The 72089-nt window shown below is 40.3% G+C and overlaps 4 protein-coding genes across 4 annotated transcripts in view; 3 read left to right on the top strand and 1 right to left on the bottom strand.

Annotated features, from left to right (window-relative positions):
• LOC133619030 (uncharacterized) overlaps positions 1-6925 on the bottom strand; it is a 7964-nt gene extending 1039 nt beyond the window's left edge. Inside the window, exons 1-3 of the mRNA XM_061979895.2 lie at positions 6758-6925; positions 2057-2239; positions 1746-1985 (exon numbers count right to left, since the gene is read on the bottom strand). Coding sequence (XP_061835879.1) covers positions 1746-1985; positions 2057-2239; positions 6758-6824 — 490 coding nt within the window. The 5' untranslated portion in view covers positions 6825-6925. The remainder of the gene's footprint in view (positions 1-1745; positions 1986-2056; positions 2240-6757) is intronic.
• Positions 6926-12251: 5326 nt separating this feature from the next.
• Positions 12252-24375, top strand: ppp1r7 (protein phosphatase 1, regulatory (inhibitor) subunit 7). Its single transcript, XM_061979437.2, has 10 exons — positions 12252-12393; positions 14704-14799; positions 17440-17495; positions 18976-19041; positions 19225-19355; positions 19821-19983; positions 20050-20166; positions 20230-20334; positions 20401-20487; positions 23632-24375. Exons 1-10 carry the CDS (start codon positions 12354-12356, stop codon positions 23806-23808), a joined length of 1038 nt encoding a protein of 345 aa, XP_061835421.1. The 5' UTR covers positions 12252-12353; the 3' UTR covers positions 23809-24375.
• A 1285-nt stretch (positions 24376-25660) lies between these two features.
• On the top strand, positions 25661-38490 carry ubxn7 (UBX domain protein 7). Its single transcript, XM_061979438.2, has 11 exons — positions 25661-25810; positions 28246-28399; positions 31312-31376; positions 31458-31523; positions 31663-31775; positions 33129-33275; positions 33356-33446; positions 33579-33709; positions 33895-34366; positions 34463-34542; positions 37719-38490. Exons 1-11 carry the CDS (start codon positions 25705-25707, stop codon positions 37878-37880), a joined length of 1587 nt encoding a protein of 528 aa, XP_061835422.1. The 5' UTR covers positions 25661-25704; the 3' UTR covers positions 37881-38490.
• A 16151-nt stretch (positions 38491-54641) lies between these two features.
• tfa (transferrin-a) lies at positions 54642-65798 on the top strand. Its single transcript, XM_061979439.2, has 17 exons — positions 54642-54768; positions 54848-55002; positions 55546-55648; positions 55724-55915; positions 57774-57903; positions 57977-58029; positions 58225-58388; positions 59560-59713; positions 59780-59943; positions 60015-60111; positions 61268-61288; positions 61452-61616; positions 63358-63508; positions 64890-64957; positions 65031-65212; positions 65340-65529; positions 65606-65798. The coding sequence occupies exons 1-17, from the start codon at positions 54726-54728 to the stop codon at positions 65650-65652; spliced, it is 2079 nt and encodes a 692-aa protein (XP_061835423.1). The 5' UTR covers positions 54642-54725; the 3' UTR covers positions 65653-65798.
• Positions 65799-72089: the final 6291 nt, after the last annotated feature.

Genomic DNA, 72089 nt, shown 5'->3' with positions numbered 1-72089 from the left:
GTATAAACTCTAACCTCCTACTCAGAACCTGTGGCTAGACATTATTAAGGAAATATGGACAATAGAGAAAATATATAAAATATCAACATTATTTAAAAAAAACTATGCTATTTGGTGTTGTCTGTTTATCTGTGTTCAGCTCTGTGATGAGGTGGCGACTTGTCCAGGGTGTACCAGCTGGGATAGGCTCCTGCCCCCCGCGATCCCGAGGGACAAGCAGTAGAAAATGGATGGATGGATTTATTATCTAAAAGTTGACTTTTCTTTCCAAAAGACATGTTACATGTTAAAATGGTGATGTGTATTTTTTTTTTTGCAAATAATAATTAACTTAGAATTTCATGGCTGCAACACGTGCCAAAGTAGTTGGGAAAGGGCATGTTCACCACTGTGTTACATCACCTTTTCTTTTAACAACACTCAGTAAACGTTTGGGAACTGAGGAGACACATTTTTCAAGCTTCTCAGGTGGAATTCTTTCCCATTCTTGCTTGATATACAGCTTAAGTTGTTCAACAGTCCGGGTGTCTCCGTTGTGGTATTTTAGGCTTCATAATGCGCCACACATTTTCAATGGGAGACAGGTCTGGACTACAGGCAGGCCAGTCTAGTACCCGCACTCTTTTACTATGAAGCCATGTTGATGTAACACGTGGCTTGGCATTGGCTTGCTGAAATAAGCAGGGGCGTCTATGGTAACGTTGCTTCGATGGCAACATATGTTGCTCCAAAACCTGTATGTACCTTTCAGCATTAATGGCGCCTTCACAGATGTGTAAGTTACCCATGTCTTGGGCACTAATACACCCCCATACCATCACAGATGCTGACTTTTCAACTTTGCGCCCATAACAATCCGGGTGGTTCTTTTCCTCTTTGGTCCGGAGGACACGACGTCCACAGTTTCCAAAAACAATTTCAAATGTGGACTCGTCAGACCACAGAACACTTTTCCACTTTGTATTAGTCCATCTTAGATGAGCTCAGGCCCAGCGAAGCCGACGGCGTTTCTGGGTGTTGTCGATAAACGGTTTTCGCCTTGCATAGGAGAGTTTTAACTTGCACTTACAGATGTAGCGACCAACTGTAGTTACTGACAGTGGGTTTCTGAAGTGTTCCTGAGCCCATGTGGTGATATCCTTTACACACTGATGTCGCTTGTTGATGCAGTACAGCCTGAGGGATCGAAGGTCACGGGCTTAGCTGCTTACGTGGAGTGATTTCTCCAGATTCTCTGAACCCTTTGATGATATTACGGACCGTAGATGGTGAAATCCCTAAATCCCTTGCAATAGCTGGTTGAGAAAGGTTTTTCTTAAACTGTTCAATAATTTGTTCACGTATTTGTTGACAAAGTGGTGACCCTCGCCCCATCCTTGTTTGTGAATGACTGAGCATTTCATGGAATCTACTTTTATACCCAATCATGGCACCCACCTGTTCCCAATTTGCCTGTTCACCTGTGGGATGTTCCAAATAAGTGTTTGATGAGCATTCCTCAACTTTATCAGTATTTATTGCCACCTTTCCCAACTTCTTTGTCACGTGTTGCTGGCATCAAATTCTAAAGTTAATGATTATTTGCAAAAAAAAAAAATTTTTATCAGTTTGAACATCAAATATGTTGTCTTTGTAGCATATTCAACTGAATATGGGTTGAAAATGATTTGCAAATCATTGTATTCCATTTTTATTTACATCTAACACAATTTCCCAACTCATATGGAAACGGGGTTTGTATATACCTGGCTGCTCTTCAGAAAGCTTCAATTCCCTCATCAGGATCATGCATTCGTCCTCCAGTGAGCTCCGCGCCACTCGCTCCCACAACGCTTTGAGGGCCGCTGCTTGCGGAGTGTGAGCTGTCCAAGTGCCATTGTGGTTCAGAGACAGGTAGACCACACCGTCGTAGAAAAAACGATCTGTCCTCTGCAGCTCGGACCCCTCCTGTGTGCAGTCACGAGACCAAAGGTAGCTTTGGTTCCCTGGGGTGTACAATATGACACATGAAGACATATATAAGGCTTCATTCATTGATAGTTCATTATTATCTTACTCAGCAATGCCGACTGGTTTCCACTGAGGAGTCTAAGAGCGAGTAAATCAGCTGACATTCTTTGAAGAATGCTGCTGAGCTCCTGGTTGGTGGCAAGAATGGGGACTCCATTGAGAAGGACTCGCCCGGTGACGGGCCGATGACCCAAAACGACCGGCTGCTGGATCTGAACATTGATCCTATCTAAAAGAGATGGCAAGGTGAATATGCGCGTCAAGGATTTGCAAGTCACAGGAGAAAGAAAGCAGGTTAAAATGTAACAAACTTTAAGTCTAAAGTGCAGAAAACAAAGTGGAAGTATGCATTTATAATGAATAATGTTATTCCCTTGTCTGTCTATCTGTGTTGGCCCTGCGATGAGGTGGCGACTTGTCCAGGGTGTACCCCGCCTTCCGCCCGATTGTAGCTGAGATAGGCTCCAGCGCCCCCCGCGACCCCAAAGGGAATAAGCGGTAGAGAATGGATGGATGGATGGATTCCCTTCAATCAGAGGTGTCCAATGTTCACCTCGGGGTCATTTGAGGCCAGTGGATCAATAGTTATTGGCCCATGTCATGGTCTAAAACAGGGGTCTCAAACTCATTTTAGCTCAGGGGCCACATGGAGGAAAACCTGTGTACACGGCATTAAAACAAAAAATAAATAAAGACAACTTCAGATGGTTTTCTTTGTCGTACTTTGTCCAAAAATAGAACAAACACATTCTGAAAGTATTACAATAAAAATATAGCAAAAAATACCAGCGGCGGTAAAATTTAGATCCATGAAGGAAAGAAGAAAGTGAATGAATGTTTACAACTGAATAAATTTACATATGCATAAAAATGTGTTTTCTTTTGTATTATTTTTTTTAATGAATTAAATAACGTTTACGACAACCTTTTTCCAAAACGCAATATAGAATGTGAGATGTAACAGTATAATGCATACATTTATCATGTGTTTTCAAAATGGTTACAAAAAAGTGGGACCCCAAAAATGTACAGTGGGACCCCATTTATATGACTTAATGGGGTCTCTGGGACCCCATCAAGTCATAAAAATGGGAGTATTGATGGAGTATTGGTGTGTGCAAAACAGCAGCAGGCGGCTTTGGCCTGCGGGTCGGTTCTAATACTAATCAAATATCATCCTGGGGGCCATAGATAATTCATTCGCGGACCGGATCTGGCATGAAAAAGCGCAGATTCCAACCACTGAAATACTTTGTATCAGAGGTGTGGACTCGAGTCACATGACTTGGACTCGAGTCATGAATTTGATGACTTAAGACTCGACTTGACAAAATGTAAAGAGACTTGCAACTCGACTTAAACTTGAACATCAATGACTTGTGACTTCACTTGGACTTGAGCCTTTTGACTTGACAAGACTTGCTACTTTCCCCAAAACCCAAAGATTAAAAAATGTTATTCAGGAGAGCTCCGTATCTTTCATTGTGTATGTGTGTGTCTGTCAGCGTGTTGTTCCTGTCAGTACAACATCCAATCAAATTAGATCCACGTTGTTTTCATCCCACAGCATTCATCCAATCAAATTGCAGGACAACCAACAAAGAAGAGCTGTCAAACAACGCGCCAGTGAGGAAAAATTATGCCAAAGTTAGTCTCGTTCGGGTATTAAAACTACGAGTTGGCCGACAAAAAACGAATCGCAGTATGCAAAACATGCGGTTCGAAGATTACAGACGGAGACGCAACAACTTACAACTTTGTTCGACATTTGAAGTTGCACAAAGAACGGTAAGTTTTGAATGTAAGCTAACGTTTGATGGCTAAGTAACGTAACTTTTATTTGCTGTGTAGTTAAATCAGTGAGTCTGGAAACTCACTGCTAACGTCATAACCATAGACATCTTATAAGTAGACGCAGCATCGACTGCTACTGCCTACTGGCGCTGACGAGACACGGGGCCGCCATCTTGGAGAGGTGATCCACTCCACTCAGTGCAATTCAATTGGCAGGAGCAATGAACTGTCAGCGCATTTAATTAATTTTACCTCACTGAATACCACTGATTTTCACACGTTTTTTGTCATACGTGTAGCTATAATAAAAGAAACATGTTTTGGCGTGTTTTGTTATTCATAGTTTGCTTAACAGTAATAGAATATTCTTATATGCTATAAGTAACCAGACGTCCGAGATCAAAACTGGGAATATAATCCCAGAGAAGGGGGAAAAAAATGGTCAGCTATTTTTAAATTGAAGAAACAATATGATTAGGTTATATATACATGCGTATATTCTACATAAACAATGTATGAATACATTAGATATCTATATATCTTAGGAACCTATAGACTGTCTGTTGCAGTTGACGGGATTAGGTCTCTGCTTTTTGCAGATGATGTGGTCCTGATGGCTTCATCTGGCCAGGATCTTCAGCTCTCACTGGATCGGTTCACAGCCGAGTGTGAAGCGACAGGGATGAGAATCAGCACCTCCAAGTCCGAGTCCATGGTTCTCGCCCGGAAAAGGGTGGAGTGCCATCTCCAGGTTGGGAAGGAGATCCTGCCCCAAGTGGAGGAGTTCAAGTACCTCGGAGTCTTGTTCACGAGTGAGGGAAGAGTGGATCGTGAGATCGACAGGCGGATTGGTGCGGCGTCTTCAGTATTGCGAACGCTGTATCGATCCGTTGTGGTGAAGAAGGAGCTGAGCTGGAAGGCAAAGCTCTCAATTTACCGGTCGTTCTACATTCCCATCCTCACCTATGTTCATGAGCTTTGGGTTATGACCGAAAGAACAAGATCACGGGTACAAGCGGCCGAAATGAGTTTCCTCCGCCGGGTGGCGGGACTCTAGAGATAGGGTGAGAAGCTCTGCCATCCGGAGGGAGCTCAAAGTAAAGCCGCTGCTCCTCCACATCGAGAGGAGCCAGATGAGGTGGTTCAGGCATCTGGTCAGGATGCTACCCGAATTCCTTTCTAGGGAGGTGTTTAGGGCACGTCGGACCGGTAAGAGGCCACGGGGAAGACCCAGGACATGTTGGGAAGACTATGTCTCCCGGCTGGCCTGGGAACGCCTCGGGACCCCGGGAAGAGCTGGACGAAGTGGCTGGGGAGACGGAAATCTGGGCTTCCCTGCTTAGGCTGCTGCCCCCGCGATCTGACCTGGGATAAGCGGAAGAAGATGGATGGATGGATGGATGGATGGGCTCAGTAACACTTCAGAAAACCACTGTCAGTAACTACAGTTTGTCGCTACATCTGTAAGTGCAAGTTAAAACTTTACTATGCAAAGCAAAAGCCATTCATCAACAACACCCAGAAACGTTGTCGGCTCTGCTGGGCCGAAGCTCATCTAAAATGGACTGATGCAAAGTGGAAAAGTGTTCTGTGGTCTGACGAGTCCACATTTCAAATTGTTTTTGGAAACTGTGGACGTTGTGTCCTTCGGACGAAAGAGGAAAATAACCATCCGGATTGTTATAGGCGCAAAGTTCAAAAGCCAGCATCTGTGATGGTATGGGGGTGTATTAGTGCCCAAGGCATGGGTAACTTACACATTTGTGAAGGCACCATTAATGCTGAAAGGTACACACAGGTTTTGGAGCAACATATGTTGCCATCCAAGCAACGTTATCATGGACGCCCCTGCTTATTTCAACAAGACAATGCCAAGCCATGTGTTTCAACAGCGTGGCTTCACAGTAAAGAGTGCGGGTACTAGACTGGTCTGCCTGTAGTCCAAACCTGTCTCCCATTGAAAATGTGTGGCACATTATGAAGCCTAAAATACCACAACAGAGACCCCGGACTGTTGAACAACTTAAGCTGTACATCAAGCAAGAATGGGAAACAACTCCACCTAAAAAGCTTCAAAAATCTGCCTCCTCAGTTCCCAAACGTCTACTGAGTGTTGTTAAAAGGAAAGGCCATGTAACACTGTGGTAAAAATGCCCCTGTGACAACTTTTTTTTGCAATGTGTTGCTACCATTAAATTCAAAGTTAATGATTTTTTGCAAAAAATAAAGTTTCCAGTTCGAACATTAAATATATTGTCTTTGCAGTCTATTCAATTGAATATAAGTTGAAAAGGATTTGCAAATCATTGTATTCTGTTTTTATTTACGAATTACACAACGTGCCAACTTCACTGGTATTGGGTTTTGTACATACATCTATATTCATAAGTTATTCACTGTTACAAGCAGCCCTCTGAGTGTGGGCAGCCATAACTGCCCTGGCATAAAACTTAATTAGTATATAAAAGTTCAAGTTTTCCTTTTCTTTTTGATGCTGTAGTGTTTCCGGTTTCGGTTTCAATATGAGTGCTGGTGCGTACATGCAACAATCACTTTGCTGGAGGTGAAGCTCCCGTAAAAGGAAAAATAGACCAAAGGGCATAAAAGGCAACAATAACTACAAACCTTTGTCTTTAAACATGTACAGGATATTTTCTTATTTTACGACCCCAAATCTTACTGTGTCCAGCACCATTGACGGAGTAAAAGTAGCGTTTCTTCTTGACAAAAATGGTCAAGTCAAAGTAAAAAATATGTTGCATTAAAACTGTTGTGACGTATAGTATTCCAAAACGTTACATAAGTAAATTTAACAAGTCCAACTAATACAGTAGCCATATAGTCAACAGTGTGCATTAACTTTAAAAAAAATTAAATACGTCAAGCATTTATACATTTTCAGTTTTTGCATAAAAAATGACATATTTACGATGCGATAAGGCGTGTTTCTTACCGACAAGAACCGGGAGAACCAGCGATGTTTGAGCCAACATGAGCAGAATAAGGCATTGACAATACATGTCTGTTCAGGTTAAGTCCTCAAACGTCTGCAATATTAAAACTAATCACAACTTCTAAACAGACATTGACTGACCAGAACTCCGACGTGCGCCTCAAAAGTCTCCGCCAACACGTGTCATCTTGATCGCTTGTGATTGGCTCTCACTTGTGGTCACGTGGGCTGTACCACCTTGTTTCCCCTAAAGCAGTGGTCCCAAACCACCGGGCCGCAGCCCGGTACCAGGCAGTGGATCGATGGTACCACAAGAAATTTAAAAAAAAAGAAAAAGTTTTTTTTTTTTTTTTTTTTTTTTTTTTTTTTTTAAGTTAAATCAACATAAAAAACACAAGATACACTTACAATTAGTGCACCAACCCAAAAAACCTCCCTCCCCCATTTACACACATTCACACTCATTCGCACAAAATGGTTCTTTCTGTTATTATTATTCTGGTTCCTACATTATATAACAATATCGATCAATACAGTCTGCAGGGATACAGTCCGTAAGCACACATGATTGTATTTCTTTATGACAAAAAAAATAAAAAAAATTCAAATAAAATACATTAAAAAAAATACCATCTTATTGCAGTTAAGTCCTTAAATAAAATAGTGAAAATACAAGACAACTTGTCTTTTATTAGTAAGTAAACAAACCAAGGCTCCTAATTAGAGATGTCCGATAATATCGGCCTGCCGATATCCATCCATCCATCCATTTTCTACCGCTTATTCCCTATTGGGGTCGCGGGGGGCGCTGGAGCCTATCTCAGCTACAATCGGGCGTAAGGCGGGGTACACCCTGGACAAGTCGCCACCTCATTTATCGGCCGATATCATCGGCCGATAAATGCTTTAAAATGTAATATTGGAAATTACCGGTATCGGTTTTTTATTATCGCTATCGGGTTTTTTTGTTTTTTTTTTGTTTTTAAATCAACATAAAAAACACAAGATACACTTCCAATTAGTGCACCAACCCAAAAAACCTCCCTCCCCCATTTACACTCATTCACACTCATTCGCACAAAATGGTTCTTTCTGTTATTAATATTTCTGGTTCCTACATGATATAACAATATAACAATATCGATCAATACAGTCTGCAGGGATACAGTCCGTAAGCACACATGATTGTATTTCTTTATGACAAAAAAAATAAAAAAATTCAAATAAAATACATTAAAAAAATGCCATCTTATTGCAGTTACGTTCTTAAATAAAATAGTGAACATACAAGACAACTTGTCTTTTATTAGTAAGTAAACAAACAAAGGCTCCTAATTAGAGATGTCCAATAATATCGGCCTGCCGATATCATCGGCCGATAAATGCTTTAAAATGTAATACTGGTAATTATCGGTATCGGTTTTTTATTATCGGTATCGTTTTTTGGTTGTTTTTTTTTAAATCAACATAAAAAACACAAGATACACTTACAATTAGTGCACCAACCCAAAAAACCTCCCTCCCCCATTTACACTCATTCACACAAAAGGGTTGTTTCTTTCTGTTATTAATATTCTGGTTCCTACATTATATATCAATATATATCAATACAGTCTGCAAGGGATACAGTTCGTAAGCACACATGATTGTGCGTGCTGTTGGTCCACCAATAGTACTAACCTTTAACAGTTATCCATCCATCCATCCATTTTCTACCGCTTATTCCCTTTGGGTTCGCGGGGGGCGCTGGAGCCTATCTCAGCTACAATCGGGCGGAAGGCGGGGTACACCCTGGACAAGTCGCCACCTCATCGCAGGGCCCTTTAACAGTTAATTTTACTCATTTTCATTAATTACTAGTTTCTATGTAACTGTTTTTATATTGTTTTACTTCCTTTTTTATTCAAGAAAATGTTTTTAATATATTTATCTTATTTTATTTTATTAATATTTTAAAAAAGGACCTTATCTTCACCATACCTGGTTGTCCAAATTAGGCATAATAATGTGTTAATTCCACGACTGTATATATCAGTATCGGTTGATATCGGTATCGGTTTATATCATACTTGCCAACCCTCCCGGATTTTCCGGGAGACTCCCGAAATTCAGCGCCTCTCCCGAAAACCTCCCGGGACAAATTTTCTCCCGAAAAACTCCCGAAATTCAGGCGGACCTGAGTGACGTGTTGACAACACACAACAACAGTGTCTACCGTAAAGCAGTTTGTCTGCCGTAAACAGCAATGTTGTGACACTTTTAAACAGGACAATACTGCCATCTACTGTACATACAAGCCATTATCGGACATCCCTACTCCTAATTAGTCTGCTGACGTATGCAGTAACATATTGTGTCATTTATCATTCTATTATTTTGTCAACATTATTAAGGACACGTGGTAGCAACATAATTATTAATCTACTTGTTCATTTACTGTTAATATCTGCTTACTTTCCTTCTTCTCTTCTCGTCCAGCTCCTCCCGGGGGATTCCGAGGCATTCCCAGGCCAGCCGGGAGACATAGTCTTTCCAACGTGTCCTGGGTTTTCCCCTTGGCCTCCTGGACGAAGAAGCTGGGGAGAGGGAAGTCTGGGTTTCTCTGCTTAGGCTGCTGTCCCCGCGACCCGACCTCAGATAAGCGGAAGAAAATGGATGGATAGATGGATCTGCTTACTTTCTCTTTAAACATGTTCTGTATACACTTTTGTTAAAATGTAATAATCACGTATTCCTCTGTTTGATCCTTTACATTAGTTTTAGATGATAAATGATAAATGATAAATGGGTTGTACTTGTATAGCGCTTTTCTACCTTCAAGGTACTCAAAGCGCTTTGACACTACTTCCACATTTACCCATTCACACACACATTCACACACTGATGGAGGGAGCTGCCATGCAAGGCGCTAACCAGCACCCATCAGGAGCAAGGGTGAAGTGTCTTGCTCAGGACACAACGGACATGACGAGGTTGGTACTAGGTGGGGATTGAACCAGGGACCCTCGGTGATACCACACATTTAGGTATCAATCCGATACCAAGTAGTTACAGGATAATACAGTGGTCATATTCAAAATCCTCATGTTAGCATCGATTAGCTTGCAGTCATGCAGTGACCAAATATACCTGATTAGCACTCCAACAAGTCAATAACATCAACAAATCTCACCTTTGTGCATTCACGCACAGTATAAAACGTTTAGTGGACAAAATGAGACAAAGGAGTGGCATAAAACATGCCTTTCTGTGGCAGCATCGGAGAAAGATGTACATGTAAACAGTCCCCGATGAGTTCAAGGATCACTGAAATTAGTAGGACAAATCGGTGCTTGCCAAATACTTTCATCAGTGAAGCATGTTTAATATAATCAGTGGGATTTCTAACAAATAGGAAGGTTTGTGTCATGTTTATAGGGACGGCGTGGCGCAGTGGGAGAGTGGCCGTGCGCGACCCGAGGGTCCCTGGTTCAATCCCCACCTAGTACCAACCTCGTCATGTCTGTTGTGTCCTGGGCAAGACACTTCACCCTTGCTCCTGATGGGTGCTGGTTAGCGCCTTGCATGGCAGCTCCCTCCATCAGTGTGTGAATGTGTGTGTGAATGGGTAAGTGTGGAAGTAGTGTCAAAGCGCTTTGAGTACCTTGAAGGTAGAAAAGCGCTATACAAGTACAACCCATTATTATTTGTTCTCCTGCAGAAAATGAATGAATGAAACAAGTTTATTTCGGTCATATAATCAACCATCAACCATTAACCATTTTGTGTGACCATAGTTTAACAGTACAGATAATACATATTTAACAATCATACACATTTACACACAAAAAGAAAAGAAAAGAAAAAGAATGACCGAAAAAGGAATAGGCTGAAGCCAAAGCTTATATTTACCTATATCCTGAAATATATTAAAACAAAAAATATATGGGTTTTTTTCATCTTTTTCCATTTTCACACCTCTCTGAAAGAGGTCCAGGGATATAACAAAGGTCTTAACTCATTCTCCTTCTATGCCACATCATATGGAATGCACTCCCAACAGGTGTAAAAGAAAGGGCATCTCTATCCTCCTTCAAAACCACACTAAAAGAGCACCTCCAGGCAACTTCAACCGTAAACTAACAAACTTCCTTTCACATCCTACCTCCCCGGATTGTAAATAATCAAATGTATATAATCAAATGTAGATACTTATACTTATTCTTATACTTTCTGACCTCTATCTCTATGTCCACTACTTGCTGTACATATCATACGAAGTCAGTCCTACACTGTTTTAATGTCTATTTCTCTGATGATGCAATTGTTGATGACTGAAGTGTTGATATCAACCAAACCTAACCCCCCCTCCACAACCGGATTGTAAATAATGTAAATAATTCTATGTATATACTCTGATGTTAATCTTGTGTGATGACTGTGTTATGATGATAGTATATATCTGTACCATGAATCAATTTAAGTGGACTCCGACTTAAACAAGTTGAAAAACTTATTCGGGTGTTACCATTTAGTGGTCAATTGTACGGAATATGTACTGCACTGTGCAATCTACTAATAAAAGTTTCAATCAATCAATCAATCAATCAATCAATCAATCAAAGCCACAAGGCTTTGGAGCCGCGAGTTGCTGACCCCCGCCCGAAACTGATACTGTGGGCAAATGCTGATACGACATAATGCTGGTACATAACGTGCAGCTCCAAAATAAAATACAATAAAATAAAATAAAATAGAGCAAAGGACATAAATGGAGAAAGCTAAAATTGTATAAATAACCAATACCCCAAAATGTTGTCTTTGAATTTGTATTACCTGTTTTAATACAGTCACACACTGCCAGATTGTTTAGGTTTTGGCAAATATCACATACATTTTTACAAACATTAGAGAGGATTTCAATCCATCATTGTTCCTTGTCGTAGGTCCTATAAAAATACAATTTCATTTTAAAATGAAAGCTGCAAGCAGCGATGGACGGGACCGACTTTGGGGGCTCATAAAATCCAAACAGGAGCAGTAATTAAAACTCGTTCATCAACTTTTAATCAGAAGGGTTCCTGTGCTATTTTGAAGCCGACACGACAAACGCTCAGAGGAGATAATGTTTGAAAAAAGGTGACTGTTTTTACACAACTTGTGTTTTGAAGGGGGAATTGCACATTTCCTGTTGATTTTTGCTGGGGGTTGTCAGTGTATGAAATATAGGTCTAAGTGAGACCTACATAGAGGATTTTGTTTCATGTCTCTACGACATTCCTACTGGGAGTTACAGGCAGTTATGTCTGTGTTTTCTTCCTAGGGGGCGCTAGAGCGCAATTTTGAGTTTTGGGGTTTGGTTTTTTGATTAGATCGCACTTTTTGCCAGTCCTGATGTGTGTGTCCAATTTGGTGAGTTTTGAAGCATATTAAGGGGGTCAAATTACAGTTCAAAGAGGCGGCGGTATAATAATAAAACGCTAGAAATTCAATAGGGTCCTCTGTCCCAAAGGGACTCGGTCCCTAAAAATGTTGATTTTAGTGCCACCTTGTGGTACACCCTTGTAGTGCTGCCTTCTGATTGGCTGAGCCGTTGCCAGGACTGTTTACGGGAAACATGGCTTCCCTGTCTGTTGTAGAGCCTCAAGAAATGGAAGGTGAGTACATCTGCAAAGATGCTTGTTCCCCATCAGCACTGTTATCCAGGGTAAATGTCACTAGTGGTGACGAGCGACTTTTCGGTCGTGTGAGTTTATCCAAATTGTCGTCCTGCTTGTGTCTAAACAGATGCACACATCACGCATGCTAGCTAGCAGGCTAACAACAAGGGTCGTTGGCTGACGTTGTTCGCTTAACGTCCAACATGAAGCCACATTATACCGACAATCGACTTCGGATCCCTGCATGATAATTCGCAATATACGAGATAATGTTCTTAAATGTATGGAAATGTGCCAACACTGGTGACAGCTTGAAAACAGGCTGTTAGCTTAATTGCTACAGGTATGGTGGTGGTAGCACACCCACAACAACGAGTCGGTTCCAAAAGATGTCCATTTGAGTGCATTGTAAACCATGTGACTTTCCCCAATAGCACATATAATAGTACTGTAAAGGTATTTGCAAAGGAACAGTACGACTAAACCACGAGTTCTCAAGCTTTTGGACTATTACATCTAACCTACTTACAGTTTAACAGTGCTAAGATAACCTAATTTCTAACTAAATTGATATGGAATGATAATGTATATGATTCTTGAAGCATCCATCCATCCATTTTCTACCGCTTGTCCCTTTTGGGGTTGCGGGGGGTCGCTGGAGCCTATCTCAGCTGCATTCAGGCGGAAGGCAGTGTACACCCTGGACAAGTCGCCTCCTCATCGCAGGGCCAACACAGATAGACAGACAATATTCACACTCACATTCTCACACTAGGACCAATTTAGTGTTGCCAATCAACCTATCCCCAGGTGCATGTCTTTGGAGGTGGGAGGAAGCCGGGGTACCCGGAGGGAACCCACGCAGTCACGGGGAGAACATGCAAACTCCACACAGAAAGATCCCAAGCCCGGGATTGAACTCAGGACAACTCAGGACCTTTGTATTGTGAGGCAGTTGCACTAACCCAGGGGTAGCGAACCTATGGCTCTAGAGCCAGGTGTGGCTCTTTTGATGACTGTATGTGGCTCTCAGATACTGTAAATCCTAGCTGACATTGCTTAACACGATAAGTAATGAATAATTCCGCTGGTCATCACAGTGTTAAAAATAACCACGTATCAACCAGACTACAAAGCCATCAGCAAAACCATGCAGCATTAATGGTAAGAAGTATTTTATTTATTATTGGTTACCTTCAGAATAACAATGTTATTAAAAAAAAAAGAGACTTATTATACTCTAAAAATGTTGGTCTTACTTAAAAATGCACGCATTTAGTTGTATTCAGAGTTAAAGAATATTATATGGCTCTCACGGAAATACATTTTAAAATATTTGGCTTTCATGGCCCTCTCAGCCAAAAAGGTTCCCGACCCCTGCACTAACCCCTCTGCCTTCTTGAATCAAATCAAATCAAATCAAGCTTTATTTCTAAAGCGCTTTTAAATCATAAAAGAAATGCAACGCAAAGTGCTTTATAAAGTTAAAAACAATACCCCGGTGGCCCATATGCCCCATTGTCACATACGTAAGCACGGACACGGATACCAAACACACACACACACACACACACACACACACACACACACACACACATGTGCAACTATTTGGACCAATGATGGCATGGCTGAGTACAGAGGACACATGTGAGTAAACACTATCACAAGAGCCATCTGCACCAGGAGGTCATCAGACCATGGCCACCAGGACGCTGACACAAAGGCGCCCCCACAAGCACGGCCGATAACACCTGAGGCAGATGGCTTATTTGAGGAACGTTGGAAAATAACAATAATAAAACTTGTAAAATAGTAAGAACCATGTGTAGAGATAAATAATAAAATACAAGTAAGACATATGAAGATTAATAGAAAAATAAAAAATAAAAATATTTATACAGTAAATAAATAAATAAAACTATATAAAATATTGCATAACTAATAGGATAAAAAGTAAAATACGAATGACTTCAATAAAATAATATCAGGTAAAAGCCAAATCAAAAAGGTGGGTCTTAAGCCTGCTCTTAAAAACATGAAAGTTCTCAGAATAAACTGTCAATAAAATTTAAGTGCAAATGAAAATACAGCATCACCACTTAAGTCATATTTTTTGCGCTTCAGAAACTTCTCAATGACTTAGGCCCCAGACCTCTTCTGTTTGTCTGATATTGTCAGTACAAGTGGTGGAAAAGTTGATTTAAAACAGCTAAGAAACAGATATTTTTTCGCTGCCCAACAAGGGGCCAGGGCCCTATGGTTAAGAAACACTAAACTAAACCATCAACTTTGAATGCTGATTTGTAGTGGATCGAAAGGGAGAGTCTGAAGAGTCCGGTGATGATGAGACCAGGAGGAAGAGCATAAATGGCGACATGGATCCAAATCAGCCGGCTGCCTCAGGTAAGTCCTTTACCCATCCATTTTCTATACGACGTGTACTCATTTGGGTCATGGGTAAGCAGGAGCCTATACCAGCGGACTTCTGGGGTTAGCGGTCGGCGACACACTGGACTGCCAGTCAATCATGGTGCTCACATTCACATCCATGGACAATTGAGAGTCTCCCGTTAACATGCATGTTTTTGGGAAGTGGAGGGAAGTCAAAGTCCTACGAGAACCCATGCACACAAGAGAATATTATAATAATAGTAATTTTTAAAAACCCTACTAATGCACATATTTTTGATGTAATAGCAGCGTTTGTGTGTTTCCGATGGTATTAAACAATAAATAAGTAATAAAAATCAATTTATGAACTTAATTGGTTCTTGAATATGGTTCGTAAATCGAAAAAATTGTATTGTGAAGCATAGTTCCCCATAAGAAACAATGTAAATATGAATAATAGGTTTCAGTTTCGACAATTTTTAGTTAAGGTTTGTACACTTTGAAGACAATATAAATTGCTATGCTGGGCGATTACCGTATATGATCGTGATCGATGATGGCGATTAATTTCAGTTCGATCACAATGATCAGCTGTTAGCATATATCCTCGATTAAACATGGCGGAAATGTCTGTTAGAAGATACCGCAGTAGTAAAAAGTAGGGAAGCAATTAAGGCTGAAACGACGCGTCGACGTAGTCGACGTCATCGGTTACGTAAATATGTCAACGCCGTTTTTGTGCGTCGGCGCGTCGCATATTTACGTCACTCTACTTTACTGTCATGGCGGAGCGCAAAGCAGACGATGCGAGCGAGGGGAAAAAAGCACGCCAAAAGTCGTCAAAAGTGTGGGAGTATTTCAATAAACGGCCTAATAATGTTGTTGTATGCACACTGTGTCGAGCGGAAATGGCCTATCATAGCAACACAACGGCTATGAACGAACATTTGAAAAGAAAACCCCCGACAGCGTTCTTGCCATCACCATCAACAAGTCAATCGTCCGCGTGCGTATACGTTGTCATTATTACACAAAAACATGAATGTGTCATTTGTATCTGCGTTGTAAATTCATAAACTAAAGCACCGTTTCGCTCTGAGAGGCGCGTTTGGCGTGCCTGTTCAGTGTTTACAAAGACGCGCTCCTCTTTAACGCTGTGGAGAGGCGGCGGCGGCGAGCGAGCGGCGAGGCGGGGCGCGCCGGGAGCGACGCCGCAATCGTGCCCAGGTGCGCGATCCGCGCAGTTGGAAGAGAAAAGACTTTGTGTAAAATTAAAAGATTGTAAACCTGGCAAAGCCGTCTGGCGTTCAGTCTGTCGGTCCTGAAAGAACCCCACGGCACAAGACGTGTCACAAACGCTAACGTTAATTAGTTGTGCAAATACCTTTTACAACATTAACAGTTACATATACTATGTACAAACGAACAATTAACTTTCACTTTAATCATACTATCATTGTTGTGTTATTAAGCAAAATAAGCAATACTTTTACTTTTGTTGAAATGTTTACACTGTACACTTTTTTGTATTGGATGTTTAGCTTTATTTTTGCACATTTTAGCAAATAAGCAATACTTTTACTTTTGTTGAAATGTTTACACTTGTTACAGAATATTTCCGTTTTGCATTTTTTTGTATTGGATGTTTATCTTTATTTTTGCACATTTTAAAGCAAAATAAGCAATACTTTTACTTTTGAAATGCTTATACTATTCCAGAATATTAAGATTTGCACTGGATGTTTACTTTTATATTTGCACATTAAAAAGCAAATAAGCTACTTTTAATTTTGTTAAATGTTAAAAGTTTTAAATGTTTACATTGTTACAGAATATTTTGTCATGTTGTTGTCAATGTTGACTGAGTGGCCATACTTTTTTTTTTGTAAATAAAAGCCATGCCTTTTGAAAAAACTGGCCTACATTTATTTTTTCCTCTTCATTTTAAATTAAAAAAAAATCGGTAAAAGGAAAAATAATCTATAGATTAATCGAAAAAATAATCTATAGATTAACCGATTAATCGAAAAAATAATCTATAGATTAATCGATAGAAAAATAATCGTTAGCTGCAGCCCTAGAAGCAATGGTGCTTGGTATAATCCTGCATGGAAGCAGGTCAGAAAACCTGCTTTGTCAATCTTCGTCAGTCATACTTGCGAGCACCTTTAATGTACAGTACTCCTCGCAATAGTCTTTTTTTTTTTTTTTTTTTATCCACAAGGATTTTCTCCTTTTTTACACGCTGGTCTGTTGGCTTTTTGGGGCTCATTTTGAGTTAGCAAAATGGACAATACTAGTCAAAAGGGGATAAAAACACAAAAGTCACACACACCGAAGCGCTGAGACGTGAGTGTGTCTTGTGCAGAAAGTGAGTGGAACGCTCCGCCTCCGCTACAATGCGTTTTGGTCTTCTGGCGTAAAAATTAACGAATAGCGTTCGTACACAGAGACAGCACGCACGGAGGCATACTTGTGCCAGTTCAAGAGTTCGTAAATCTAAATGTTCGCAAATAGAAGGGTTCGTACACTGAGGTTCTACTTTAGTCTCTCCAAGATATTCCTGTTCTGTCTCAGCCGAGTCTTGTCCTATAAGAGCAAAGCTTGTTTTATTTACAATGATGATTTATTTCTGTGCATCATTTTTCATAGATAAGGAAGAGTCTCCTGTCGACATGGACACCATCACTTTGGACCCGGAAGAGGAGGTAAGAGGAGGCTGTTGCTGGAATTATAATGTTGGGGGGGAAAAAGATAGGAAACAAGCAACTGCTGGGTTGCATATGACGTTGTGTCCATTTTTCTTGTTCGCTGCTAATTCACATGATGGTCAGCAAGCTTGAGCGTAGCATTGAAACAAGTGAGAGTGAGTGTAGTGTATCCTTTTTCTCAATGGCGTCACCATCACAGCAGCACGGCACTCGTTATGTCAATCAAATACGTTACTTACCGATGCACAAATAAGTCCAAAATTGTCTTTCATGGATTTATGCTTGATTTGTGGACCCCTCCAGATGTAAAGACACATGTTAAAATAAAATAAACAAAAGAAAAAAGCAAACATTGAAAAATAGAGCAAAAAGGCATAATGTAATGAGAAATGCTGAAATCTTGATATTACGGTAATTACAAATACAGCAATTTTCTTTTTTTCTTAGCCTATTTCATTACAAATTACATGATGATGTCACGCTATCACCATATTGAAAGAATATTAAGGACAATATTGCTGGGTTACATATGACTTCACGTCCGCTTTGCTTCGTTGCGGTGTAATGGAAGACAAGATTGAGCCGGGCGAAAATGCTGCTGCTAAGTGTTGTTGTAGGTGTTCAAATCTATAAATCGAAAATATATATATATTTTTTAAAGACGAAGCTTTGAGGTTTTATTATTGTCTGATTTTAGTTTAGTTTTTTTCTCATTGTGCTTCTTGCTGTTTTCAAAATTTTTGCTGGTGTTTTTTGTAATGTACCTAGTGCCAATGACAAATGAGTTGTCAAACTAAGTGCACCTGCTGGATGTGGAGGTTCTGGGCTGGTGTAGTTACATGTGGTCTGCAGTGGTGAGGCCGGTTGGATGTACTGCCATATTCTCTGAAACGCCTGTCGAGACAGTTTATGGTAGAGAAATTAACATTAAATTCACTGGCAACTGCTCTGGTAGACATTCCTGCAGTCAGCATGTCAACAGCACGCTCCCCTTAAAACTTGCGACATCTGTGGCATTGTGATGTGTGATAAAACTGCAAATTTCAGTCCTTTTATTGTGGGCAGCCTATGGCACACCTGTGCAATGACCATGCTGTTTAATCAGCATCTTGATATGCCACACCTGTGAGGTGGGATGGATTATCTTGGCAAAGAAGTGCTCACTAACAGATTTAGACAGATTTGTGAACAATATTTGAGAGGAATAGGTATTTTTTCGGTATATAGTAAAAGTTATCGATCTTTGAGTTCATCTCATGAAAATTAGGAGCAAAAACTAAAGTGTTGTGTTCATATTTTTGTTCATTGTAAATTAACACAAAATCGCGGACTGTAATATTTAGCTTCCTGTTGCAATCGAGCGATGATGACGTTGGACTCGGTGATGGACGGATGGGCGTCAGCCCTATGGCAGCAGACTACTGAAATGTTAGTATGATTACTACCCCAATTACTAGTGTCTTTTGTTTTTTAACAGGATGTTGATCTTGTTCATTGTCGTATTGGAAACATTGAAGGACTGGAAGTACTACAGAAAGTTAAAGTAAGTCCTTGGTACACTAACATATCACTAGATGTAAATGTGATGCTCCTTTGCTTAACATTGTTAAGAATTCCAGAAACCAATAAACAATGACCAAAATGTATTTAAAAAAAAAAGAAAAAAAAAAGCTATTTTTCCAGATCGCTTTCTCTGATCGTGTTAATCCTTTCTTTGTCCACGCAGACCCTCTCCTTACGACAGAATCTTATTAAAAAGATAGAAAACCTCGACAGTTTGACCTCGCTGCGGGAGCTTGATTTGTACGACAATCAAATCCGCAAGTTGGAGAACATCAACAAGCTCACAGAGTTGGAGTAAGTCTGCAGAAATTACCCTTATAGCTCTATCGAGGAACCTACAAAGTTGAGCACAATTAATCTCTTGATGCTGGCGCATGCAGAGCAATACTGTCACCTCGTGGCTTTTTGTAGATATTGCTGAGATTAGTAAAGCGTTGCGATATTTACTGTATGTGCGTATCTCCGAGGGCCTGGATCCTTTATGTTGCTGTGAGTTCCATATCTGGTTCGATGGTTATCATCACAAGTTTCCTTTTAGCTTTCACTGGTGCCCCTCTATTGTGGCATCTCAAAAAAAAAAACACGTTTGGGAATTTAATTCCTATACTCGTTGAGTTTTGAAGATGATGGTTGAACTTTTAAATTGTACAGCTTTTAGTGGTTCTCCTGCACTGTGTTAGTTTGTTCAGTTGTGTTTTATCATGATGCTGCTTGAATTTACTTTGTACAGTGAGTGGATCTTATTTGAATCCACTGCAGGCAGCTTGACCTGTCCTTCAACCTTTTACGAAAGATGGAAGGTTTGGATCAGCTGACTCAGCTGAAGAAACTTTTTTTGCTTCACAACAAAATCAACGGCATCGCCAATTTGGACCACTTCACATGTCTGGAGATGTTGGAGCTGGGCTCCAATCGTATTCGAGTATGTTCTGGTTACACGTACACACACACCTGAGACATTATAATGACATATTTGTGTTGTTCAAAGGTCATAGAGAACCTGGACTCCCTCACATCTTTGCAAAGCTTATTTCTTGGTACCAATAAGATCAACAAGCTGCAGAACATGGACTGTTTACACAGCCTGACGGTGTTAAGCATTCAGGTACTTGCACAGTTCAACTAATTGCACGTGAGAAGTTGCTAACTTCTTTGCATCCTTTTTAAGAGTAATCGGATTACTAAAATGGAGGGGCTGCACAACCTCGTCAGTTTGCGAGAGCTCTACCTGAGCCACAATGGCATTGAGGTCATCGAGGGTTTGGAAAACAATGTGAGTTTAAAACATGCTGGAAGTGTTCGATGTATTAAACGCCACACTCCCCCTCACCCTGTTTAGAAAAAGCTGACAACTCTGGACATCGCAGCCAACCGAGTGAAGAAGATTGAAAACATCAGTCATCTGACAGAGTTGCAGGAGTTCTGGGTATGGCCCTTTCATTGTGCATCATACTCAAATCTCATCCAATTCCTTACGTGTCGCACAGTAGCGCCCCCCTGAGAGTTGCTTTAAAAAATAAAATAAAAAAAAGACATGCCTTTATGCACAAATATGGCTCTTGAACCAAAGACATAAAGAAAAGAGGGAATTGGCTATCTTAGTTTGAAGTACCCAACAAACAAAAGTAGAATAAGATATAACTTTACTTTCACTGTTGCAGGATATCAGATCAGTTAAGCATATCCTAACAATTAGCAACATTGTGACGTTGGAAATAAAAAGTACAATACCAAAAACATATACCCAAATAATTGGGAACATGTCCTTATATGCATATTTGTGTGTGCAGTGTGTTTTTGGGGAGGTACCGGTAATCTTAAAGTGCCACATGGGTGGGTGAGGTAAGGGATGGATTTCACATCTTGGAGGTCTAAGCTGTTTTTTGAGCCTGTTGTTTCAAAACCAGGGGTGTCCGAACTTTTTCCAGCTAGGGCTGCAAAGACAAAAATATAAGCCACACACATTTTGTACATCCGAGATGCTAATATCAATACACCCATCAATCCATCCATTCATTTTCTACCGCGTGCACAATGTAGATCCATATACATTGGATCCGGAAAGTATTCACAGCGCTTCACGTTTTCCACATTTTGTGATGTTACATCATTATACCAGAATGTATTCCATTTATTTTTGTTCTCTACACACAATACTAAATAATAGGGATGTAAGGGTCTCAAATTTCACAGTATGATATTGTCACGATATTAAGGCCACAGTACAATATTATTGTAGTATAAATCTCCCACAAAAAACACCTTAAAAATGCCATAGTGTGTAAAATGAAGTGGCAGGAAAATGCCATAGTGTGTAAAATGAAGTGGCAGGAATGTTAGGATAAAGTAAACACAATGTAATTGAACACAAACATAATGCTTAAATGTTCTAATCTTATTTATTACGATAAACATGATTTTTTAAGTGCAAAGAATTGTGCAGGGACATCCACTGTTTCTACCATCCATCCATCCATTTTCTACCGCTTGTCCCTTTCAGGGTCGCGGGGGGTGCTGGAGCCTATCTCAACTGCATTTGGGCAGAAGGAGGGGTACCCCCTGGACAAGTCGCCACCTCATCGCAGGGCCAACACATATAGACATATTTAAAAAAAACGTAGTCGCGTGTCTTTAAAGTGACAATGTAAACATCCAATAAGGTTCACTTTAGTGTCTTTCAACTTTTATTTTCTTAGAAGCCGTGTCCTCCTCAGTGGACATGTTTATATCAATTTGGAATATGCTGTTTCTCAGAAAAGTTAACAGTCAATTTAACTTTTATTAATGTTAATACCCTAACAAACTGATGTTTGGATTTCGCTGGCTTCAAATATCTTTTCTGGATGACATTTTGCCCGAATGCAGCTGGACAGTATGAAGGTTAATTTGTGTCTTTATTACGAAAGCTTTTTTGATTGGAATCAGACAGTAGTGCTAAAAACATCCGCATTTTCAAATGGAGGGGAAAAAAAGTCCTCCTTTCTGTCCAATATCACATGAAAATGGTTGTTTTTTGGTATCTTATTTGTCCAGCTTCTTCCATACTCCTTTTTATACACTTTACAAGAAATACATTTGCGGCAAACTCCGTAGCTTGCTAGCTTGTGCGCGCCAGTTCTCTAAGACTCTTATTTTGTTAGCGCAGGCAGGATGAAGCAGCGCTTTTATTGTGAAGATAAGAACTGTACAGTTGGTCTTTAGAGTTTTTGATGGCAGGTATGGCGCGAGAGTGTTGAAATAAAGTGTTTCTCGCCTTCCTGTGGGTCATTTTTTCCCAATAATCCTCTCACAAGACCCTCGGGTGCCGTGAATGTCAGTCAAGTGACGAAAGTGACGTCTTGGTGAAGATTGATGATCGCTCATTTTTAGGTCTATTTTTTTAATGCCTGACTTGCGATCGACTGACACACCCTGCGCCACGAGTGATAGCTCGCGATCGACGTAATGGGCACCCCTGGCCTAAAAGCTAAAATATACTCACGCATCACTTAGCTTGGAACGCCGTCTTGCTCCTCCTCCTGCGTACCCTCCCGCTGAACCTGACGTGCACCTCCCAAAAAATCTGACTTCGCTTCAGCTGCTATGCGGGCCGCACAGCTGTGACTGGTCAGTTTTTGCCGAAGAGGATCCCTGAGCACAGGAGAGTAGACGTGCTTGAAATGCACAAATTATTGTATGAGATAAAGCAACAGTGATTGAACACTTGTATGCAAACTGATATTGTGTACTGTATCTCGGTGCGCTCTAAAAATAGTTACTTAATATGTTGTTTTTCAGCTATAGTGTTGATGTTGCGTCCAGAAGAAGTCCCACAAAGTACGACGCTCTTTTTAACTTTTATGCCAATCTTCTTACAACAACAGGTTCCATTCCGAAACATATTCTTCCTCGTGCACACACCATTGTAGCCGTTTTTTCTCCCGCACACAACCCTTCTTCAGTCTCAGTCAATCACCTTCCAAACACGGTATGTTCACGTCCATGGGAACCCTGAACACCAATAACACATTAACTAAAATATTAACACCAGCAGTTGTGTTTATTTTCAATTACAAAGCTCTCTCTTGTCCCATGTCCCGAAAGGCTAAATAGTGTTACAAATTCGCCCATCTTCCAGACTTGTTCAGAAGTTGCACAGTCGATCTTCACAAACATCTTTTTCAAGAAAATTGCAAGTCAGGCGCCAGCCCCCACCGAAGAGATATACACGAATCAAGACGCCGACAGAGGGGACGCAAGCTACATGATGCAAGAGTATATTTCAGTCTTAAACCCTCACCAAAATGGCTGTCATCTTACAGAATTATGTGGTCTTTGATAGTTTTCATGTGTCCTGCCATAACAGTTTTCACCAGCATAGACATGCTTGCAAGATTTGTTAGTTTTCCAGTGTTGTAAAGCAATCAAAAAGGTGATTTATGTGCTGTAATAACAATAATGGGAAAAAATAACAAGAACCAATTTCCCTCCACATCCCATGCACCCTTCCATGTTGCCATATTTTTCGACACCGCTGTCTGAAAGAGTTTAGCACAAAGTCCAAATGTCCTGACTGAACTCTCACTCCCAGATGAACGACAACCAGATTGACAACTGGTCTGACCTGGACGAGCTGAAGAACGCCAAGTCTCTGGAGACGGTGTACCTGGAAAGAAACCCGCTACAGAAGGACCCGCAGTACCGGCGAAAGATCATGCTTGCACTCCCCAGCGTCCGCCAGATCGACGCCACCTTTATCCGCTTTTGAAGTGCAGTATGTACAATCCACGTGACTTATTTACAGTGTTCACCCCCTAGTCACAAAAAATTTATCATTTTGTATGCATTGGCCTCGCTCCTTATACAAAAGGTAAAGTCGCACAGCTCACTCAATATACATGAATGCACTCATTCATGACTTGAGCTATTGTGTGGAAGCTCATATATTTACAATGCTGGATATTAACTGTGAAAAATCACGAGAATCACATTTGTTTCCTGCACTTGTTGTACTCTTCATGAAAATCACAAACGGCATATTTTAAGATGCACTGCAAGAGAGAGAAGACTCAACAGTTCCAAAGTCACGCCGTCAGAATACTGTCCACTGCACACTTAAAAACACCCCCGAACCAGGTATTAAAGACAAAAGATGCAACTTTTATTTTGCTTTTTTCCTGTTTTTGAAGATATTTACAACAAAACCTGATGAATGTCCAGCAGTCTAGTAGTCTATTCCTCCTATTTCACAAGAGTGAAATAAAGCTCTTGAGAATGTAACATCACTGTCTAATATAGTAATAATGCTTTTTTGTAATACAGTACTGATCACTTATTTGGTTCCTTCTTATTTTCGCCTCATTGGACTTTGTTTAGAGTGAAACGAAACTTCGTAAAGGCGAAACACTTTTACTGGTGCAGTTTTTACCTCAAGTTCTTGGACCAGACTTGTAAATTCATACATGCTGCAGTGACACATTCTGTATTATTTATTGACACCCTCATTAAAAGTGAGGATTACTTAGTTCCTTGTAAATAATGCAATTGATTTCATCACTATAAATTAAATTTAGGAGTTGGCGACTAGAAAATACAGAAACTAACATGGATATTTCAAATAACATACATTGGTATGAATGTGATGGCATTTGGTTTTAACGAAAGTATGCCTACAATGGCAAGTGGGATTAAAATTGTCAATGTGTATTTGTAAGCTTTTAGTAATTTTTGACATTTCATCGCTTTTTTTTTTTTTTTTTGTATGGCAGGACAAGTTATATGACAGTGGTTCAGATATACTGCAGTACATAAATCACAGGGTTTTGGACTTTGTTTGAAATGGAATGTATTATGCAAACAATAAATGTATAGCATCAAGAAAGTTTTCCTTGTAATCTATAAGACATGAACTGGTAAAGTAACTACTAACGTTTTGAATTTAAATGACAACAGGAGCATGACAAAGAAAAAAAGGAGTAGGAAGAAGCAGATTTTCTGGACCCCGACTTAAACAAGTTGAAAAACTTATTCGGGTGTCACCATTTAGTGGTCAGTTGTACGGAATATGTACTATACTGTGCAATTTACTAAAAAGTTTCAATCAATCAATCAATCATTTCTACAGGTCACCCTTCTCCTCAGTGTCTTAAGCAATGACTGATAGTTTTTTAACTTCTTATATTTAACATGGTCATACATCATAATAGTTTAAATCAATAAATAATGTTAAAAAACTTACTAAGTAACACAAATTATAAATACTAAAATAAAAAATTGACAGAAAAATAATGCAATAAACTCAAAGCATTGCCCTTTCATTGTAAATATTGAAAATAAATACTGAATATAATCCTGTATTAAATATTGTGAATGCTGAATGAGACTTCAAGATCTATTGGATCAGACTGTCAGGTTTCCATTAAATTATGACGTATTTCAATGTTGAAATTGTTCAAATATATTTAAATTTTTTTGTATGATCTTTAAAAAAAAAGAGCTTTCATGATTGCTTCTTTTTTTTAAACGACAGTGTGACAATTCTTTACGTGGACGTCGCTGAGACTGACTTAAGGAGCAAAATAACTACAACGCCCATAATGCATCACAGGGGTAAAGTGACGTGGTCACTCGCGCCGCGCCAGGGAAAAAAAGGGCAACCCTGCGCATGCGCGACATTAATGTTGTTGTTTGTGGCGGTAAGATGGCGGCGCTCGGAGACACCTCAGCTCCGGGGGTGAACGGGTTAATACAACAATTCACTGCAATAACAGGTAAAATAACGGTTAATTTTTACTCAGAGTCCAAAAATAACATCAGCTGAAGATGCTAGAAACAACCTGTTTGTCGTACGGACCGGGAAATCACTGCGCAGTTGAGTAAACGGACGTTAAATATCGCTTGTGCCCCCTTCGCTGTCAGTGCTTTGCAGTGGGGGGAAAACCACAACCTGTTTTAACGGGTTACTACAACTGAAAAGATTCATACATTGACTAATGTGAAACTTTACGCAACTTAGCTTTCATTTCAGTTTGTGTGTGTCACTACAAGTTTTTTTTATTGTAAGTAGAGTGCTGCTTTTTGCCACTTTGACACCAGTCTGTTGTGTAGAAATGTGCAATGGAGGTCGGCTTGGCCAACATTTGCCTTCTTCCTCATCATGTTGTTCGTCTGTCATCGCCGGCCTGGCTCCGGGGGGTTAAAATTCAAGCGCCTTGATGTGTTTTCTATCGCCGATTACACGTCCACACTGCCGTAGTTGTGTTTGCATATCTGCGCACGGTGGAATAAACGAGTGTAAAGTTATTTCATGTAGAGTAGGAAGACATTCTGGGATCCATTGCTCGACCCTGGAAGAGTCGAACGGACATGCGCAGTAAGAACGGAAGTAACATTTCTGCGCTTAACACTTTTTACGACCAAGCAACACACACACACATATAATTTTTTTTTTTTTTTGAACAAAAAACATACATTTATAATTCACACAAAAGTCAAGGCACTTTCAACATCAAGGAAAAAAAACAAAAGCAAATACAGATAGAGTATTACATATAATAAATAATAATAATACAAAATATGACAAAAAAATTAAAGACAAAAGGGGCTAATAATAATACAAAATATGACCAAACAATTAAAGAAAAAAGGGGCTACCTAAATCACTTTAAATGTTTTTAACAGAGATACTTGCACCTGGGGATAAGTTAAATGATAAATGGGTTATACTTGTATAGCGCTTTTCTACCTTCAAGGTACTCAAAGCGCTTTGACAGTATTTCCACATTCACCCATTCACACACTGATGGCGGGAGCTGCCATGCAAGCCGCTAACCAGCAGCCATCAGGAGCAAGGGGTGAAGTGTCTTGCCCAAGGACACAACGGACGTGACTAGGATGATAGAAGGTGGGGATTGAACCCCAGTAACCAGCAACCCTCCGATTGCTTGCACGGCCACTCTACCAACTTCGCCACAAGTTGATTGGCAACACTAAATAGGCCCTAGTGTGTGAATGTGAGTGTGAATGATGTCTGTCTATCTGTGTTGGCGTTGTGATGAGGTGGCGACTTGTCCAGGGTGTACCCCGCCTTCTGCCCGAATGCAGCTGATATAGGCTCCAGCACCCCCCGCGACCCCGTTAGGGACAAGTGGTAGAAAATGGATGGATGAATTTAAGGGCTTTTGTACTCTTAATCATCCTCCAAGATTTGATTGATAAAGTTAAAGTACCAATGATAGTCACACACACACACTAGGTGTGGTGAAATTAACCTCTGCATTTGACCCATCCCCTTGTTCACCCCCTGGGAGGTGAGCGGTGGCCGTGCCCGGTAATCATTTTTGGTGAGTTAACCCCCAATTCCAACCCCTGATGCTGAGTGCGAAGCAGGGAGGCAAAGGGTCCCATTTTTATAGTCTTTGGTATGACTCGGCCAGGGTTTGAACTCACGACCTACTAATCTAAGGGTGGACACTCTAACCACAAGGCCACTGAGCAGATAATTGTAAACCATTAAGCCAATTAAGAAATGTAGGCCTTACTTTCATAAATCGACATTTATGTAGAAAAAACTTGGCCTGGAGCATAACAATTATGACAAACATTTCTATGTTACAGTCGTTTATAAAAATACCAAATTTGATCTCTTCTATAGTGAATGGGTACGTCTCCACACCCTTGTCTCTCAGCCAATCTCTGATCTCCTCCCAAAACACATGTACACTCTCACATTCCACAAACAGATGATTGACATCCTCTACAGCTCCTCATGTACAACAGCCATCAACCTCCATGGTAAATTTAAGTTTATAAAAATCATTTGAGGGGTATATTCCATTAATAATTTTAAATTGTATTTCTTTAATTTTGGGAATAATTGGGTATTTAATATATCTTGTCCTAATTTTCCTTAGCTCAACTTTTGTAAACTCCTTCAGGATATATATTGTCTATGAACTGTGCCCGGAAAATATTATTTCACTGAATCTGCCCTTATATATTTGTTGGAACATTTTTCATCACAGAAATTAACATCTTCAATATTAAGGTTTCTCAGACAAGGGGTAGTATTTGAATATAAAACACATTGAGTCACCATAGAGACCATGCAACACATATTAAATCAATATGTTAACACACCGGAAGCACTTTTGAGATTATTTTCTATTATACTTTTCAAATGCCTGACAACTTAATACTCCAATAGGGGCGACAGAGAGCGTTGGACAGCATATGTTAGAAGCATGCAACAACAACCTGGAGATGGCAGTGACCATGTTTTTGGATGGAGGAGTGGTGGCAGAGGAGCCCAGCACCAGTTCTGGATCTGCAGCATCAAGCAGCAGAATCCCACCTTCAGAGTGAGTTCTCAGTGTCAAGCATCTTCAGTCTCACCTTAGGACAGGGGTCGGCAACCCAATTCTAGGGATGATCTTTTTGCAGAACGGACTCTGATATTAACAAAAGAAACAATAATGTAATACAAAATGATGTCTGTCTGTAAATAAATAAATCAATTAAAAAAAGTAGTCTATTCCAAAAGTCAGACTGAGACCGAAGCGCACAAAGAACTAAACGTCTTTTCCCATAAAAAATAATGCAAATCCAATAAAATGTAATAAAAATAATATGATATAGAGAACAATTATAGTTGTATATGCAGTAAACAATGTAAATTACCTACAGTACAAAATGACGCATGAAATGGATAAATGATTATTTAACATTACTCTGAACATTATTGAAGACTCTTGCTGGTGAAAATGATGAGCAGAAATGGTACAGTAAGAGGTAGGGCCACCCCGCCCTAAACCAGAACACACGCTGCGCATAAGTCCTCATGTTACATGAAAAAGCGCATGCAGAATGTCTTTTAACGAATGACAGGGCGCTTCATGTGAAATTTTACCACAAACGCATTCCGAGCCGCCTCCTGCCTTGTCATTGATAATAATATAATAGCAAGCTGCTCTGGTGGTGTAGAACTTTAGTGATTGTTTAAAAAAAGTTAAAGTTAAAGTACCAATGATTGTCACACACACACACACTAAGTGTGGCGAAATTATTCTCTACATTTGACCCATCACCCTTGATCACCCCATGGGAGGTGAGGGGAGCAGTGAGCAGCAGCGGTGGCCGCACCCGCTAATCATTTTTGGTGATTTAACCCCCAATTCCAACCCTTGATGCTGAGTGTCAAGCAGGGAGGCAAGAAGGTGCAGGGTTCAAATTCAAGTCGAAGTCACAGTCGTTGGATTTATGCATGTGTTTTAATGACGTAAAAAAATATTATTTCGCAATAAAAAAGTCACTATTGTACAATATATTTCCCATGAATTTGTTTTAGCACAAGCCATGCAGCAAATTAAATTCAAGCTTGATTAAAAAAAGGTATACAAATCGTTTTAAATCTGTAAAACAAGTGTGAAAAAAATAGGTAAAAAATCCTGCTTAGGACCCTACTTTATCTAGGTCAGGGGTCGGCAACCCAAAACGTTGAAAGAGCCATATTGGACCAAAAAACAAATCTGTCTGGAGCTGCAAAAAATGAAAAGCCGTATATACTGTAAGTCTTATAATGAAGGCAACGCATGACGTAAATGTCTATATTAGCTATAATAGCCTACTATCAAAATGACTGTGTCGCAGGCTGAAGCAAATTGTCGTTGAAAGAAATGTTGAAATGTAATATTTATTCTACACATTTTTACAACATTAGAAACCATTAGTAAATCAGAGGCTAGTCAGAAGGTGAGATAACTCCTGAAAATTATTGACTTTTAATGGCCAAAGGTAAATATGTGTGTGTCCAAGTTAAAGGAAACAGCAGGCTGTCTTCTTTTAATAAATTATTACAATCTTTGGCAAGCCAGGTAATGTTTGCTGTGGTCTGGAACAACATGGCACACAAACAACTATCTGAAATGCAGCCAATATTACATACAGATAATGTGTCATGAAACATGCAAAACAAAATTATATACAAAGAGGATACAAGTAAAGGATATTAAATGAGCTCAAATATACCTACAAATGAGGCATAATGATGCAATATGTACATACAGCTAGCCTAAATAGTATGTTAGCGTTGATTAGCTTGCAGTCATGAAGTGACCAAATATGCCTGATTAGCACTCCCACAAGTCAATAACATCAACAAAGCACACATTTGTGCATTCACGCACAACATAACATTTTAAGATGGACAAAATGAGACAAAGAAGGAGTGGAAGTTTTTCCATGTAAACAAACTGTTGCGTCACAGTCCACACTATGGTGAGTTCAAAAACAGCCAAAATTAATATGGACAAAACGATGTTCACCAAATACTCTCATCAGTGAAGCATACACACAAACATATTAAACAGTGGGCTTTATAACAATTGGGAAGGTTTGTGTCATTTTTGTCCTCAAACAAAAAACACAATAAAAAAAAAAGTTTTCCCCTATCCTTTTCCATTTTCAATTAAAAAAAAAAAATGCTCCAGGTAGCCACTGGGGCGGCACTAAAGAGCTGCGGGTTGCTGTCCTCGCCTTAGGAGATCCATGTGTGTGTCGCGAATAGGGATGTTAAAATATGAACCTTTCATACCACGGTTATCGTTTTTGCGGAATTGTTGAATGTGCTTAAAAAGTACGGTACTCTGAAATCTTTTGACCAAGTCATTTAAAAAATAGAAATAGACAACACTTTTAGAAAACCCAAAATTTTGCATGTTTTGTGGTTCTTATGCTTCCTGAAAGCTTTTATTGTTTTAAATATTGGTATGTTCTGTAGCACTTTAAGATTTATTTAAATGAAATGTGCGTAACAAATAAAATCTATCATTATTACTTATGGCGGATGTTGTGTCGTACGCTGATCAGTGGTAAAAACACCTTTGTCTCGTAATCCTCGATCACTCTGGCTGAGAGAACACAGCTTGTTGGTTCAATTTGCACAATTGAATAGCTTACTTGCTCAAACTGTCATGTGTTTGTATAAGTTTAGATTGGGGGTATGTCGTTTTTTAATGAGGAAAGACATTATTGTCTTTTGTTTTGATGTTAGCATTTAAGATAGCGATCTTGCTCTAGTCTGTCTGTCAGTTTATCAAAGTGCATTTATCAATCTCTGTTTTTCAATCATTTTAATTCAAAATGGTAATACTAGACGCCAGGAGTTTTACCACAATTATTATTGTTAAATCCCTAGTTGTGAGCCAGTTCTGAAGTCTTTCTCTACAGTATTTAAGTCTGTGATTAATATTGTCATTGTTGTGTGATATCACAGCGAAGTACGAGCACCCATTCCCCAAAAGCAGGACATACTTGTGGAACCCGAGCCGCTCTTTGGAGGTATTGTATTTTTTTTTAGCACACCACATACACCACATACATGCAGTCCTATGAAAACATTGCCATGTTTGTTACACACAGTGCCAAAGCGAAGGAGACCGGCCCGCTCTATATTTGACGGCTTCAGAGACTTTCAAACAGAAACCAGTGAGTGTGTTTTCTATTGAGAAACGAGGCAGACATTACACTTATGTAGTAACGAAATCCACGTTCTGCCGGTTACGTATATTTCAACCCATGTGTCATTGTCGATGGGGTTTCCCCCTCTTGCTTTTCCCCTTTCCAGTCCGCCAGGAACAGGAGCTGCGTAACGGTGCAACAGTGGACAAGAAACTGAGCACCTTGGCAGACCTTTTTCGACCTCCCATTGAGCTGATGCACAAAGGCAGCTTTGAGACGGTGAGGAGATACCCACAAAACACACCCGAAAAACAAGACTTTATTATTTTTTTGAAGGCGCTGACATTTACTGAGAGGAAACCAAATGTGCTTAAAACGGATAGAGAGAGCGTTTTAAATATTCTCAAATATGTGGGGAAAATATGTAAATGTTGGCGTCTTAATGAATGACCTTAGCAGGGTTTCCCCTACAGTACAGGCCAACATTTTGGACACAACTTCTCCTCATTCAATGCGTTTTCTTTATTTTCATGACTATTTACCGTACATTATAGATTGTCACTGAAGACATCAAAACTATGAATGAACACATGTTATGTACTTAACAAAAAAAGGTGAAATGACTGAAAACATGTTTTATGTTCTAGTTTCTTCAAAGTAGCCACCCTTTGCTGTGATTACGGCTTTGCACACTCTTGGCATTCTCTCGATGAGCTTCAGGCACACCTGTGAAATGTAAATGATTTCAGGTGACTACCTCTTGAAGGTCATTGAGAGAATGCCAAGAGTGCAAAGCAGTAATCAGAGCAAAGGGTGGCTATTTTGAAGAAACTAGAATATTAAATATGTTTTCAGTTGTTTCACCTTTTTTTGTTAAGTACATAACTCCACATGTGTTCATTCATAGTTTTGATGCCTTCAGTGACAATCGACGTTATAAATAGTCATGAAAATAAAGAAAACTCATTAAATGAGTTGGTGTGTCCAAACTTTTGTCCTGTACTGTATGTTATATGTACACAGACAATATTTGTCTAATATAGATCCACCACAAATATTTCCACAAAAAACATTTTATAGAGAATAATTACAGTTTTACAAGCACAAAACAATGTTGAATTCAATAGTGCATCTCACCTTTTTGATCAAAGTGCTGGCAGTCACAATTTTATTTCTATTATCTATTCATTTAACAGCGGTGAGGAAGACAGGGACCACCTGCCTATAACCAGTTGCAGGGATTATATCTTTTTAAACACTCATCTTTTTTGGCGATATACATCCGTCTTCTTCCTGACCTTCTTCTTTATGCCCAACCATTTCTTCCCGCAGCAAACAGCAATTTAAAATTCCTGGCGGTCACTTGAAACACCAGAAAGAAGCACCTGCTACATGCAGCTTTTAAGCACATGGCTATTTTCAATATGGTTTGCATATTTATAAGGGGGCGTAACCTGGGCCTTGTCTCAGCCAATTCTGTAGATCAATTAAAATAGTTACATGAGGCCACAGGGCGGTTGCCTACAGCCACAGCTGTTACCAATATTTCAGTTGTTTTTTAACAAATGTTATTTGTGCAACAAATGAGCTACAGTCGTCTAACCTGTCTCGCTGTTCTCCTGTCTCTAATAGGCAAAAGATTGTGGTCAACTGGAGAACAAGTGGCTGATGATCAACATTCAGAACGTACAAGACTTTGCTTGCCAGTGCCTAAACAGAGATGTTTGGAGCAACGACGCAGTAAAGAACATCATTAGAGATCACTTTATATTCTGGCAGGTAGGACCATAGTTAGTTTTTTTATAATTAATTTCTGATTTCTAATTTCTATTACAATGAATTTCCAATGTTTGTTCCAGGTCTATCATGACAGTGAAGAGGGACAGCGATACATTCAGTTTTATAAACTCAACAAGTTTCCGTATATTTCCATTTTAGATCCACGCACAGGTGAGTGTAATTGTGAGCCACTTTGTTCGATGCACCAATTTACCACAAGAGCTGTATGATTAATATCGGGTCATAAATGCTCGGCTTTGATTGGCCGCCATGATGCAATGCTTTTTTGTCTAACCACTGCAGGTCAAAAAATGGTGGAGTGGAACCAGCTGGACGTGGCATCCTTCTTGGAGCAGGCCACCGGCTTCCTGGCAGAGCACGGGCAGCTCGATGGCCCATCCTGCCAGGCACCGCCCGCCAAACGGGCTCGCTCTGTGGGTCTCTCCTCTAGTTTTGTGTATCAATACTTTCCAAGATAGATACTATCTCAGATATATGTTTATTTCAGATACCTTTTTCATTTGTAAGACTGAATCTGTATTTAGTTTGGTTCGTATCGCACAGTGTTTGCTCTTTTCTAATTTGTTTTTAACAGCTGCACTCTTGTTTTCTGTTCTAGGAGAGCCTGATCGACGCCAGCGAAGACAGCCAGCTGGAGGCCGCCATCCGAGCCTCCCTACAGGAAACCCACTACAAGTCCTCACATGTCCCCGAGGTCCCTGATTCCCCCAGGTCGGATGAAGACTCGGACGCCGAACCCTTCTCCGACAGCGAGGGGCCTATTTCCGTCGACGGCTCGGACAGCGAAATGCCAGAACCGCAGAAAGAGAAAAGTTCCACCAGCAGACAGACGCCCTCTGCCCCTGCGGCTGTCCCGCTCCGTCTTCATCCCGATAGTACGTCTTCTTGCCACCGAAAGTCCCCGTTTAAAGAAAACAACCATAGTCACAAGAAAGAGGATAGCAAAAAGAACCATCTGGAGCCCTTGCTCGCTGGGTCTCGTCACCCCTACACTGATGCAGGTTCTGGGGGAAACTCGTGTGCAGCCGATTCAGCGAAGACTTATGGCGCAGAATGTCCGGATGACAATGGTACGGGAATGTGAAATGGAATAGAAATTAATTTTGGAAAGCATAATTGTTATAAAAAAATGTCTACAACCATGTTTGTGTGTTGGTCAAACGCAGGTCCAAAGGCCAGGTTGATGCTCCGATACCCAGATGGACAAAGAGAGCAAATAGCGTTGTCTTCTCAAGCAAAACTTATGGTAAGATCAACCATGTTCCTTGAATTCAAAAGTAATGGCAACCCTTCACATTTCAGCAACCATTTTAATTGCACCTTAGACAATACTACAAAAATGAAACTTCAACATCATCTACAGGCATGTGAAATCTCTGCGAAAACGCAAAAATCTGCGTTTTCAGAAATGTAAATTTTGCACCAAAATATCCCTTTCGCGTTTTTTTAATGAAATAGTAAGATTACAATCTAACCAAAATTTGTTGAACACTGGCTTAAACCGCGGTTACTCGCTGTTCCGCTTGCTTAAACGCTGCACTGAGTTAGTTGCAGGGTGAGTAGACGATCAGGAGCACCGAAAACAAACTTGCTAGTTAGCTAACCTTCGAGCTAGCTTACTTGTTGTCGCCTACATTCGCTCTTTGAGTCACGTTGACGGCTGTTTACTTTGCCACTAATCATATTTGGATGATTACAATCTAAACACTGTTAGTTCCGAACCAGTTGTAGTTTTTAGAGTATTTATAAGAGCCACTTAGAAGGTATATTTTTGACGTGACGGATTGTAAACAGAGGTCACAACACCAGAAGTATATTAGACGAGGGGCTCTGGCTACGGGGTCGAGTGGCCAAATGGGAAACAGGAGTTCTTTTATCGGCTGAAGAGCTTGACCAGCTCTTCAGCCATTCGATCTTTACTGCAGCTGTGTTTCAGTGTTTTCATGGCTGAAGATTGTACTTGAGTGAAAGATTCCCTCAAAATAGGACCATGCTCAAAATTAACATTTCCAGATATGCGCCACACTGTGAACCCACACCAAACAAGAACGACAAACACATTTCAGGAGAACATCCGCACCGTAACACAACAATAACACAACAGAACAAATACGCAGAACCCCTTAAAGCACTAACTCTTCCGGGATGCTACAATATACACCCCCGCTACCACCAAACACCGCCCCCCAGCCCAACCACGCCCACCTCAACACCCCACCCCCCACCCCCATCTCCCGAATTCGGAGGTCTCAAGGTTGGCAAATATGCAGATTGGTGTCCTATCGCATTGTGTTGTGCATTACAAACTCAAACGCGTTTCGTGCTGACGTAGAAGCTCGCTTATCTCTTGCCGTAGTTACCTTCTACGGCTAATACCGTAGCACGTGGACGTGTTACTACGATAGAAAAATAGTTCCTCAGTGTTCGCTCTTACAATAACAATGTCACTACAGTTTGGTTATTATACAGGTTACAAAACGCAAATGAAATATCCCAAACTTCTCTTGCATGCACGTTGCCCTGCCCATTAATCTTTTTTATTTTTCAGATTATTATATTTTCATAATTGCGAGAAGCCATAATCGAAATTAAAATGACATTTATTGTCCAGCCGTACACACACCAAGCAGGACAACACAAGAAGTTAACCGCTAAGGTTTCAATTTAAAGTAATGGGGATCGATCCAGGTGTCAATACTACCAATGTCTGGTATACTATCAGTATCAGTGATTAGATCGATATATTTTTTTCTTGTTTTATGTCGAAATAACTTTTTGCTCTTTTTTGTTATTGTTTACAAACCCACAAACGAAGTCTCTAAATACAGAAAGGCTTTGAGGGCAAAACCCGAATTGTTGCCAAAAACTGTTTTTAGTTGCAGTTATTGTGCACTGGGCGCTTTATTTTGTTAGAAAATTTGAATGCAGCATCAACACCACACATTTATTACATCATCTGATTTCCAACAATACTAGCAAATTCTAAATGTATTAATATACCATATTTTCCAGACCATAGGGCACACTGGCGCACTGCCGATTAGCGGTTCTAGTCCGGTCTATTTTCATATTAAAGGGGTCATAGTGGTTGTTTTTTTTCTAAATGTAAAACACTTCCTTGTGGTCTACATAACATGTGATGGTGATTCTTTGGTCAAAATGTTGCATAGATTATGTTTTACAGATCATCTTCAAGTCGCTTTCTGACAGTCGCTTCAGAATGCGCAGTTTTGTGGGCGGTCTTTTTTACGTGGCTCACCTTCGGCCTTTCTCCGTCATCTTTGTTGTAGCGGTGTAGCGTGCAAGGTTGAGAGTGGAAGAAGTGTCAAAAGATGGAGCTAACTGTTTTAATGACATTCAGACTTTACTTAAATCAATAACGGAGCAGCATCTTCTCATCCGTGGCTCACTAGTGCAACAACGCCGGAAATGTGTCCTGTGAAAAACCGTCTGACCAGAAATCTCTAATAACTAAAGTTCCTTGGGTGAATTATGTAAACTCACTACACCGGTATGTTTCAGCGCTTTCATGGCGAATTTATATTAGAAATGGCAACAGCGGAGGATGAATGTCCCATAACAAGAAGATAGAGAAAAAGAAGAAGCTTATCGACTACAGCGTCAGCTTCTACTACAAAGGCGCAGTCGCGCAAATTTTCAGGACTTACGCAGATCCCAAATACAGATCAGCAGGTACCAGAAGGTAAGAAAAGTTGCTTTTGCATAATTTTGCGAAACAAAATGCCAGATAATATGTCTTACCTTATACACACACCATAATAATACTCGTATGTTAAAGCACAGTACAATCCATCAAGCGGTGCGGCTTCATTGCTTACCAAAGTCATACTAAAACATTTTGATAGATTTTTGAGTGCCGTGTGTAATGTTCTATATTTTCAATGGAACATATAATATTTTGGTTTTGTTAACTTGAGTCATATTGCAGTCTACACATATCTCTTATGTGTGACTGCCATCTACTGGTCACACTTATCATTTCACCATGTACCAAATAAAATAGCTTTGAGGTTGGTAAGCAAAACCAGAATTATTCCGTACATTCGGCGCACCGGGTTTTAAGGCACACTGTCGAGTTTTGAGAAAATGAAAGGATTTTAAGTGTGCCTTATAGTCCGCAAAATACGTTAAGGTTGATAAAATGTGTCCTTGTGACTTTTGTTACTTTCTATAAAAGGTGTATTTACTTCTAAAATCTATTGTCAAAGTATTAGATCGGGACTCGAATTCCAATCGGATCTGATGCCAAAAATCTGATTGGGATTGGAGGCACAAACGTTGATCGGGACATCCCTAGAAGATGTACTGATAAAATAGGTGAAATGTGTTGGGTGTGCTCCCTGTGAAATATATGTCCATTTGTATACCCAAGTCTCACATGTGGTACTCTGTCCCTTCAAGGCCCTGGTAAGACATGTCCAGTCCAAGGGTTACCCGAACGAGCGCTTCGAACTTGTAACTAACTTCCCCAGGAGGAAACTCACCCACCTGGACTATGACATCACGCTGCAGGAGGCTGGGCTATGTCCACAGGAGACTGTATTTGTGCAGGAGAGGAACTAGCTCCGGTGGACACGCTTTCTTTTACCAATGATCCGGGGCACTTTTGGCTGACATTAGGAGGGACCGGGCTCTGGTTAGTGGAAGCCATGATCGGACTCCCATTCCTTCATCCCACAACTCCTGAGTATTGGCATCTCTACTGACATCCCTTTTGGCCAGTATGCTCTTACGGATGCCATCAATGTTAAATTTCATCATATGTCCTCTTCTGGATTTGAGGGCCACAGAATAGAATGACCATACTCTAGTGCTCTTTTTATTTCATTCATTTTGGACCCAAACGCTCCCTCTCCCGCTCATGTTTGAACCATCTGGAACACAATAATTGTACGTGTCAGATACGCGGGGCAATTCCAGGGAGTGTTTGCATCGATCACCTTTTTACTCGACTTTCTATTGGTCCATTACAAACTAATGGATTGTTTTTGGAAATCCTTTTGATACAGAACGATTGAAGGCTGGTGCATCGCTCATCAGTTGGACCTTTGCTGTACAGAGATGGCTTTGAAAGACACTCATGTTAGGCATCGTTTGCTTTCTTTCATTTTTTTTTTTTATATGCTGCCAAGAAAACGTGCCGATGATAAAATATAACCACAATGGGAGCGTCTGTTTGGTGTCTTGTTCTCTTAAGGGTTATAAAGATAGAACTGGTATCACAAAACAAGGTTTTTAGAAAAAATAAATTACAATGTAGCAAATAGCATAGATTAGCATTAGTTCCTCTCTTGGACACTAGAGGGCAGTTATGACTCCTAGAAGCATCACTATCTTTTTATGACATGTTTACAAAGGTGCACAATATTCTTTAATTCGTTTTTGGTTGTGCCAAGCAATCAAAACTACACTTCTCATCATCATTTATTTGTGCTAATAGTTTCTAATGATTTTGGTCAAAACGGGGTTATTGTCGATTCTTCACTACTAAAAAGCACTTTCAGCTGTACAAATAGAGGGCTCACTCCCTCTTGCTGTGCAGATATAACAGTTCATATGGGTTGAGTGTGTGTAGTGGAACAAAGGGTGCTGGAGGCCAAATGTGCTAACAAAGAGACCACCAACCAGCGCCATTATGAAACACCCAAACCAGGGATATTCAACTAAATAGCTTTGGAGGCCACATTTCCAGAAAGCAAAAGAACCGGGACCGGACTTCTCCCTTCACTATTAGTCTTATTTATTATATTCCTGAGAACCAGCATCCTCTACAGTTGACGTTTGACGTTGGTCTATTTATTTTGTCAGAGTTAAAAGAGCGATCTGCTGTTTTTAGGGACCTTCTGGAAAAAAAAAGCTAGTCAAAGATCATCTTTATGACAGCACTCTATTGTTTTTGAACTGAACTCACAGGGCCACCGGTTGAATTGCCCAAAAGATGAAAAAGAGAGGACCTAAAATGGAACCTTGAGGATCACTACTAGTATAACTAAAGAAGTTGAACAAATTAACAAATCATTATGACCCATTTTATAATTCTAGGGTTTTGAACTGAACCCACAGGGCCACCTGTTGAATTGCCCAAAAGATGACCTATTTTATAATTCTAGGCCCTAGAATCATAAAATGGGTCATCTTTTGGGCAATTCAACCGGTGGCCCTATGAGTTCATTTGAAAACTCTATAATCTAGAGTTTGGGTTGAATTGCCCAAAAGATGACAAAGAGAGGACCTAAAATGACATTTTGAGGATCACTAATAGTAACTAAAGAAGTTGAAGTAAATCATCTTAATTATGACCCATTTTATGATTCTTGGGTTTTGAACTGAACTCACAGGGCCACCGGTTGAATTGCCCAAAAGATGACAGAGGACCTAAAATGGAATCTTGAGGATCAATATTAGTATAACTAAAGAAGTTGAAGTAAATCGTCTTCATTATGACCCATTTTATGATTCTAGGATTTTGAACTGAAGCCACAGAGCCACCGGTTGAATTGCCCAAAAGATGACCCATTTTATAATTCTAGGGTTTTCAAATGAACTCACAGGGCCACCGGTTGAATTGCCCAAAAGATGACAAAGAGAGGACCTAAAATGGAACCTTGAGGATCACTACTAGTATAACTAAAGAAGTTGAAGTAAATCGTCTTCATTATGACCCATTTTATGATTCAAGGGGTTTGAACTGAACCCACAGGGCCACCGGTTGAATTGCCTAAAAGATGACCGATTTTATAATTCTAGGGTTTTCAAATGAACTCACAGGGCCACCGGTTGAATTGTCCAAAAGATGACAAAGAGAGGATCTAAAACGGAATCTTGAGGATCACTACTAGTATAACTAAAGAAGTTGAAGTAAATCGTCTTCATTATGACCTATTTTATGATTCTAGGGTTTTGAACTGAACTCACAGGGCCACCGGTTGAATTGCCCAAAAGATGACAGAGGACCTAAAATGGAACCTTGAGGAGCACTACTAGTATAACTAAAGAAGTTGAAGTAAATCGTCTTCATTATGACCCATTTTATGATTCTAGGATTTTGAACTGAACTCACAGGGCACCGGTTGAATTGCCCAAGAGATGACAGAGGACCTACAATGGAATCTTAAGGATCAATATTAGTATAACTAAAGAAGTTGAAGTAAATCGTCTTCATTATGACCCATTTTATGATTCTAGGATTTTGAACTGAACCCACAGAGCCACCAGTTGAATTGCCCAAAAGATGACCCATTTTATAATTCTAGGGTTTTCAAATGAACTCACAGGGCCACCGGTTGAATTGCCCAAAAGATGACAAAGAGAGGACCTAAAATGGAATCTTGAGGATCACTAATAGTATAACTAAAGAAGTTGAAGTAAACCGTCTTCATTATGACCCATTTTATGACTTTAGGGTTTTGATCTGAACTCACAGGGCCACCGGTTGAATTGCCAAAAGGTAAAAAAGAGAGTACCTAAAATGGAACCTTGAGGATTCACTACTAGTATAACTAAAGAAGTTAAACAAATTAAAAAATCATGACCCATTTTATGACTTTAGTGTTTTGAACTGAACTCACAGGGCCACCGGTTGAATTGCCCAAAAGATGAAAAAGAGAGGACCTAAAATGGAACCTTGAGGATCACTACTCGTGTAACTAAAGAAGTTGAACAAATGACTACTGAATGCATCTGAACAGGGGCGCCGCTAGGGATTTTGGGCCCCATGAAAAGAATCGTTACAGGGCCCCCAACACAGTGTCATTATTTTTTCTGTATTATAATTTCATCATCATTAGGGGCCTCTCTGGGCCCCCCTCCATCATGGGCCCCTAGAATCCGTCTCCTTTAACCCCCCCCCCTTTTCGGCGCCCCTGCATCTGAAGTACACAAGCTACAACAACACCTTAGTCGCATAAATCACATAAGGAAACAAAATGTGTTACTGCCAAAAAAGAGAGAACTTAAAGTGGTGCCTTGAGGAATGCTTTCGTTGTGTAAATCACAAGTTTGGACCACCTTGCACAAGTTAATGTAAGGATCTACCAGTGTGTTTACAGTGGTCCAAGTTCTATACAACAGGAACACTCCTGGTTTGAGGGATTTGCTGCGAAAAAAGACTGAGAAAGTTGAGGAATGCTCATCAAACACTTATTTGGAACATCCCACAGGTGAACAGGCTAATTGGGAACAGGTGGGTGCCATGATTGGGTATAAAAGCAGCTTCCATGAAATGCTCAGTCATTCACAAACAAGGATGGGGCGAGGGTCACCATTTTGTGAACAAATGCGTGAGCAAATTGTCGAACAGTTTAAGAACAACATTTCCCAACAAATTATTGCAAGGAATTTAGGGATTTCACCATCTACGGTCCGTAATATCATCAAAAGGTTCAGAGAATCTGGAGAAAACACAGCACGTAAGCGATGATATTACGGACCTTTGATCTCTCAGGCGGTACTGCATAAAAAAGCGACATCAGTGTGTAAAGGATATCACATGGGCTCAGGAACACTTCAGAAAAGCACTGTCAGTAACTACAGTTCATTGCTACATCTGTAAGCACAAGTTAAAACTCTACTATGCAAAGCAAAAGCCATTTATCAACAACACCCAGAAACGCTGGGCCCGAGCTCATCTAAGATGGATTGATACAAAGTGGAAAAGGGTTCTGGTGGTCTGACGAGTCCACATTTCAAATTGTTTTTGGAAACTGTGGACGTCGTGTCCTCTGGACCAAAGAGGGATACAACCATCCGGATTGATATAGGCGCAAAGTTCAAAAGCCAGCATCTGTGATGGTATGGGGGTGTATTAGTGCCCAAGGCATGGGTCACTTACACATCTGTGAAGGCACCATTAATGCTGAAAGCATTGGAGCAACGCTATCATGGACGCCCCTGCTTATTTCAGCAAGACATTGCCAAGCCACGTGTTACAACAGCATGGTTTCATAGTAAAAGAGTGAGTGTCCTAGACTGGCCTGCCTGAAGTCCAGACCTGTCTCCCATTGAAAATGTGTGGCGCATTATGAAGCCTAAAATACCACAACGGAGACCCCGGACTGTTGAACAACTTAAGCTGTACATCAAGTAAGAATGGGAAAGAATTCCACCTGAAAAGCTTAAAACATGTGTCTCCTCAGTTCCCAAACGTTTACTGAGTGTTGTTGAAAGGAAAGGCCATGTCAAAAGTGTAAAAAGTGTTCTGTGGTCTGACGAGTCCACATTTTAAATCATTTTTGAAAACTGTGGACGTCGTGTCCTCTGGACCAAAGAGGAAAAGAACCATCCGGATTGTTATAGGCGCAAAGTTCAAAAGCCAGTATCTGTGATGGTATGGGGGTATATTAGTGCCCAAGTCAAGGGTAACTTACACATCTGTGAAAGCACCATTAATGCTGAAAGGTACATACAGGTTTTGGAGCAACATATGTTATAAATGATAAATGGGTTATACTTGTATAGCACTTTTCTACTTTCAAGGTACTCAAAGCGCTTTGACAGTATTTCCACATTCACCCATTCACACACACATTCACACACTGATGACAGGAGCTGCCATGCTAACCAGCAGCCATCAGGAGCAAGGGGTGAAGTGTCTTGCCCAAGGACACAACGGACGTGACTAGGATGGTAGAAGGTGGGGATTGAACCCCAGTAACCAGCAACCCTCCGATTGCTGGCACGGCCACTCTATCAACTTCGCCACGCCGTCCCCTTGCCATCCAAGCAACGTTATCATGGACGCCCCTGCTTATTTCAGCAGGACAATGGCTTCATAGTAAAAGAGTGCGGGTCCTAGACTGGCCTGCCTGTAGTCCAGACCTGTCTCCCATTGAAAATGTGTGGTGCATTGTGAAACTTAAAATACCACAACGGAGACCCAGGACTGTTGAACAACTTAAGCTGTACATCAAGCAAGAATGGGGAAAAATTCCACCTGAAAAGTTTCAAAAAATTGGTCTCTTCAGTTCCCAAACGTTTACTCAGTGTTGTTAAAAGGAAAGACCATGTAACACAGTGGTAACAATGCCCCTGTGCCAACTTTTTTGCAATGTGTTGCTGCCATTAAATTCTAAGTTAATGATTATTTGCAAAAAAAAATTAAGTTTCTCAGTTTCATCATTAAATATCTTGTCTTTGCAGTCTATTCAATTGAAAAGGATTTACAAATCTTTGTATTCTGTTTTAATTTACGATTTACACAACATGCCAACTTCACTGGTTTTGGGTTTTGTAGGTAGTCAGTGGTTTTCCTGAACGTTATTACTTTATCTAAATAAATGACTATTTCCAACAATTTAATAAAAGTACCACAATAGTGTATTATGATTTAAAACCTAACCTTGATACAGGAAATTAGCCCAATAGGGACAGGCCAGTTTGTGTCTGTAGCTTTGATGCTAATAAGCGCTGTGTGTAGCGCCAAGATCAGCGCTATTGTACACTTCATCCCGTTTTTACAAATACTTTTTCCAAATATCAGATAAAGCAACATAACATTACAAAGGCAAACACAGACGTTATAGCAACACTATCATGTGAGCTGTCACGCTAAAAATGCAATCAAATGTTTACCAGCAACATCATGCCAGGCTAGCTTGAATCCTGAAGAAAAACAAAATAACCAAACTTAAAGTACATTTCGCCACTGCTGTTGAAACGACAACAATCAATGAATTAAAAAAAACGCGGTAAGTAATCACGTCGTGCCAAATAATCTCCGGGGGGAGGTAGTGAACCTTCCAGACCCTGTCCACGGGTTGTCTGTTGCACAAGCCGAGTGTTGACCCCATCTTGTCTTTTGGCCTCTTCTCTGAATGGTGTCAATGGAAGTTAATGTTTAGTCGCACACGGTTCAGGTTTGCGCAACGTGTGGAACGCTGCTGTTATCTGTAAGTGCAGACCCTCTGTGTCTGGTTTCTTCATCTCTTCAGTATCTATTCTGGGGTGGGATGAAAGATCTCCAAAGTGCAGGCGAGGCTTAAATAAATAACTAATTAAGGGTTGTAAATGTCCTTTATGGGTTGTGTCGAAATGCGTTGAAAAACTACTTAGCATACATATAATACAGATATACTTAAAGTGACTAATTATGGACCGTTCATTTCTGAGCTAAAAGAGGTTTTCCTTGATTGGCGTCCTTGTTTGTTTTTTAACCAATCCTGCTCAATTATCAGAGACTTGTACTAGTCAGTTCCACAAAGAACATTAAACAGGCACTGAGTGAGCACAATGTGTCCGTCATGTCCTCATGTGTCATGTCTTTTTATTTTTTCAGACTATAATGTGCAAAAATCTTGTATGTGTATATCAGTGGTTCTCAAACTTTTTTTGTCATCCCCCACTTTGGACAAGGGCGAGTTTTCAAGCCCCACCTGCCCCCATCGCCCCAACAGAACGCTAACACCAAGCTTAACATTTTCAAATTTATTGAACATCAAGTAACATCAAGTTGTATACATTCAAACTCAATAACATAAAATAACATCAAGTTCAATAATAAATAAAATAACTGTGCAGCTGTGGTATAACTTGCCCATCCATCCATTTTCTACCGCTTATTCCCTTTGTGGTCGCGGGGGGCGCTGGAGCCTATCTCAGCTACAATCGGGCGGGGTACACCCTGGACAAGTCGCCACCTCATCGCAGGGCCAACACAGATAGACAGACAACATTCACACTCACATTCACACACTAGGGCCAATTTAGTGTTGCCAATCAACCTATCCCCAGGTGCATGTCTTTGGAGGTGGGAGGAAGCCGGAGTACCCGGAGGGAACCCACGCAGTCACGGGGAGAACATACAAACTCCACGCAGAAAGATCCCGAGCCCGGGATTGAACCCAAGACTACTCAGGACCTTCGTATTGTGAGGCAGATGCACTAACCCCTCTTCCACCGTGCTGCCTGGTATAACTTGCATCAAGTTCAATAATAAATAAAATAACTTGCATCAAGTTCAATAATAAATAAAACAAAAGTGTTATAACTTGCATCAAGTTCAATAATAAATCAAAAAAAGTGTTATAACTTGCATCAAGTTCAATAATAAATCAAATAAAAGTGTTATAACTTGCATCAAGTTCAATAATAAATCATATAACTTGCATCAAGTTCAAAATAAATAAAATAAAAGTGCCACTTTGCAATCTTTGCAAAAAAAAAGGAGGAGCTATGCATTTGGGAAGACAGGGCAAGTGACAGCACTTTGCCCCGGGAGAGCCACCTTGCTTCACTGTGAAACACATACTTGCCAACCCTCCCGGATTTTCCGGTAGACTCCCGAAATTCAGCGCTTCTCCCGAAAACCTCCCGGGACATATTTTCTCCCGAAAATCTCCCGAAATTCAGGCGTACCTGAGTGACGTGACAGCATGTTTTCACGTCCGCTTTCCCACAATATAAACAGCGTGCCTGCCCAATCACGTTATAACTGTAGAATGATCGAGGGCGAGTTCTTGGTTTCTTATGTGGGTTTATTGTTAGGCAGTTTCATTAACGTCCTCCCAGCATGGCAACAACACACAACAACAGCAGTCACGTTTTCGTCTACCGTAAAGCAGTTCGTCTGCCGTAAACAGCAATGTTGTGACACTCTTAAACAGGGCAATACTGCCATCTAATGTACATACATATGTGACATTAACATCTAGGGCTTTTAGAGAGTGCAGTGCACAACTGCGCACACAACAAGGAGACGAAGCAGAATTCATCATCAGAGAGGGTGTTCAGCGTGGTTAGAAAAATAATGACAGAGAATAGAACAAGGATGGACAATTCAACCCTTAACTCAACAATGAGTAGATGAGTGTTATGTGTGTGTATATGTGTAAATAAATGAACACTGAAATTCAAGTATTTCTCTTATTTATATATATATATATATATATATATATATATATATATATATATATATATATATATATATATATATATATATATATATATATATATATATATATATATATAGCTAGAATTCACTGAAAGTCAAGTATTTCTTTTATATATATATATGTGTGTGTGTGTGTGTGTGTGTGTGAAATACTTGACTTGGTGAATTCTAGCTGTAAATATACTCCTCCCCTCTTAACCACGCCCCCACCCCCAACCGCGCCCCCCACCCCCACCTCCCGAAATCGGAGGTCTCAAGGTTGGCAAGTATGGTGAAACAGCACGGCTGTATGATCAGCTCCCATTTCCTCACACAGTGCAGAGAATAGTCGCGCTTTCAGTGGTCGTGTTTTGATCAAATTTACCGCGCTCACATCTGTTAAAACCTCATTGAGTTCGGGGCTGAGCTGCCTTGACGCGAGTGCTTCCCAGTGAATGACACAGTGTGTCCAATGCGCATTTGGCGCAACCCTCTTTATTAGAGCCTGCAGCTTGTTTCTTGACCCTGCCATGGTCATTGCGCCATCAGAGCAAAAGCCCACACAGTTTTCCCATTTAAGGTCGTGTTCTTTGAGGAAACTGTCCATTATCTTGAACAGCTCATCAGCAGAGGCTCTATTTTTGATGTATTTGCAAAACAGCAAATCCTCGCACAGTGACTCGCCATTCACAAAGCGGACGTATGCGATGAACAGGCAGTCTTTATTGCTGTCAGTAGCTTCGTCCACTTGTAAAGCAAAACGACTTCATTTTCATTTGTCTCCGAGTTGTTCCTCAAGATCACTTGCAATGTCGCATATACGTCTCGCAACTGTGTCGTTTGACAGTGGGACAGCTTTTCATTTTGCTGCGCTTGTCTCGTCAAGTTTGTTCCGCTTAGCCCCGCCCCCATTAGTTACTGTTGCTATGTCTGTCAAACTTTTGCTCCTACCTAGAAATGTAAAGCCTACAGGAAAAATAAGTAATTTACATTTATTTATAAAGCGGATTTCACAGACAGAATCACAAAGTGATTTACAGTGTGTATAGAAAATGAAAGCATTGTAAAAAAAAAAATCTTAAAAAAGAAAAAAAAAAAAGAAAAAAAGAAATTAAAGTGAAATTCCCTCCCGTTCCTCGCGCCCCACCTGTCATGTCTCTATTCCCCACCAGTGGGGCGCGCCCCACACTTTGAGAAACGCTGGTGTATATGTATGGATATGTGTGTGGATATATACATATATATAGATGTATATCTTCTTTTTAATCTTTTTTTTACTACCGTATTTTTCGGAGTATAAGTCGCACCTGCCGAAAATGTATAATAAAGAAGGAAAAAAACATATATAAATCGTAAACTATGGGAAAAAAACTGCGACTTATAGTCCGAAAAATACGGTATTTATATTACTAAATTATAGTGTATATAATACCACTGTGCCGTGAGAGATTATCTAATTTCACCTATTTGGGTTAAAAATATTTTTTGCAAACCAGTAATTATAGTCTGCAAATGAGTGTCGGTGCTGTCCAGAGCTCGGCAGAGTAACCGTGTTATACTTTTCCATATCAGTAGGTGGCAGCCGGTAGCTAATTGCTTTGTAGATGTCGGAAACAGCGGGAGGCAGTGTGAAGGTAAAAAGGTATTTAATGCTTAAACCAAAATTAAACAAAAGGTGAGTGCACCTAAGAAAAGGCATTGAAGCTTAGGGAAGGCTATGCAGAACGAAACTAAAACTGAACTGTAGTAGTAAAGTAAACAAAAACAGAATGCTGGACGACAGCAAAGACTTACTGTGGAGCAAAGACGGCGTCCACAATGTACATCCGAACATGACATGACAATCAACAATGTCCCCACAAAGTAGTGATTGCTAAAACAAAGTAGATACCGGAAATATCGCTCAAAGGAAGACATGAAACTGCTACAAGAAAATACCAAAAAAAGAGAAAAAGCCACCAAAATAGGACAGCAAGACAAGGACTAAAACACTCCAAAAGTCAGAGTGTGATGTGACAGGTAGTGACAGTACACCTACTTTGAGACAAGAGCTATAGTCATGCATGCTTGGTTATGGTTTAAAGACATATCCAACAATTGCGACGACTTTTTACTGTCAACTGATTTCGTTTTTTAATGATTTCTGCTGGTGGTGTCCCTCTGGATTTTTTCAACGCAAAAAATGTGCCTTGGCTCAAAAAAGATTGAAAAACCCTGCCTTAGGGGATCTGCTCCAATTTCGTTGTTCTTTGAACCTGTTCACTGTGATAATGACAATACAACTCTATTCTATTGGGGCGGTATAGCTCGGTTGGTAAAGCGGCCGTGCCAGCAACTTGAAGGTTCCAGGTTCGATCCCTGCTTCTGCCATCCTAGTCACTGCCGTTGTGTCCTTCGGCAAGACACTTTACCCACCTGCTCCCAGTGCCACCCACACTGGTTTAAATGTAACTTAGATATTGGGTTTCACTATGTAAAGCGCTTTGAGTCTCTAGAGAAAAAGCGCTATTTAAATATAATTCACTTCACTTATTCTATTCTAACTGTGCCAAATTACGTTGTGATTCGACTAACCCCCTTAAAGTCACGGCGAGTGTTTTGTTGAGCTGTGTGAGAAATGTCAAGTCAAAATACGGGCGTTAAGAACATTAATGTGTTCGTCGGGTGGAAGAAAAAAAAACTCACGAAGGGATTATATACGTTGTTGACTTTTTATTATTGTCTCAGAATATTTCTAGGAGGATTGCAAACAACCAAATTTGGCGACACATTTGAACAATGCAAAACTCGAAACAAAACTTTTTGGAAAATAAGTTGTGTGTTTAGCTCAAACTGCTACATGCTAGCATATAAACTGTTAGCCAAGTCAAGTCAATTTTATTTATATTGCACGTTTTCAACATTTTTAAAATTGAACTAAAGTGCTTTACAGGTTAAAAAAAGCATAGAGCAAAAAACAAAAACAAAACAAGGAACAAACAATGAATGTGCTGAACAAGATAGTGCAAAGGCAATACGGTAAAAGGGGTCGAATAAAAAGTAAAAATTTGCAGAATAAAAAAAATAATAATAAAAGTGCGACAAATTGCACTTAACATTTAACCCACAAAATGTCTATGCTTTTTATCGGGATTTTGCTCAAAGCTAAGCATATTGTCTTAGTAAAAGCTCAACATTTTATTTAGATGAACTCGCTACATGCTAGCATATAAACAGTTAACATGTAAACATTTCACCCCACGTTATTAGACCTTTGTTGTATAAAAGTTATGTTCTTTTTTTTCCTGGCGTTAGTTTGCTCAGAATTAAGTAAATCGTCTTCATTATGACCCATTTTATGATTCTTCTGCAACCTGCTAAATGTTAGCATACCAAGTCTTAGCATACCAAATGTTAGCATATTCACATTTTAGCCTGCATTATATTAAAATGTTGTCAAAAGGTAAACAAAATTTGTGTTTGTTGCTTTTAGTAGCTCTACTTGGCTTAAAACTAAGCATATTGTCTTAGTAAAAGCTCAACATTTTATTCAGATGAACGCGCTACATGCTAGCATATAAACTGTTAGCATGTTAACATTTCACCCCATGTTATTAGACTTTTGTCATATTAAAGGTCTCTTCTATTACTGGTGTTAGTTTGCTGAAAATTAAGTAAATCGTCTTTCATTATGACCCATTTTATGATCCTTTTGGAACCTGCTAAATGTTAGCATACCAAATGTTAGCATACCAAATTTTTATCATATTCACATTTTAGCCTGCATTATATTAAAATGTTGTCAAAAGGTAAACAAAACTTGTATTAGTTGCTTTTAGTAGCTCTACTTGGCTTAAAGCTAAGCATATTGTCTTAGTAAAAGCTCAACATTTTATTTAGATGAACTCGCTACATGCTAGCATATAAACTGTTAGCATGTTAACATTTCACCCCATGTTATTAGACTTTTGTTATATTAAAGGTTTCTTCTATTACTGGCGTTAGTTTGCTCAGAATTAAGTAAATCGTCTTTCATTATGACCCATTTTATGATTCTTCTGGAACCTGCTAGATGTTAGCATACCAAATGTTAGCATACCAAATTTTAGCATATTCACATTTTAGCCTGCATTATATTAAAATGTTGTCAAAAGGTAAACAAAACTTGTGTTTGTTGCTTTTAGTAGCTCTACTTGACTTAAATCTAAGCATATTGTCTTAGTCCAAGCTGTGTTTTTAAAATGTGAACATTTTCCCCCACATGATTGGACTTTTGTCAAAAGTTATACTGTACTACTTCAACCGTCAGCGAGAAGGCCAGGCACTCAAGTTATATTCACATCACAAAGCCGAGAGACTTAAAACAGCTTGTATCCTAAAATAACTCAGCAGATATATTGCTACATTTTGCTTTTTCTAGTGCTAGTTGGCTCAAAACTAAGCACATTGTCTTAGTGAAGGCCCAATTTCTAATTGAGCCCTAACCGCTATTGCTACATGCTAGCATAAAAACTGTTCGTATGTGAATGATTGTTGTCAAATTGTTTGTTTTGCTTTTTCTGGCGCTAATTGGCTCAAAATTCCACTTATTGTCATAGTAAAATCCCATTTTCTTTATTCAGCTCAAACTATATGCTAACACGCCAAATGTTAGCATTTTATCCCATCTCAAGGTTTATCACTACCTGAGGTAATATAAATTCTTTAAGGGTCTGCTTTCTGTATTTCTGCTTTATTGGGCTTGTCAAAAGACAAACTAAATTTGTGTTGGGCTTTTTCTAGCGCTAGTTTGCTCAAAATGATGGTCTTAAGTCCCTGTTTCTGCTGGTACTGCTATATGTTAGCATACCAACAGTTCGCATGTTCAACTTCAAAACACTACAAAGTTTCTTTGATGTGCATTTTACCCCGCATGACTGGACGTTTGTCACCAATCTAACAAAAGCTGTGTTTTGCTATTCATAGCGCCAGTTGGCTCAATATTAAGCATGTTGTCTTAGCAAAAATCCACTTTCGGATTCAGCTCTAACCGCTATATGATAGCTTACCAACTGTTTGGATGTTCGCATTTTATCTCATTGAGCATTTTAAAAGTGTATCACTTTTGGAATATAAATTCCTGAAGGGTCTGCTTTCTGCATTGACACAAAATGCATTGCTATAATGTTGACTGTTAGCATTAAAATGGTATTAAGCAGCTGTTTAATTAATGATACAAGTGAATGATGTTTGGTTTATATATATATATATATATATATATATGTATGTACAGTATATGTATATATGTGTATATGTAAGTATATGTATATATAAATGTATATGTATATATATATAAATATATACATATTTATATATCTATGTATACATGTATGTGTATACATTTATATATGTATAGTATATATGTATATGTATATATGTATAATATATATGTATATATACAGTATAAATAAAAATAGATGTGTCTATATATATATGTATATATATACATATATGTATATATATGTTTAAATATATGTGTATATATATATGTATATATATATATATATATATATACAGTATATATTAATATATGTGTATGTATGTGTATATATGTATGATATATATGTGTGTATGTATGCATATGTATTACATATAAATGTATGTGTGTGCATAATTATGTAAATGTGTATATATGTGTGCATATATGTGTATATGTATAATAGATATATATATATATATATATATATATATATATATATATATATATATAAATGGATGTGTCTATATATATGAATATATACATATATGTATATATATATACTGTACATATATGTTTATATATGTATATATGTGTATATATGTATGTATGTATATTAATATATATATATATATATATATATATATATGTATATAAATATATATATATATATATATATCCATTTATTTTCTACCGCTTATTCCTTTTGGGGTCGCGGTGGGCGCTGGAGCCTATCTCAGCTACAATCGGGCGGAAGGCGGGGTACACCCTGGACAAGTCGCCACCTCATCACAGGGCCATGTATATATATATATATATATATATATATATATATATATATATATATATATATATATATATATATGTATATATATATCAGTGTTTATGCATACATAGACTGCAGGTTTCCAAAGGGTCAGTCATCATCATCATCATCATCATCATCATCATCATCATCATCATCATCATCATCATCATCAAAGGGTCAGTATGGTGTACAGGTCAATGAGGGGTCAAGTGATGGCTGAATATACCAAATAAAGTAAAACAGTGTCATTTTAAGGAGGAATTACATTAAAAAATGTATGATTAGGCTACTAAATAATTTCTCGTGATCTATAAAAAAAAACACGCCTAAAATGGCACCTCAACCCTCAATAAGGAAGTCGTTGAGATAAATTTCGTCTTTGTTTGAGGTGCACTTTATCGGGATTACGGCCCAAAATATTCCAGTGTTGCAACACCAGGAAAAGGAGGTCGCAAAGCGCCATTGTGAACTGTCATGCTGGTGATATTCTAGTGTTTGTCCATTGAAAACAAAGAGGGAAGTGTAATTGGTTCAATTTACAAAGTGCAGTCAACCTTTTGGTCTTTTCTTGGGTAATATTGACTCAGTAAACAAGCTGATATGGAACACAGTCAGTGACTATAAATCATTTTGTAACAGTCCGACAAGCGCTGTAGTGGCACTTGACAAACTAAATTTTTTACAATCAATCAGTCCATGTTTTGATATAAACAAATAAGGGATTCATTTAAGACTGCCTAAATAATAACTTGGTCAATAAAACATGTATTTTGACATATTGCATTGGTTTCTGAAAAAAAAAATATTAAAAGTCTCTAATCAATGAAGTTTAAACATGGTGTTTATTATAAAAAGGGACATGATCAAGCATCCTGTACTCAATTAAAAAATAATAATTGTAATTAAATCAGCTGATTTTAAGGAAGAAGAATGGGAGTCATTTAAAATTGTTTCATAATTGAATTAGTTCAAGAAAGGGCACATGGTTAGGCATCTAATCAATGAAAATAAATCAATGTAATACAATAAGTTAGTTTAATATAGGATATAAATATATGTTTTATTTATGACTGCTGGTTTTACTTTGAAATAATGGAGTTTAGGACAAAAAGCCATTGATCATGCCATCAATGAATTAATGAATGGCCCAAAATTCATCAATAAATGTACATTTCACTATCTAGATCAGTGGTTCTCAAAAGTTTTTCACCAACTCAGAAAACACTTGGCTCTCCAAGTACCACCATAATGACCAACATTAAATTAAAGTAGCATAGTAGGCCTACATATTCAATAAAAACAAGGTAGAGGTTTTGTTTAACAAGTGTATTTATTATTTTATATACACACTGTGTTTTATTATAGGAAAAAAAAACGCTGTACTTTAATCAAGTGATTCTTTGGTGTACCACGAGATGGAGCCTGCGTACAACTAGTGGTACATGTACCACAGTTTGTAAATCACAGATTTATACAACCTTTATTTAAATGGTTAAGAAACCTATTGAGATCAAGATCTCTTTCACAAAGGTGACCTCGCCAAGAGATTTCAGAAAAGTAATACGTTAAGACATACATTTAAAAATGCATAAAAGAGAACGGCAAAACAATTAAACAATTAAGATTTACACATTTTAAAAACAGGCACTGTGCAAACGTCTCACGCTGTCTGTCCCTCAGGTTAGAACGGGAAGTGCCAAATGGAAGGAGATTAAAGAGTTTCAGTTTTGTTTGTATTATGTTCCATGCCAGGGGGGCAGCAATGTTAAAAGCTATTTTTCCAAATTCAGTCTAGTCTTGTCAGTTTATTTATTTATTTGACCCATAGGTATCCGATGTCAAAGTACATAAGACTTCTAGCCACAGGTTAATTTGCAACCCTCGTCCCTGGTTAGGCTTTTAGAGAAAAGTGAAAAACACATACAGAAGGATTAAGACAAATACAAAATAAAAATACTACACCATACTACACCCAGTTCTAGTGCTCACACTTCTGATTTTCCCTAAGCCCCTTTTTCAGTTCTGTGGAGAAAAGTTTCATGTCCGACTATGACTTCAACTCCAGTGGCAAAGACTTCCACAGGTGTGAGGCCTTCACTGAGAACGCAGACCGACCAAGAGTGGTCCGGCACCTAGAGGGTTTCCTGTGGCAAACAGAAATATAGAATATATGATACAGTATTTAGGACTATTGATATATTCTGATTAAGGGCTCATTTTAAGGACAAACAAAAACTTTAATCAAAGATTTCGCTGGTTTATTGTCCCTAGGGAATAAAACATATTACCATAAAAATGTATTTATCAAGATCAAAAAGCATTAGGTCCACCTTTAAGTAATGGAGGAAAGATTGTGAATTTCCATCATGAGGACATGTGTGTACTTAGCACACAAAGACACACACTCAATTGGGAAATTTGAGCCAGCTGTGTCTTTCACCTTTTTTTTAAAGTCCACAGTTTTGCTATAAAAGGCCACACTGCCCACAGCTCAGCCTGCTGACCTGGAGACCTTCCACCATGAAGCACCTCCTCATCTTCCACCTCCTCCTCGCCTGCCTAGGTAAGAACTATTTGCTTGCAAACACACTTTGTTGTGCATACTTAATGGTTTTCTCTTCTTCGTGTGTGCCCGTGGGCAGCCGCCGTCTTGTCGGCCCCCGCCGACACGGGCAAGGTGAAGTGGTGCGTCAAGTCGGACAAAGAGTACCAGAAATGTATGGACCTGGCAGCCAAAGCGCCCGTGTTCACCTGTGTGAAGAGAACCAACTCCTTGGATTGTATCATTGCCATTCATGTGAGTTGGTGTCTTTGTGATCCATTCAAACATTATTACACACTGCCTTTTTTACCTATTTATTTTACATAAACTAACAGTCATAACTAGACTGAAACATAGACAACCTGAATATCACAAAATCCCCACACATCAGTAAAAGATGGTCTTATACCAACACTCTGTTTTTAAAAAAAATGTGCTGCATAGTGTTTCACTAAAGATGGATTGGTTGAGCAAAGCTTCTGAAACTTGTAGATCATTCTCCTTAGATTTACGGTCAACAATATAAGGCTCTGTAGGATTTATCCCCAAGTAATTGTTGACACTCAAAGTCTGCATGATTGGTGATGAAGGGATCTGTAGTTCCCACCTCTACGTCAGTGTTGGCTCATTATCTCTCAAAATGGCTCTGGAATCTCTCGGTGAGATTGATAGTTTTGATTATCTATTTACTTGCCAACTTGAAGTCTTTCAGTGTCATACATATTTGGTAATATAGAGACAACTTGTTTTTCCACTCTACTCTTGGTGATGTTTAGCTAAATGTCAATTGTCTGACAGGGTGGTTTGGCAGATGCAATCACTTTGGATGGAGGTGACATTTACACCGCTGGACTGAAGAACTACAAACTGCATCCCATAATTGCTGAGAACTATGGCTCCTGTAAGATGATTCTTGTATTTAAGCCCCTTTTGACTATCAACATTTTTAAATGCTTAACTTTACCACTATGTTTAGCGTCCGAGAGCTGTTACTACGCTGTGGCCGTGGCTAAAAAGGGCTCCGGATTTGGCATCCGAGATCTGGAGGGGAAGAAGTCCTGCCACACCGGTTTGGGAAAATCCGCCGGCTGGAACATTCCCATTGGAACTCTGGTGTCTATGGATATACTGAAGTGGAAAAGCATCGAGGATAAACGAATCGAGGAGGGTGAGTGACAGCTTTTAAACCATCTCACATGTTAGGCAAACCCATGTGACTACGTCTCTTGAAGCCATGTTTGGTCAAGTTAAAAATGGCTAGTACGATGTACAGACAGGGCGCTTAACGCTGTATGCAGAACGGTGTCTCCACGGTGGACTCTTCATTTTGAAGTTCGTCCGTTTCTATCCCTACCCTGAATATACGCAAAGCTTGTATATTTGCCGGTTGCCGCAACACGACTCAATTTAGCTAAAATCTCATTGTTTGACAGGATGTCATGCACAAACGCCAAATAAATTATCCGATTTACTTTCAAAATGAAAGACTCAGTTTTCAAGGGGGGGTCGTATTTTACTTTGAAATGTTTTAATGGGCAGGAACAGACATTAATAAACTTGTCAAAGGTTTTCAGCTGTAATTTGACCTTGACACAAATGAGGACATGTGGATTCAGGTCTACAATTAAAGAATCATATCTCGGGCAGCTATATGACTGACTGTGTTGCTTGCTACTAGGATTGTTCCGACACCAATATTTTAGTAGCGGTACCAAAATGTATTTCGATACTTTTCTAAATAAGGAGGACCAGAAAAAATGGCATTATTGGCTTTATTAACAAATGTTACGATACATTAAACATGTTTCTTATTGCAATATCAGAACAATTTTGTAAGCAAAGGCTCCTAATTCGTCTGATGTATGCAGTAACATATTTTGTCAAAATTATGAGGGACAAGCTGTAAAAATGGATTAGTAATCCACTTGTTCATTTACTGTTTCTTTTTTCTGTTTCAATGTGTTCTATCTACACTTCTGTTAAAATGTAATCACTTATTCTTCTGTTTGGATACTTAACATTAGTTTTGGATGATGCCACACCTTTAGGTATCGATCCTATACAAAGTCGTTACAGGGTCATACATTGTGGCATGTGTCCAGGGACTTATTTCCGGAGTTAACAAACATAATATGAATTAAAAAAAAAAAGTTACTATAAAAAAATAATTATGTAATATCGACTAAACGCTCTCGTACTTGGTGTAATTACAGTGGATGTCAGGTGTAGATCCACCCATGGCATTTGTTTACATTGTGGCTAGGATGTGTAGTGAAGCATGTTTAGCTATTCCTCGTCCTGCAGGGATGATACTTGTAAGAAACTTACTTTGTCGCCATCTAGGTGAGGATTAGTGGTATAGAAGTACCTAAAACAATGCCGACTGCGGATGGATGTTCACCGCTAGCCTTGTCTTAAAGCACCTCTTCCGGAGGGCGTTTCAGTGTTAACTTTACCTTTTTTTTATTGTTAGTTTTTAGGCCAAAATGCATCCATTCTCCTTTTTCTGTCTGCCTGTAAGTACGGATTGTGCACTGCCGAACATGCGCCTCTGCTCGTAAACCCAGCAATGACATGACGACTCACCATCATGCCCGGGAACCGGTACTTTTCAAACAGCGTATAGTAGTTTTTGATTCATTAGTACCATGATACTATAGCAGTACACGTATACCGTACAACGCTACTTGCTACAAAAAAGTTGTCGTTCTGCAAGGCAAAACTGACTTTACTCGTGGATAAGACAGATGCCCGCCTGAGTATTGACAGACGACAAACCTCGAGACGTTCCACAGTGTTGCCATTGCATATCTCGCATGGCAGGACTAAGTTTATTTGCTTCTGCGACTCTGGAAGGACAAAATAAACGGTCACGTGATTGTGTGGATTCACAAGTCTGCACTATTGTTACCCGTTCAGTGAAAATTGCGGATAAGAGCTCTGTTCGCTTATGGACTCTGTGGCGGTGATCTCAAACTGTGTAAAATGTATACAGATGTGACAAGAAAATTGTCCTTTTTTTGCAGCGGTGGCTAGCTTCTTCTCTAAAAGCTGTGCCCCCGGAGCAGCGAGGGAGACCAAACTGTGTGATGGCTGCAAGGGAGACTGTTCGCGGTCCCACAATGAGCCCTACTACGACTACAGCGGTGCTTTCCAGTCAGTTTGCATCCATATTTTTCAAGCATGATGTCTGGATATACTGTGTGGTAATCGACAACTGTTACTATAGGTGCCTGGTGGAAGGGGGAGATGTGGCTTTTGTGAAACATCTGACTGTGCCTGGTAAGTTCTGAAGAGTGATGCTCAGCCTTGTATTCATTACATTGCAAAGTCCAGCTGGTTGCTGTTTGGCATTTTTTTCTCCCCTAGATTTTTATGGTAAATTAAAAGAAAAGTTAAGTGCCGGCTGCAATCATTGTCAAAACTGAGCATTGCAGGGAAATACTGAATTTTGTAAAGGTGCTGTCTCTCTTGCAGATAGCGAGAAGGCCAACTACGAGCTGCTGTGCCCCGACAACACCAGGGCGCCCATAGAAGAGTACAAAAAATGCCACCTGGCAAGAGTACCAGCTCACGCCGTTGTCAGCCGCAAGGACCCACAGCTGGCAGAATTGATCTGGACGAGCCTCACCACAGTGCAGGTAAGATGCACACACTGATTCTCAAACTCTACTAAAGACAGAGGTACCCAGTTGTAATATACTGTTACACCACTTGTGACAATGACAATCAAACCGAAGTCTGCAGCTAAAGTCATTTAAGTTTCCATCCATTTTCTACTGCCTGTTCCCCTCGGGGTTGCGAGGGTGCTGGAGCCTATCCCAGCTGCATTCGGGCAGAAGGCAGGGTACACCCTGGACAAGTTGACAACATTCACACACTAGGGTCAATTTAGTGATGCCAATCAACCTATCCCCAGGTGCATGTGTATGGAGATGGGAGGAAGCTTAAGTGCAAAAATTTACTTCAGGGATGAATTTGTATTTTCATTTGCACTTAAACATTCTTGTTTTTTGTTTTTTTATGAATAAACCATCTATAATTTTCGTGAAATTAAATTTTTATATAGCGCTTTATTGTGAAACCAATGATCTATATTTAAACCAGTGTGGGCGACACTAGGAGCAGGTGGGTAAAGTGTCTTGTTCAAAGACACACCATACCAGCAGTGACTAGGATGGCGGACGCAGGAATCGAACCTGGAACCCTCAAGTTGCTGGCACGGCTGCTCTACTAACCGAGCTATGTAGCTGTACCGTATATCTGTTTTGTAATCTGCCTGACCTAAGCCTTTATCTTAGATTAACAATTTCATATAATTTGACAAGGTTTATCCTAAAACACTAAATGGATTTAATTTTAATTAATATAACTAAAAAGCAAGAGATTATTTCATATTTGAGTGGGTCCCGGGGTATCTATAGTGTGAAAGTCGGGCACCAAGGTCAAAGATTAAGAACTCCTGTTATATGCTACATATAGCGGTACGCACGACCACATTTAGTTTTTTTTTTTCCTCGGGTATTTGGATATTGTATGAATTGACCAAATGTTCAAGAACTAAGATTATTTAGAATTGGATAAACTACTTTTTTAATGCATAATTGATTGATACGTTAATCATTTGAGGATGATTCTGATTTTAAAAGGCAACTAAAAGCCAAAACTATAGATAAAATGGGAAATCAAATGCTTAATTAGTGAACTTGACTTTAATGATTCTGTTACCAATTCAATTAATAGTCTGTCTGGTGTGAACTTTGCTATTTCTTGATCGGCAATCCGTTGCATTGTTGTTGTTTTTTAAACTAGGGCTTCAACCTGTTCTCCTCTGAGGCATACGCTCCTGCCAAGAACCTGATGTTTAAAGATTCTGCTGTGGCGTTTGCCAAGCTGCCTGACAACACAAACGCCTTCATGTATTTGGGTTCCACCTACACGGGCATCGTGCGCTCCCTGACAAAAGGTAGTGACTAACTAAACACCATCTTATAAGGCGAGCGCAATTTTAATTTAATGCTTGACTTTTCAGAGGTCACTACAACCGATGAAGGCGGCGCCATCACATGGTGTGCAGTGGGTGCTGCTGAGACCAGCAAGTGTGACAAGTGGAGCTTTAACCCTCTGGTGGGTGAGGACCGCAACATTATTTGCCAGGAAGCCCCAACAGTTGAAGCCTGCTTGAAAATGATCATGGTAGTGTTGCTTAGTTTTATTTATTTTATTTAATAAAAAAAATCTGATCAAAGTGTCATTTTTCTCTCTAGCGCAAAGAAGCTGATGCGATGGCGGTGGATGGAGGAGAGGTGTTCTCAGCTGGGAAGTGTGGTCTGGTTCCAGCCATGGTGGAGCAGTACGACGAAGGTATTAATGAGGTTGTGTGCCACATGCTTGTCAAGTGTTTCCCGCAGGACTACAATACTGTATTTGGTCTCAATCAGGGATGTCAAACATGCAGGCCCACGAACAGGTTCTTAATTGTTCTGTGTACTTGGAACACTTAGTTTGAACAGTCTCTTTAAACTGAATCGTATTGGTGCTTTGTTTGATTTCTTTGCTTAATCCATCCCATAATTTAATTCCACATACGGATATGCAAAAGGTCTAAAGTGTTACGAGCATACACATGTTTGAAATTAGATTTTCCTCTAAGGTTATATTTCTCTTTTGAGAAGAATTGTTGTATATTCTTGGGTAGCAGGTTATGGTTTGCTTTGTACATTTTAGCTGTTTGCAAATGCACCAAATCGTTGAATTACAATAATTGTGATTTAATAAGTAAAGGGTTCGTATGTTCTCAATATCGAACATTATGTATTGATCTTTTTGTAACAGTTAGTGAATGAAGCACACATTTGTAGTAGGCTCCCCATATTTCTGCACGATAACTCCGATATGGTAACACTAGCGAGCAGTAAAGAATATGAAGTGGTTTTGCTTTATTCATCCACATGTTTCTTGCTACTTTTTTTTTTTTTTTTACATGGGATTTCCAGTTAATTTGATCTATTGTACCCAAAAATGTGTTTCAATGGAAATGACAAATAAGGTAGTTGATGCATGGAATTTTTATTTATGCTTTTAGTTTTTGTTCCATCCTAGATGGGCTGTGATTTAAAGTTCAATTGCCTTGTACCATTTTTATTCTTCAGAATTCTCAACTACCTTGAAGTGTTTTGTCAAGAGGATTATTTAATATGTGCTTGTTGCATTTTGGGTCCACGTGAAACAACCATCTGAAGTTGTATTTTTAAGTTATGCCATGGTTTGGCCCACATGGGAATAGATTTTTCTGACATGCGGCCCCTGAGTTAAAATGAGTTTGACACCCCTGGTCTAGAAAAATGTATTTGGCTTACTGTTGGTCTTGAGAAATTTCAAGTCTGTTTTGAACAATGGCCTTAGCACAGGAGATGCATGTGTTGAATAATCACCTTTAGTGGTTCATGAGTAGAATAGTTGTCATACAAATACATTGCATTGCAACTGAATTCTAAGTGACTTTGCTTTCCCTCCACAGCAATGTGCACCGTACCTGGGGGTAAGTCATCTTTTTTTTTGCACTTGGCGTCATCACAGCTCGTTCATAAGGCTGACAAACATATTGACAGCTGGACTAGATTGCTCCCAAATGGATCACCCTCATAGATGACCGCTTGTTCATAAATTGTATATTCACTGGTAATTTTCTTATTTTCATGTAGCCTCTGCCTCCTCCTACTTTGCCGTTGCCGTGGTCAAGAAGGGCTCGGGGGTGACCTGGGACAACCTGAGGGGGAAGAGGTCCTGCCACACAGGCTTTGGCAGGACAGCTGGTTGGAACGTTCCAATGGGGGAAATCCACAAACAAACTAATGACTGTGACTTCAGTAAGTAATTTGTTTTCTTTTGGGGAAAATCAAATAATTTTAAGTTTATATTCTGCAAAGTAGCTTCTCAAAGACTCCAGCTTTTACTTCGAAGCACTGTAAAAATCAACATGCTTAAATAGTGTTATGACTCAAGATCCCAAATGTGCTAGTGATTAGCATTAGCCCTTTTCACATGGATATTTCAAACTCCTTCAAATACACAACTAGGACTGGTGCATTCAACATCTTAATGGCAGACTGAAACTTTGGTATTCTGACAGCAGGCTTGAGATTAAACGGCGCATTTTCGCCATGTGAGTTTTAATAGACACCCTGCTGCATACAGTAGAATCCTTACAGAACAAAACTGCAAGATTAGAACTTAACTCCCCAGAAAAGATCACTGATTTCTCAAATTGTGGTAATATTACCACAGGTGGGTCACGGTATTTATTACAAAACTTAATTCATCTAAATGAAATTTTTAAAACCAAACTTGTAAAAAAGTCACTTTTTACATGTTTTAGTAGGCTTAAACAAAATGTTGAGATTAAATCTATGGTTCTAAAATTGTTTCTATGGGTTTATAGAATGCTCTAGTGCAGGGGTCACCAACGCGGTGCCCGCAGGCACCAGGTAGCCTGTAAGGACCAGATGAGTAGCCCGCTGGCCTGTTCTAAAAATAGCTCAAATAGCCGCACTTACCAGTGAGCTGCCTCTGTTATTTATTTACTAGCAAGTTGGTCTCGCTTTGCTCGACATTTTTAATTCTAAGAGACAAAACTCAAATAGAATTTGAAAATATTTTAAAGACTTGGTCTTCACTAACTGACAAATAAACATAACAGATTTGGTATCCAGTTCAAAGTGTGACATGATTTATTTAAAAATTTGAGAGTTGACTTTTGTATTTTACATGACTTATTATTTGCACAAACATGTTGCAAAGTAATTCATGATTTGTTAAAAAATGTTAGTGGCTGGCTAGTTAAAATGGGATATTGTGATTTCACAAGACTCTTAGAAGTGATCATTTGAAAATGTGCACCTAGAGAAAATATAAAAATAAAGTGTTGCATATTGATATTTATTGGTTTCTATATATATATATATATATATATATATATATATATTGTGAGAAATCATTTAAGATGAGTGTTTCCACAAAGATAAATATCAATTAATAGAGTTAAAGGTAAGTTGAGCAAATTGGCTTTTTCTGGCAATTTATTTAAGTGTGTATCAAACTGGTAGCCCCTGCAATGAGGTGGCGACTTGTCCAGGGTGTACGCCGCCTTCCGCCCGATTGTAGCTGAGATAGGCTCCAGCGACCCCAAAGGGAATAAGCAGTAGAAAATGGATGGATGGAAACTGGTAGCCCTTCACATTAATCAGTACCCAAGAAGTAGCTCTTGGTTTCAAAAAGGTTGGTGACCCCTGCTCTAGTGTATCAACTGACTCACACGGATCTGTTACTAGATGGCGTGAAGGCAATCTCTCCTCGGCAAGCCCGTTTTTGCCCCAGAAAAAGGGCCAAATAAACTGCCAACCAAGTAGCCTACTAGGAAATTGACTCAAACTTTGACACTGAAATTACCTCTGTATTGCATATAAAACACAAAGGACAGTGCCTCATTATGTTAAATTCTACCAGTGCTTAACCTGATTTCAGTTTAATGAAGCTGTATTCATAAAATGTGTTAGAACATGACTTGAAGTGATTTTTTTTTTCCTTTTTTTTTTTCTCTTCTCCCATCAGCAAAGTTCTTCAGTAGTGGTTGTGCCCCCGGCGCGCCTGCTGACTCCCCATTCTGTTCTCAGTGTGCGGGCAGCGGCAAAAATGTGAATGACGAGTTCAAGTGCAAAGCCAGTGCTGAGGAGAAATACTACGGTTACGCTGGCGCCTTTAGGTAGGATGTTAGCAATACTAAGTGCTTGTGGAAAAATACACTAATTGTAGTTTTATTACAGCAGGGGTGTCTAAAGTGCTGTATGGTAGCCTTATTTATTGGCTTGCTGCATTGTGTAATGTTCAGTTATATTAACATGCAGTATATCCACAACTCTTCACTTTCTCCACATTTCATGTTACAGCCTTATTCCAAAATTGAATATAATTTTGGTCAAAATTCTGCACACAATACCCCTTGACAATGTTTTAAACTGCAAAAAAAAACTATCACATGTACATAAGTATTCCTAGCTTAAAAAATATGATCGGTTTAAACTGATCATCCTTGATGTTCCTACAGCTTAATTGGAGTCCACCTGTGGTAATTTCAGTTGATTGGCCATGATTTAGAAGGGCACATGCCTGTCTATACAAGGTCCCACACTTGATAGTACAAACCAAGACTGAAGCTAAAGGAATTGTCTAGACTTAAGACGAGTATTTCTCGAGGCACAAATCTGGGCAAGGGTACAGAAAAATATCTGCTGCCACTAGGACCTTCAATCTGTAAACGGCAGAAGGGCCCTAGTCAGGGAGATGACAAAGAACCCGATGGTCACTCTGCACAGCTATGCATTCCATTGTGGAAAGAGGGGAACCTTCCAGAAGGACAAACATCTCTGTAATCAGGTCTGAATGGTGTAGTGGCAAGACAATGGCCATTCATTACTAAGTTTGCTAAAATGCACCTGAAAGACTCTCAGACCATGAGAAACTAAATTTTCTGGTCTGATGAGCCAAAGCTTGAACTCTTGGCATGAATGTCAATACCATCCCTACAGTGAAGCATGGTGGTGGCAGCATCATGATGTGGGGTTGTTTTTCAGGAACTGGGTGACTAGTCAGGATAGAGAACGATGACTGCAGCAATGTACAGAGACATTCTGGACTAAAACCTGCTCTTGAATGCAGACTAGGGTGACTGTTCATCTTTCAACAGGACAGGGCCCTGAGCACACAGCCAAGATATAAAATGAATGGCCCAGATTTGAATCGGATAGAAAAAATTTTTTAGAAGTCTTGTGGCATCCTAATAAAAAAAATAAAAAAAACTTGGCTACAATTGCCACCAAATGGGCATCAAAGTATTGAGAAAAGCTGTGAATGCTTAATGCTGTGATTTCTTCTATAATTTGCTTAACTCCAAAACCAACTTTCACATTTATATATTTAAATAAGGGGTAACATACAAAGTGAAGTGCTGTGAATGCACTAAATATTGACTTACTGTAAATTGTCTAGCATCTTTAATGCACAATTGATCAAAGTGGACGCTCCTGGATGACAAGATCTGCACCTTCACACTTCATGAAATATATTTTGCTTCTTTTCATTTTTAGATGTCTTGTTGAGGGTGCTGGGGACGTCGCCTTCATTAAACACACAATTGTACAAGAAAACAGTGACGGTAAAGCTGTTTTTATCCTCTTCAGTCATCTTTGTAACATTTTTTTTTAAATCTGCCTTTTCCGCTTTTGCAGGAAATGGTCCTGAATGGGCTCACAATCTCTCCAGCAGCGACTATGAGCTAATCTGCCCCGGGAAGCCTACGGTTCCAGTCACCCAGTTTAAAGATTGCAACCTGGCAAGCACCCCAGCACACGCTGTGGTGACCCGGCCAGAGACCCGCAATGACGTTGTCCGCGTTCTCCAGGACGAGCAGGTCAGAATACAGAAATTGGAATTTTGTTCACCATTTTATTTTTGTTTTAGTCCATCCATCCATCCATTTTCTACCGCCAGTTGGATTTAATTTTTTTTATTTTTTATTTTTTTTTTATTTTTTTTAGGCCAAGTTTGGTAGGGGCACTGCTGCCAGTTTCAAAATGTTTGAGTCAAAATCTGGAAAGAATCTGCTCTTCAAGGACTCCACCAAGTGTCTCCAAGAAGTCCCTGCCGGGTCCAGTTATGAGAAGTTCTTAGGAACCGGGTACATGAACGCCATGACCTCACTGAGGCAGTGCAGTGACACGGCTTCAGGTTTGTACTGTTCCTCACGATATAGAATTATGGTATATTTGACTTATTCAAATGATTTGTTTCACCTGTTGTACAGATCTGGAGAAACTGTGCACTTCCCATAGCTGCCAGTCAACAAACTAGATGGTTCTTCAGTTGTCTCACTGACTCAAACTCTCAATCTTATGTTCTCCACATGCAAATCAACAATCATGTCCACTAACTATATTTCTGATTGTGGATCATCCATTTTCCTAACAAGTTTGTATTTTTCAAATAAAGCCTTTTAAATAACTTTTGGAGTTTTTTTTTATTTTTTTTTTAAGTTTTACTAAAAGGTCAAATATTGAATAAGATGATTGAAATGCTTTTTTTTTTTTCTTAATACAAAATGAATTTGTTCATGCAATATTAAACTATAAATCATTTTCCTAAACTTATTGGATCAACTGGCCAGGCAGTATGGAAAAGATCAATACTGCAAATGTGTTTTTAGTGACTTAAGAGTTGGAGCAACTCTGAGGATCAGAGGAAGCATGTTCCAGAGTTTAAGGTCTGATACTAAACAATATACTTTGTAAAATAGTTTAAGACTGGAGGGGGAAAACTACCTTCCAAATTATAGAGTGGATTTCCTAAATTTATCAACTGGAAAAGTTCATAGAAAAACATCCGCAGAGGACCAATGTGAATACAGAGCTAATATCAATGGCATTAAAGTGTGCAGCTGTAGTATTTATGATCAAACAAGCATTTGTCACTATCTTAAATTTAGAATGACGGAGGGCTGGTCTCAAACTGGATAAGAAGCTATTTAACCAAAAGAAAGCAATACATGATAGGTGAAAATGTCAACAGCACTAGATGCCTTGTGGTGTATTACAAGGATTGATACTGGGACCAAAATTGTTCGATCTTTATATAAATGACATTTGTAGAGTTGCAAAGGACTTCATGTTGGTAATTGCAGACCACAGAACGGTTTTGTTCAGGAGAGAACACAGAAGGTAATGCCAATATCAGAAATTAACAAATTAAAAAAACAAGCAAAATGTTTTACACCAAAAAACCCTACATATTCTCAACTGCTTGCTAGTGTGTAGAAATATGGAGAAATAACTACAAAAGTGCATTCCATTCACTAATTGTTACAAAAGAAGTCTGAATAATGTAGGATGAAGACTTAAGTAAAAAAAATAAAAAATAAAAATTCATTGATGTGGGTCACTGAAGCTTCAAGAGGTAGTCACCTGAAATGGTTTTCACTTCACAGGTGTGTTTGAAGCTCATCGAGAGAATGCCAAGAGTGTGCAAAGCAGTAATCAGAGCAAAGGGTGGCTATTTTGAAGAAACTAGAATATAAAATGTTTTCAGTTATTTCACTTTTTTTTTTAAGTACAAAACTCCACATGTTCAATCATAGTTTTGATGCCTTCAGTGACAATCTACAATGTAAATAGTCATGAAAATAAAGAAAACCCATTGAATGAGGTGTGTTCAAACTTTTGGCCTGTACTGTGTGTGTGTGTGTGTGTGTGTGTGTGTATATATATATATATATATATATATATATATAGGGTGGTACAGTATACCTGTACTAATAAAGTACTGCTGTAATAATGAATCCAAAAGGGTACTATACTGCCTTTAAGAAATATGGGTACTGTTTTTCATCCACATGCCGCCATAAATTTACAGATAAAAGGCAAAAATAAAAATATATCAAAATCAAATCTAATCAAAACAATCATCCATCCATTTTCTACCGCTTATTCCCTTCGGGGTCGCGGGGGGCGCTGGAGCCTATCTCAGCTACAATCGGGCGGAAGGCGGGGTACACCCTGGACAAGTCGCTACCTCATCGCAGGGCCTACACACATAATTAAAATCAGAATCAAAAGGGTGTGATAAAATACTTTTAGTTGCCATATGCACAATAAAATAAAAGGGCTTGGATTTGAACATTGCCAAAGTTGAGGCCCGTCTCACATCTTTAGGAAGACAATTCCAGATTTTAGGAGCATACAACTGAAACACAGTTTCACCATACTTGGTCCTGATTCTGGTCCACCAGCAGGAGACCACGCCCTGAGGTTCTCAGAGCTGGAGATGGTTCATACGGCTCTGACATGTCAGAGATGTACTTTGGCACAAGACCATGAAAAGACTTGAACACACGGAGAGCTGTTTAAAGTCTGTTCCCAGTGCAGTGACCTAAGCACTGGACTAATATGGTTGTTTTTCCTGGTTCTAGTTAGGACTTGAGCAGCAGCATTTTGGATGTACTACAGCTCGTACAGAGAGTCCAGTGAGAAGACCATTACAATAGTCTAACCTGCTGGAGACAAAGGCTTGGATTAGTCCCTCTAAGTCAGATTTAGTCATTATTCCTCTGATTTTGGCAATGTTTTTCAAGTGGTAAAAAACTGCTGACGTTATTGACTTAGAATAGAATAGAAAGTACTTTATTGATCCCTGGGGGAAATTCAGCACTAATTCATGTGGCTGTTAATGTTCAATTCTGAGTCTATGATTACCCTCAGATTTCTAACCAGGATATTTAGGGTTAGCAACTGCGGCTCTTTAGGCTAGCTGTATGTACATATTGCATCATTATGCCTCATTTGTAGGTATATTTGAGCTCATATGATTTCCCTTACTTTTGTCCTCTGTGTATTTACTTTATATTTGCATGTCTCATGACACATTATCTGTATGTAATAACGTTTACTGAGTGTTGTTAAAAGGAAAGGCCATGTAACACAGTGGTAAAAATGCCCCTGTGCCAACTTTTTTGTAATGTGTTGATGCTATTAAATTCTAAGTTAATGATTATTTATAAAAAAAAAAGTTACGTTCCTCAGTTTGAACGTTAAATATCTTGTCTTTGCAGTCTATTCAATTGAATATAAGTTGAAAAGGTTTTACAAATCATTGTATTCTATTTTTATTTATGAATTAAACAATGTGCCAACTTCACTGGTTTTGGGTTTTGTATATTAAGTTAAAGTACCAATGATTGTCACACACACACAAGGTGTGGCGTAATTATTCTCTGCATTTGACCCTTCACCCTTGATCACCCCCTGGGAGGTGAGGGGAGCAGTGGGCAGCAGCGGTGGCCGCGCCCGGGAATCATTTTTGGTGATTTAATACCGGCTCTCCTCTCTGAGCTGCCACCTTACCGTGGTAGAGGAGTTTGCGTGTCCCAATGATCCTAGGAGCTATGTTGTCCGGGGGTTTCTATGCCCTCTGGTAGGGTCTCCCAAGGCAAACTGGTCCTAGGTGAGGGATCAGACAAAGAGCAGCTCGAAGACCTCGATGAAGAACACAAACCAAGGACCCAGATTTCCCTCGCCCGGACGCGGGTCACCGGGGCCCCCCTCTGGAGCCAGGCCCGGAGGTGGGGCACGATGGCGAGCGCCTGGTGGCCGGGCCTGTTCCCATGGGGCCCGGCCGGGCACAGCCCGAAGAGGCAACGTGGGTCCCCCCTCCAATGGGCTCACCACCCATAGCAGGGGCCATAGAGGTCGGGTGCAGTGTGAGCTGGGCGGCAGCCGAGGGCAGGGCACTTGGCGGTCCGATCCTCGGCTACATAAGCTGGCTCTTGGGACGTGGAACGTCCCTTCGCTGGGGGGGAAGGAGCCTGAGCTAGTGCGTGAGGTGGAGAAGTTCCGGCTAGATATAGTCGGACTCACTTCGACGCACAGCAAGGGCTCTGGAACCACTTCTCTTGAGAGGGGCTGGACTCTCTTCCACTCTGGCGTTGCCGGCAGTGAGAGGCGACGAGCTGGGGTGGCAATTCTTGTTGCCCCTCGGCTCAAAGCCTGCACGTTGGAGTTCAACCCGGTGGACGAGAGGGTAGCTTCCCTCCGCCTTCGGGTGGGGGGACGGGTCCTGACTGTTGTTTGCGTTTACGCGCCAAACAGCAGCTCAGAGTACCCACCCTTTTTGGATTCACTCGAGGGAGTACTGGAGAGTGCTCCCCCGGGTGATTCCCTCGTTCTACTGGGGGACTTCAACGCTCATGTTGGCAGCGACAGTGAAACCTGGAGAGGTGTGATTGGGAAGAATGGCCGCCCGGATCTGAACCCGAGTGGTGTTCTGTTATTGGACTTTTGTGCTCGTCACAGATTGTCGATAACAAACACCATGTTCAAACATAAGGGTGTCCATATGTGCACTTGGCACCAGGACACCCTAGGCCGCAGTTCCATGATCGACTTTGTAGTTGTGTCATCGGATTTGCGGCCTCATGTTTTGGACACTCGGGTGAAGAGAGGGGCGGAGCTTTCTACCGATCACCACCTGGTGGTGAGTTGGCTGCGATGGTGGGGGAGGATGCCGGACAGACCTGGCAGGCCCAAACGCATTGTGAGGGTTTGCTGGGAACGCCTGGCAGAGTCTCCTGTCAGAGAGAGTTTCAATTCCCACCTCCGGAAGAACTTTGAACATGTCACGAGGGAGGTGCTGGACATTGAGTCCGAGTGGACAATGTTCCGTACCTCTATTGTCGAGGCGGCCGATTGGAGCTGTGGCCGCAAGGTAGTTGGTGCCTGTTGTGGCGGTAATCCTAGAACCCGTTGGTGGACGCCGGCGGTGAGGGATGCCGTCAGGCTGAAGAAGGAGTCCTATCGGGTTCTTTTGGCTCATGGGACTCCTGAGGCAGCAGACAGGTACCGACAGGCCAAGCGGTGTGCGGCTTCAGCGGTCGCGGAGGCAAAAACTCGGACATGGGAGGAGTTCGGGGAGGCCATGGAAAAAGACTTCCGGACGGCTTCGAAGCAATTCTGGACCACCATCCGCCGCCTCAGGAAGGGGAAGCAGTGCACTACCAACACCGTGTATGGTGGGGATGGTGCTCTGCTGACCTCGACTGCGGATGTTGTGGATCGGTGGAGGGAATACTTCGAAGACCTCCTCAATCCTACCAGCACGTCTTCCTATAAGGAAGCAGGGCCTGGGGTATCTGTGGTGGGCTCTCCTATTTCTGGGGCTGAGGTTGCCGAGGTAGTTAAAAAGCTCCTCGGTGGCAAGGCACCGGGGGTGGATGAGATCCGCCCGGAGTTCCTTAAGGCTCTGGATGTTGTGGGGCTGTCTTGGTTGACAAGACTCTGCAACATCGCGTGGACATCGGGGGCGGTACCTCTGGATTGGCAGACCGGGGTGGTGGTTCCTCTCTTTAAGAAGGGGAACCGGAGGGTGTGTTCCAACTATCGTGCGATCACACTCCTCAGCCTTCCCGGTAAGGTCTATTCAGGTGTACTGGAGAGGAGGCTACGCCGGATAGTCGAACCTCGGATTCAGGAGGAACAGTGTGGTTTTCGTCCTGGTCGTGGAACTGTGGACCAGCTCTATACTCTCGGCAGGGTCCTTGAGGGTGCATGGGAGTTTGCCCAAACAGTCTACATGTGCTTTGTGGACTTGGAGAAGGCATTCGACCGTGTACCCCGGGAAGTCCTGTGGGGAGTGCTCAGAGAGTATGGGGTGACGGACTGTCTTATTGTGGCAGTTCGCTCCCTGTATAATCTGTGTCAGAGCTTGGTCCGCATTGCCGGCAGTAAGTCGGACACGTTTCCAGTGAGGGTTGGACTCCGCCAAGGCTGCCCTTTGTCACCGATTCTGTTCATAACCTTTATGGACAGAATTTCTAGGCGCAGTCAGGGCGTTGAGGGGATCTGGTTTGGTGGCTGCAGGATTAGGTCACTGCTATTTGCAGATGATGTGGTCCTGATGGCTTCCTCCGGCCAAGATCTTCAGCTCTCACTGGATCGGTTCGCAGCCGAGTGTGAAGCGACTGGGATGAGAATCAGCACCTCCAAGTCCGAGTCCATGGTTCTCTCCCGGAAAAGGGTGGAGTGCCATCTCCGGGTTGGGGAGGAGATCTTGCTCCAAGTGGAGGAGTTCAAGTACCTCGGAGTCTTGTTCACGAGTGGGGGAAGAGTGGATCGTGAGATCGACAGGCGGATCGGTGCGGCGTCTTCAGTAATGCGGACGCTGTATCGATCCGTTGTGGTGAAGAAGGAGCTGAGCCGGAAGGCAAAGCTCTCGATTTACCGGTCGATCTACGTTCCCATCCCCACCTATGGTCATGAGCTTTGGGTCATGACCGAAAGGACAAGATCACGGGTACAAGCGGCCGAAATGAGTTTCCTCCGCCGAGTGGCGGGGCTCTCCCTTAGAGATAGGGTGAGAAGCTCTGTCATTCGGGGGGAGCTCAAAGTAAAGCCGTTGCTCCTCCACATCGAGAGGAGCCAGATGAGGTGGTTCGGGCATCTGGTCAGGATGCCACCCGAACGCCTCCCTAGGAAGGTGTTTCGGGCACGTCCGACCGGTAGGAGGCCACGGGGAAGACCCAGGACACGCTGGGAAGACTATCTCTCCCGGCTGGCCTGGGAACGCCACGGGATCCCCCGGGAGGAGCTGGACGAAGTGGCTGGGGAGAGGGAAGTCTGGGCTTCCCTGCTTAAGCTGCTGCCCCCGCGACCCGACCTCGGATAAGCGGAAGAAGATGGATGGATGGATGGATGGATAACCCCCAATTCCAACCCTTGATGTTGAGTGTCAAGCAGGGAGGTAAT

The sequence above is a fragment of the Nerophis lumbriciformis genome, linkage group LG19 (genome assembly GCF_033978685.3).
Source record: "Nerophis lumbriciformis linkage group LG19, RoL_Nlum_v2.1, whole genome shotgun sequence".
Lineage (NCBI taxonomy): Eukaryota > Metazoa > Chordata > Actinopteri > Syngnathiformes > Syngnathidae > Nerophis > Nerophis lumbriciformis.
This window is presented reverse-complemented; position numbering and strand designations above follow the sequence as displayed.

Bases quoted from the DNA above. Each gene is read 5' to 3' on its own strand.
- ppp1r7 (XM_061979437.2), top strand. From the start codon at position 12,354: ATGGCTTCCCTGTCTGTTGTAGAGCCTCAAGAAATGGAAG. The intron at 17,496-18,975 runs GTAAGAGGAGGC...GTTTTTTAACAG, and splicing joins CTTTGGACCCGGAAGAGGAG to GATGTTGATCTTGTTCATTG. The intron at 19,356-19,820 runs GTAAGTCTGCAG...AATCCACTGCAG, and splicing joins AACAAGCTCACAGAGTTGGA to GCAGCTTGACCTGTCCTTCA.
- ubxn7 (XM_061979438.2), top strand. From the start codon at position 25,705: ATGCGCGACATTAATGTTGTTGTTTGTGGCGGTAAGATGGCGGCGCTC. The intron at 33,276-33,355 runs GTAGGACCATAG...TGTTTGTTCCAG, and splicing joins ATCACTTTATATTCTGGCAG to GTCTATCATGACAGTGAAGA. The intron at 34,543-37,718 runs GTAAGATCAACC...TGTCCCTTCAAG, and splicing joins CTTCTCAAGCAAAACTTATG to GCCCTGGTAAGACATGTCCA.
- tfa (XM_061979439.2), top strand. From the start codon at position 54,726: ATGAAGCACCTCCTCATCTTCCACCTCCTCCTCGCCTGCCTAG. The intron at 58,389-59,559 runs GTAAGATGCACA...TTTTTAAACTAG, and splicing joins CGAGCCTCACCACAGTGCAG to GGCTTCAACCTGTTCTCCTC. The intron at 61,617-63,357 runs GTAAGTAATTTG...TTCTCCCATCAG, and splicing joins AACTAATGACTGTGACTTCA to CAAAGTTCTTCAGTAGTGGT.